The sequence below is a fragment of the Salmo salar genome, chromosome ssa06 (assembly GCF_905237065.1).
Source record: "Salmo salar chromosome ssa06, Ssal_v3.1, whole genome shotgun sequence".
Lineage (NCBI taxonomy): Eukaryota > Metazoa > Chordata > Actinopteri > Salmoniformes > Salmonidae > Salmo > Salmo salar.
The window spans coordinates 20,172,392-20,244,480 of record NC_059447.1 but is presented as its reverse complement, the minus strand read 5'-3'; the positions used below and the strand labels follow the sequence as shown (position 1 = coordinate 20,244,480).

The following is a 72,089-nucleotide window of genomic DNA, read 5'->3' as shown; positions in this document are numbered from 1 at the left end:
TCACAGAGTCCAGGGTATAGCACAGTTCTCTCTTTCTTTCTTTCTCTTTCTCTATCCTCTGCTCCATTTCTCTTTCCAGCCATGGTTCTCTTTCATGCTCTCTGTGTTACTAGGGCTGTTGCGGTGACCATATTACCGCCACACCAGCGGTCACGAGTCCTGAAGGCAGTGAAATTCCACGTGACCGTTTAGTCATGGTTATTAGGCTTCTCCAAGCTCTGATGCTGCTGACGGTCATTAGTAACCTACCAAACTTGCTAACTGCCTGGTACTCAGCACTCTATTGCCCCTCTAATCACTCTGACAATTCAAAAATCTACCACTTCATGAGATCCCATGAGCTCATGTTGCGCAACATTTCAGTAAGATATGCAATTGAGTGATGGCCTCTACTAATCAGGTTTCTATAGGCTAGGCCTAATATATTTCTCAACTTATTTCTCAACTTTCCTAATATTAAGCACATTGCTTATATTTACAACAGGTGTATAGCCTACCTGGCTGGCATGAAAATAAGCCATGGGGAAAAGCGTCCTCCATTCACTATTTCAGTGTATAGATGACATGTATTTTCCCCTGCTCCTGTTTCCATACAGGTGCATGTTAATGGTTCCTTCTAAATCAAAACAAATGTCACACATATATTATTTAGTATATGTAAAAGCAAAATTAAATCAAGAATAGTATGGTGGGTGACAATATTAGTCTATCACTTCTGAATTATATATTATGACTTGTGAATGATGCCCAGTATAAGAAACAATACAATGAATAATAGTCGCAGACCTCATGTAGCCTAGCCCATAGGCCTAAATGTTTTAATAAGGTTTGTATTACAACTAAAGTGGCCACATAACGTTTTAAAAGGAAGCACATTAATCTGCTTTACAAGGGGTGTAGAGACTAACTGGCATACTTAAGTAGCGCGTGAGTTTCAAGTTTGGGGAAGATCATTTTCACCATTAAAATGCACCTTTATAATAAAAGCATTACATGCATAATTGCATTTGCCACTTTTGATAATGGTGTTTTCCGCTAATGGAACATTCGCTCTTATAGCCTACTACCATGTTCACATTGCTACGCTTATAATGTGAAGAAATAGCCTAATAGTTTATCAACATTTCAAGCTAAACATTCTGATCTGTTGCGTCAGCCGCATTGCGTAAAAAAATGTTTTTGATGCTAGTGGTTGTATTCATTTGAAATCTATCGCATCCCACAACTGTCCCAGATTATGTTTGGAATATTTATTTCTCGCACAGAATAGAATAGGCTGACCTTTGTACTATGGGGGATAGTAGATTGACATAGGCTATTGCTTTTGCTGTTCGTTAGGCCAACTCATATTGTTGGCTGACGAAAAGTAAATGTGGACAGTTCTTCCAATATCTTCAATATGCACGGAGGATGCGCGCAGTTGCGCAGTTGCGTTCCCGATGTGTCTGTCTTCACTTGTAGCCTGTGAGAAAGACCCATCACCTGATGGAGCGCACAACACTCAGTGAGAAGCGCAGAATGGCCACTGGCCACAAAAGTCATTATCAAGTGCTTGTCAAATTGTGAATGAGTGACTGATGTAGTGTGTACAGCTCATGGCTTTCAAGCGACTTTTTTCAAATCATCATTAGATTCGCATCATGCAGCCTTACAATGTATTAAAAATCTAAACATATAGCCCAACGTTTGTAGAACGACTAAAGTTACATTAATAACTCTAAATTAAGCATATAGGAGGACCTATTTCTTTGTTAACCGCTCAACACAGAATAGCTGCATGTGCACAATCCTGCAAATCGTTTGGAGAACATATCCTTTCTATTTTATTCATCTTTGTTCAATTGTATTCGTCATACTATAAAATAATATAAAATAATGCCATGGAATTCTAAGCAAATCTTGTCTGCTATGAACTAGGGTAGCCCACAGCCATATGGCATAGCCAGATCAGGACCTAACATAAGGACAACTCAGAGTATGCTATTCAGAGTATGCTATTCACACACACACAGATCAGCTGCAGCCCAATCACAGCAACAGCAGACAGGCCCATCCGTCTTTATTACCGCAGTGACACACTGGCAAAGACTGGCCACTGAGCTGAGAGAGTCACACACACACTCCTAGACACACAGTCACACACACCCTCCTAGACACACAGTCACACACACCCTCCTAGACACACAGTCACACCCACCCTCCAAGACACACAGTCACACACACCCTCCTAGACACACATTTACACATACTCCTAGACACACAGTCACACATACACTCCTAGACACACAGTCACACACACCCTCCTAGACACACAGTCACTCACACCCTCCTAGACACAGTCACACACGCTCCTAGACACACAGTCACACACACCCTCCTAGACACACAGTCACACACCCTCCTAGACACACAGTCACACACACCCTCCTAGACACACAGTCACACACACACCCTCCTAGACACACAGTCACACACACACCCTCCTAGACACACAGTCACACACACACACAGTCACACACACACTCCTAGACACACAGTCACACACACACTCCTAGACACACAGTCACACACACACTCCTAGACACACAGTCACACACACACTCCTAGACACACAGTCACACACACACTCCTAGACACACAGTCACACGCACACACTCCTAGACACAGTCACACACACACTCCTAGACACACAGTCACACGCACACACTCCTAGACACACAGTCACACGCACACACTCCTAGACACAGTCACACACACACTCCTAGACACACAGTCACACACACACTCCTAGACACACAGTCACACACACACTCCTAGACACACAGTCACACACACACTCCTAGACACACAGTCACACGCACCCTCCTAGACACACAGTCACACACACCCTCCTAGACACACAGTCACACGCACACACTCCTAGACACACAGTCACACACACACTCCTAGACACACAGTCACACGCACACACTCCTAGACACAGTCACACACACACTCCTAGACACAGTCACACACACACTCCTAGACACACAGTCACACACACACCCTCCTAGACACACAGTCACACACACACTCCTAGACACACAGTCACACACACACTCCTAGACACACAGTCACACACACACCCTCCTAGACACACAGTCACACCCTCCTAGACACACAGTCACACACACTCCTAGACACACAGTCACACACACCCTCCTAGACACAGTCACACACACACCCTCCTAGACACACAGTCACACACACACCCTCCTAGACACACAGTCACACACACACCCTCCTAGACACACAGTCACACACACACCCTCCTAGACACACAGTCACACACACACCCTCCTAGACACACAGTCACACACACACTCCTAGACACACAGTCACACACACCCTCCTAGACACAGTCACTCACACACTCCTAGACACACAGTCACACACACACTCCTAGACACACAGTCACACACACACTCCTAGACACACAGTCACACACACACTCCTAGACACACAGTCACACACACACTCCTAGACACACAGTCACACACACACAGTCACCCACACACTCCAAGACACACAGTCACACACACACTCCTAGACACACAGTCACACACACACTCCTAGACACACAGTCACATGCACACACTCCTAGACACAGTCACACACACACTCCTAGACACACAGTCACACACACACTCCTAGACACACAGTCACACACACACTCCTAGACACACAGTCACACACACACAGTCACACACATTCCTAGACACACAGTCACACACACACTCCTAGACACGCAGTCACACGCACACACTCCTAGACACACAGTCACACACACACTCCTAGACACACAGTCACACACACACAGTCACACACACACTCCTAGACACACAGTCACACACACACTCCTAGACACACAGCCACACACACAGTCACACACACATTCCTAGACACACAGTCACACACACACACTCCTAGACACACAGCCACACACACAGTCACACACACATTCCTAGACACACAGTCACACACACCCTCCTAGACACAGTCACACACACCCTCCTAGACACACAGTCACACACACACAGTCACACACACACTCCTAGACACACAGTCACACACACACAGTCACACACACCCTCCTAGCCACAGTCACACACACACTCCTAGACACACAGTCACACACACCCTCCTAGACACACAGTCACACACACACCCTCCTAGACACACACACACACACACTCCTAGACACACAGTCACACACACACCCTCCTAGACACACAGTCACACACACCCTCCTAGACACACAGTCACACACACTCCTAGACACACAGTCACACACACACTCCTAGACACACAGTCACACACACACCCTCCTAGACACACAGTCACACACACACCCTCCTAGACACACAGTCACACACACCCTCCTAGACACACAGTCACCCACACACTCCTAGACACACAGTCACACACACACTCCTAGACACACAGTCACACACACACTCCTAGACACACAGTCACACGCACACTCCTAGACACACAGTCACACACACACCCTCCTAGACACACAGTCACACACACCCTCCTAGACACACAGTCACACACACCCTCCTAGACACAGTCACACACACACTCCTAGACACACAGTCACACACACTCCTAGACACACAATCACACACACCCTCCTAGACACAGTTACACACACACCCTCCTAGACACACAGTCACACACACACCCTCCTAGACACACAGTCACACACACACTCCTAGACACACAGTCACACACACACTCCTAGACACACAGTCACACACACCCTCCTAGACACACAGTCACACACACACCCTCCTAGACACACAGTCACACACACACCATCCTAGACACACAGTCACACACACACACCCTCCTAGACACACAGTCACACACACACAGTCACACACACACTCCTAGACACAGTCACACACACCCTCCTAGACACACAGTCACACACACACCCTCCTAGACACACAGTCACACACACACCATCCTAGACACACAGTCACACACACACACACTCCTAGACACACAGTCACACACACACTCCTAGACACAGTCACACACACACTCCTAGACACAGTCACACACACACTCCTAGACAATACTCAACTATTATCTTTCTCTCTCGCTTTCTAACACACTCTCTCTCACACACACACACACACACACACACACACACAGGAATATATTACAGTAACAATCAAATACACAACACCCAGCCACAAACAGGTCCCTACAATGATGAGATATTGGACACTTAAATAATATTAGGCTGTGATATTGAATTATCGAGGCCTATCTATTGTGGCCTATCTATCAGACACACACACACACACACACACACACACACACACACACACACACACACACACACACACACACACACACACACACACACACACACAGACACACACACACACAGAGTAATGGGAGCCCAGGGCACTCTAATACACCTCTTCATCACTTTACCTGTCATCTAAGTTGAAATGAGATTCCAGCCATGTAAAGGAGTTCCAGGAACAATCTCCCAGTGTCCCACACTAAGTTACCTGTAGGGCCAATACAGGAGTGTGACATTGCCAGATACAAATTTCAATAATTTCAAACAATACAGTTTATGTCCTCAGTTTCTCTTAAAAGATGATAGCAGAAGCTTCTGGGATATGTCTTCAAGTTGAATACTGGAGTGTATTCACAGTAAGGAACCAAACAGAAGAAAACGGGACGAAACAGGGAGGGACACCTGAATTTGTCCAATCAGAAATAGTTGTTTTTGTTTTTCTACAGTGTGCTGAAATTATGACATGCAAGGTGAATTTCACCAGTCCAAAAATATTCTGATGAAGATTATCCTGTCCAATAAGTGGTGTAGTTTGAGTAACATTTAGATGATGGATGCATGACTCTCTATGTAGACAAACACATCAATGGAGAGAAATTACTCTTGGGCAGATTTAATGAAGAACTGACCACAGATACAACCATGACTTAACTACTTCCTGTTCTTGCTCAAACAATTATTAGCAACAAATGAGTTGCTAGGTAGATAATGAATTAACATTACATTTTACAACCATCCCAGCTCTGCAGATTTTGCTGTGAAGAGAATTATTAGATAATTTGTTTTGTTACTGTCCATATGTAGCTTGTTTTTGGTCGCAGGTTCAGGAATAGCTGAAGAATTGCAACATTTACCTGGAGCCAACTTTGCAAATAGCACTACTGGGTGATTTGAAGAGTCATATTCTATCGATCAATAATATAATAATAGTTTTAGCAAAAATGTTTATCTTTAATTTACAATCTGTATAAACTATGAGAATAGAAAGGTTCAGAATGTTTGTGAAACATCACAGCACAGTTGAAAAATATATGGCAAACAGAAATCCAATATGGATGTTAAAACCTGTTTAGGATAGGGGGCAGTATTTTCACGGCCGGATGAAAAAACGTACCCGATTTAAACTGGTTACTACTCTTGCCCAGAAATGAGAATATGCATATTATTAGTAGATTTGGATAGAAAACACTCTGAAGTTTCTAAAACTGTTTGAATGTTGTCTGTGAGTATAACACAACTCATATGGCAGGCAAAAACCTGAGAAAATTCCAAGCAGGAAGTGGGCTGTCTGAGAATTTTAGTTCTTCTTTTGATTCTCTATCAAAACTACAGTGTCTGTGGGGTTACGTTGCACTTTCTAAGGCTTCCATTGGCTGTCTAAAGCCTTCAGAAAGTGGATTGAGCCGTCTCCTGTCTCTGGGCAGAGTATAGTAGCTCAGTTTCTCAGTGGTCTGCCTGGGGACAAAGAGATTGGATATGCGCATTCACGCGAGCACGCTGTTTTTTCTTTTCCTCCTTGAATGAATACACTATTGTCCGGTTGGAATATTATCGCTATTTTACGAGAAAAATACCATAAAATTGATTTAAAACAGCGTTTGACATGCTTCTAAGTACGGTAATGGAACATTTTGACTTTTTTTGTCTCAAAATGCGCTCACGCGTTACACTTTGGATAGTGACCTGAACGCACAAACAAAACTGAGGTATTTGGACATAACTATGGATTATTTGGAACAAAAACAACATTTCTTGTGGAAGTAGCAGTCCTGGGAGTGCATTCTGATGTGTCAAAATAGCTAGCCGTGATGGCTGAGCTATGTACTCAGAATATTGCAAAATGTGCTTTCGCCGAAAAGCTATTTTAAAATCTGACATAGCAATTGCATAAAGGAGTTCTGTATCTATAATTCTTTAAATAATTGTTATGTATTTTGTCAATGTTTATGATGAGTAATTTAGTAAATTCACCGGAAGTTTTTGGTGGGAATACATGTTCTGAACATCACACGCCAATGTAAAAAGCTGTTTTTGGATATAAATATGAACTTGATTGAACAAAACATACATGTATTGTATAACATAATGTCCTAGGAGTGTCATCTGATGAATATCATCAAAGGTTAGTGCTTCATTTAGCTGTGTTTTGGGTTTTTGTAACATATATGCTTGCTTGGAAAATGGCTGTGTGATTATTTTTGGTCTATGTACTCTCCTAACATAATCTAATGTTTTGCTTTCGCTGTAAAGCCTTTTTGAAATTGGACAATGTGTTTAGATTAACGAGAGTCTTATCTTTAAAATGGTGTAAAATAGTCGTATGTTTGAAAAATTGAAAATATAGCATTTTTGAGGTTTTTGTATTTCGCGCCACGCTGTTCCATTGGATATTGGCTAGGCGTTCGGCTAGCGGAACGTCTGTCCTCTTAACAACATGGGCATTTTTCAAATGTGCTGTGATGTTTCACAAAAGTTCTGCACCTTTCTATTCTCATAGATGGGAGCTGAATGGTGGGACTAAAAACAACAAGATAACTAATTTCAAATATACTGTGTCCATAAAATATACATAGTATGTATAAGCTGGAAGTAGAAGCCTAAGTGTTGTTGTCCTTTAGTTTACTCCAATTAAGGGAGGGGTGGTAGGGTTAGGGGAAAATAATAAAAAAATAAAGGGAACACTTAAACAACACAATGTAACTCCAAGTCAATCACACTTCTGTGAAATCAAACTGTCCACTTAGGAAGCAACACTGATTGACAATACATTTCACATGCTGTTGTGCAAATGGAATAGACAACAGGTGGAAATTATAGGCAATTAGCAAGACACCCCCAATAAAGGAGTGGTTCTGCAGGTGGGGACAACAGAACACTTCTCAGTTCCTATGCTTCCTGGCTGATGTTTTGGTCACTTTTGAATGCTGGCGGTGCTTTCACTCTAGTGGTAGCATGAGACGGAGTCTACAACCCACACAAGTGGCTCAGGTAGTGCAGCTCATCCAGGATGGCACATCAATGCGAGCTGTGGCAAGAAGGTTTGCTGTGTCTGTCAGCGTAGTGTCCAGAGCATGGAGGCGCTACCAGGAGACAGGCCAGTACATCAGGAGACGTGGAGGAGGTCGTAGGAGGGCAACAACCCAGCAGCAGGACCGCTACCTCCGCACTTGTGCAAGGAGGAGCAGGAGAAGCACTGCCAGAGCCCTGCAAAATGACCTCCAGCAGGCCACAAATGTGCATGTGTCTGCTCAAACGGTCAGAAACAGACTCCATGAGGGTGGTATGAGGGCCCGACGTCCACAGGTGGGGGTTGTGCTTACAGCCCAACACCGTGCAGGACGTTTGGCATTTGCCAGAGAACACCAAGATTGGCAAATTCGCCACTGGCGCCCTGTGCTCTTCACAGATGAAAGCAGGTTCACACTGAGCACGTGACAGACGTGACAGAGTCTGGAGACGCCGTGGAGAACGTTCTGCTGCCTGCAACATCCTCCAGCATGACCGGTTTGGCGGTGGGTCAGTCATGGTGTGGGGTGGCATTTCTTTGGGGGGCCGCACAGCCCTCCATGTGCTCGCCAGAGGTAGCCTGACTGCCATTAGGTTCCCAAGATCAGATCCTCAGACCCCTTGTGAGACCATATGCTGGTGTGGTTGGCCCTGGGTTCCTCCTTATGCAAGACAATGCTAGACCTCATGTGGCTGGAGTGTGTCAGCAGTTCCTGCAAGAGGAAGGCATTGCTGCTATGGACTGGCCCGACCGTTCCCCAGAACTGAATCCAATTGAGCACATCTGGGACATCATGTCTCGCTCCATCCACCAACGCCACGTTGCACCACAGACTGTCCAGGAGTTGGCGGATGCTTTAGTCCAGGTCTGGGAGGAGATCCCTCAGGAGACCATCCGCCACCTCATCAGGAGCATGCCCAGGCGTTGTAGGGAGGTCATACAGGGACGTGGAGGCCACACACACTACTGAGCCTCATTTTGACTTGTTTTAAGGACATTACATCAAAGTTGGATCAGCCTGTAGTGTGGTTTTCCACTTTAATTTTGAGTGTGACTCCAAATCCAGACCTCCATGGGTTGATAAATTGGATTTCCATTGATTATTTTTGTGTGATTTTGTTGTTAGCACATTCAACTATGTAAAGAAAAAAGTATTTAATAAGATTATTTCTTTCATTCAGATCTAGGATGTGTTGTTTAAGTGTTCCCTTTATTTTTTTGAGCAGTATATATATACACAGTACCAGTCAAAAGTTTGGACACACCTACTCATTCCAGGGGTACATTTTTACTATTTTCTACATTGTAGAATAATAGTGAAGACATCAAAACTATGAAATAACACATATGGAATCATGCAATTACCCAAAAAGTGTTAAACAAATCAAAATATATGTTATATTTCAGATTCTTCAAAGTTGCCACCCTTTGCCTTGATTACAGCTTTGCACACTCTGATGCAGATACAACTATACTAAATATATTCACATGTCACCTAATACGTGATTGAAACACATTTTTGCAATATGTCTTTTGTCTATATCACTATGCCCTCTGTACAGCAGTGGAGGCACCTCAGAGGAGGAAGGGGAGGGCCCCTTAAAAAAGTTATTATTTTGAGGTAAAACTATACTAAATATATTCACATGTCACCAAATACCTCATTAAAACAAATGTTTTAATGGTCTACAGTAGTCTCAACAGCACCCTCTACGGTAGCAACATGGTGTAGCGGGAGGACAGCTATTTTCCGTTCTCCTCTGGCTATATTGATTTCAATACAAACCCTAGGAGGCTCGTGCTCCTCATCTCCTTTTATAAACCTACATGGTAATTATGAAGACTTCCTGAGGACATCCTCCAACCAATCAAAGCTTTTGCAGTATGAACTGACATGTTGTTCATCCAATCAAAAGGACCAGAGAATGAATCTTATTTTATGCATGTGTGATTAAGAAGCTTGGTGAGTTGGTAACATTATTGGATAGATTGAGTTTGAGATAGTGAACAGCGATAGTTAAGCATTTTTAGAATTGTCTTAAATTCTAATTAGTTTATTCAAACTACAGGAAATGGAGGAGGTAGATTATATATTGTTTTCTTGGTTTTAAAACTTTATTTTTGTGTCGACTTACTGTAATTTATTTCAATTTGCTTTGCTAACATGCCCCTCCCACCTGAGAATCTGTCATTTTCAGCCATCTATTTCCTGTGTTTGAGGGGTGCAAAATTCACTTGTCACTTAAATCTCACTGGATTGATTGCTTTCATTCTACTCTTGCTGGTGCCTGCCGTTTTTTTTCCCCATTAACGTTATGAGCGCGGAAATGTTTGTAATGACCTGTCGAACACACCCCAGTAATGGCTGAAATGGGCTCAGTGGAATACATTGTCTTTCCATTGAAACAATAAGAATGCTAAAGGTTAAGGGATTTAATGCACCGTCTCAACACTTACATCACAAGAAAGAAGAAAGATACATTTTTTTTGATGGGTGTTAATTTTTTTGGAATTGAAAAAATTTATAATTTAATACAGTTGAAATGTTTACAAATGAAATGTGCTGAAATGAAAGCAACTTCCAAAAATTAAAACTCTGATTATAGTGATGTTATGTCTGATCTTGCAAACAATTTAAAGTATGTTTATAAATGTTTAATTAGAGACAAGCGTGTTGTTTTTTAATCCAAGGGTATCCTGCTATTGCCACAATTGTTGAATTATGCAAGAAAACTTGACAACATTGTCCGTGCCAGTCAAATGTTTTATGTGCTATAATTCATTTAATATCTGATGGATTATAAAAATTCTAAATGTTTGGAGTATCTTCCTCCATTGTCCAATGTTGCATTTATTAAAATTGTTTTGATAACCTTTTCACAATTTTGATGACCCTTGCTTCTACCAGAGTGCAGTTCTCTCTGCCAAAATTGACAGCTAATGCTAATGACAATGTAGTGATTTTTTTGGTTGAAGAACCCCTTCATTGCCCACAACAGATTCAAGGTTCTGGGAAAAAGTTGAATCAATCATGTAATTGACAAAGGTCGACATATTCACAATGAGTAACACAACAAGAAGGTAAGACGAAACAGGTATGGTCTCAAGCAGCTTATTAACACTTCTGCATTTTTTGGGCATATAAGAGTTGGCTTTTAGGGGGCATGATGAGCGGGAAGTTCCGCTAACGAGGGCAACTACAAAGAGCTTGCAGAGGTAATTGCACATTACGATGCTTTGCTTGTTGAGCAAGTGGAAGTTTCTACTGTCTTCTATTGAATGTCAAATCAATTCAGAATGATTTGAAAGCTTCCATTTAATCATCCATTAAAAGTTAGATTAAAAGATTAAAAGAAAAGTTGACGCAGCAATTTTTTTTGCATGGCAAATGGATGAAACCACATACATCAGCTGTCGCTAGCAGTTCTCCGTTATCAACAGGTATGTGGATGATCAGGGCTTTTTTCCAGGAACGTTTTGTGAATCTTGTGCTACTTTGATGTGTCAAGTGGGCGAGATGCACAGTCTGTGTTTGACCTGAAATGTCTGAGTTTAACTTCATGGAGAAAAAAAAACTTGTTGCCTAAACCGATGATGGCGCTGCTGTAATGGAATGTATCTGATATTTGTATTCACAGCTAAATCCCCTCCTGTTCCCTGATTACAGTTTTTCTCAATTGTTTACACACATTTTCTGAAAGCATGCCTCATATTCTCAGAACTCTACACACAAATCAAAAAACACACACAATGGGCAAAACCCGTCAATTCTCCAGCAAAATGAAACTTTACATTCAAAACAATGTTATTTCTTATCAAAATGGTATTTTGTTTTCAAATGACACACAAACCATCATATGAATAGACATTTATAAGAACCAGTTGAACACTGATGTGCTCAATGTAAAACACTATGATGAATGGAAAACACTTCTTCTCCATTCTTCATAATGACTTAGGCCTTTTTTTGGTTCAGTGTTGCCATTACTACAGACAGTACATACATAAGTGTGTTGTAAAATATTTGAGAATATTGTTTTTATACTCAGAACACACAAATACACGGTAACAAATACATTTTATTTTTCCCACAAAAACAATGTACACAGTGTACATCCCATTACTAACCAACACAAAGTTGCACATCCAGTGGTCTACATACAAAACAGAAGAATTTAATGTATACAGTTACAGTAAAAAAAAAAAATATATATATTTTTTTTTAACTATGCTGCATCCTCTCTTCTGTTGCGATCTGGCCACAGCACCTCATCCACATCACAAGCAAAGTTTTTCCTGGCCAAGCAGTGGGGGAAATATCGCCTAGCATGGCGATTCCAGCCATGAAAAGCATCAGCTGCTATATCTCCACATGCGTCTTCCATAGCTTGGAGAAGAGGTATACGCGTTTGTGGATTTCGGTCATACACTTTCCATCTCCAGGCAGAAAAAAATTCCTCAATAGGATTGAGGAATGGAGAATATGGAGGGAGATAAACAACTACAAAGCGTGGGTGGGCAGTGAACCAGTTACGAACCAGAGCAGCCCTGTGGAAACTTACCTTGTCCCAAATGACAACGTACCTGAGCTGCTCTGGGCCATCTACCTGATCTGGTGGAATGAGTGTGTTGTGTAGGGTGTCCAGGAATGTGATCAGATGGGCGGTGTTGTAGGGGCCAAGGGTAGCATGGTGATGGATGACGCCGTGGTGGGTAATCGCTGCACACATTGTGATGTTCCCTCCGCGCTGGTCAGGGACTTGAACAATGGCATGCTGGCCGATGATATTCCTTCCCCTCTTTCGTCTTTTTGTGAGGTTGAATCCAACCTCATCAATGAAGATGAACTGGTGCTCCACTGCAGCCACCTCTAGCTCAAGGACTCTCTGAAACACACATGACAATATCAGAAATAGACATGGAGTGGTCACTATTGTGAAGCACAATCATTATGATTACAATACTGAAATATGTATAATTTATACAATGTTGAGAGTATGCATCAATTGTGGGATTGTGTAGGACTTACTTGCACATAGTTATATTGCAATTCTTTGACTCTTTCTGAATTGCGTTCAAGTGGCACCCTGTAGACCTGCTTCATCCTGAGATTATTTCTGAGCAAGACACGGTCCAGTGTTGATAAGTTTACCCTATCAATATTTTGAAATATCTCATTGTCTTCTATTATTTTTCTTTGTATTTGCCGTAATGTTATGGCGTTATTTTCTAGGACCATGTTCATGATTTCAGTTTCCTGTTCAGGAGACAGAACACATTCCCGACCACCTTGTGTTGGCAATCTTTCAGTTCGGCCAAACAAATAGTAAAATACTGTAAATACAAAGTAGGAATACATTTCCCAAATACTTGAAACATACTTTATTTTTTACAGTCCTACAGAACAGTCCACAGGCAATACTGTACTACTGTACTCATTGAGTACTGTATTGATATGCAGTACTGCAATTTTCTAGTGAGAGTAGATTTCTTACCTATTCTCATTTCGGATTGTCCGGATGATGGATGCAACAGTGTACGTGCTCAAATTTGGCTGTACTCTTTGCCCAACCTCCCTCATTGTTAGACCATGGTTGACCACATGATCAACCAAAGGGGCTCAGATCTCATCAGAGATTACGGTCCTTGGCCTTCCTCGTCCTCGTCCTTGTCCTCCCCGTCCTCCTCCTCTTACTCTCACTCCTCTGGCTCTGCCTCTGTTTCCAATGTTGGCATCCATTGCTCCAAAACAGAAGAGCTCACCGGTTGCCCTTTTATGCTAAAGCTCTGATTGCTAATTGTAAAACTGTGAGACGGGTGTTTGCCCATGTGATGAGTCAGTATGCATATTTGAATGGCAGTGTGTTCATTGTGAAAACAAGAGATTTTCTGCGTGAAAATTGTGCCAAATGCTAAGAATTGTGTGTAGTGATTTGAAAAAAGTGTGTTTTAGAACTGTAATTTGAGTGTAAAGCAGGATTTGTGCTTGTAGTTTAGCAGAATTGGTTCAGGGGGTTGGTGCATGAGTTACATGTTGTGGTCATTGTGTCTCAAGTACCAGTATTTGTGTGTAAATAATTGAGAAAAACTGTAAGAGGTGATGACCCCTCCACTCCACTCCACTACACTACCAGTGTCAACTCTCTCCTGACATTTTTTTATTTTATTTCACCTTTATTTAACCAGGTAGGCAAGTTGAGAACAAGTTCTCATTTACAACTGCGACCTGGCCAAGATAAAGCAAAGCAGTTCGACACATACAACAACACGGAGTTACACATGGAGTTAAACAAACATACAGTCAATAATACAGTAGAAAAATAAGTCTATATACAATGTGAGCAAATGAGGTGAGATAAGGGAGGTAAAGGCAATAAAAAGGCCACGGTGGCGAAGTAAATACAATATAGCAATTAAAACACTGGAATGCTAGATTGCAGTGGATGAATGTGCAAAGTAGAAATACTGGGGTGCAAAGGAGCTAAATAAATAAATACAGTAGGGGAAGAGGTAGTTGTTTGGGCTAATTATAGATGGGCTATGTACAGGTGCAGTAATCTGTGAGCTGCTCTGACAGATGGTGCTTAAAGCTAGTGAGGGAGATAAGTGTTTCCAGTTTCAGAGATTTTTGTAGTTCGTTCCGGTCATTGGTAGCAGAGAACTGGAAAGAGAGACGCCCAAAGGAGGAATTAGCTTTGGGGGTGACTAGTGAAATATACCTGCTGGAGCACGTGCTACGGGTGGGTGCTGCTATGGTGACCAGTGAGCTGAGATAAGGGGGGACTTTACCTAGCAGGGTCTTGTAGATGACCTGTAGCCAGTGGGTTTGGCGACGAGTATGAAGCGAGGGCCAGACAACGAGAGCGTACAGGTCGCAGTGGTGGGTAGTATATGGGACTTTGGTGACAAAACGGATGGCACTGTGATAGACTGCATCCAATTTATTGAGTAGGGTATTGGAGGCTATTTTGAAAATGACATCGCCGAAGTCGAGGATCGGTAGGATGGTCAGTTTTACGAGGGTATGTTTGGCAGCATGAGTGAAGGATGCTTTGTTGCGAAATAGGAAGCCAATTGTAGATTTAACTTTGGATTGGAGATGTTTGATGTGAGTCTGGAATGAGAGTTTACACTCTAGCCAGACACCTAGGTATTTGTAGTTGTCCACATATTCTAAGTCAGAGCCGTCCAGAGTAGTGATGCTGGATGGGCGGGCAGGTGTAGGCAGCTGTCACATCCTGGCCAGTAAAAGGGGTTATTTGTCATTGTAGTTGGTCAGGGCGTGGCAGGGGGTGTTTGTTTTGTGTGGTTGGGTATTGTGGGTTTAGGTTCTAGTTTTCTTATTTCTATGTTTATCTAGCTTTTCTAGTTCTATGTGAGTTTTGTCAATGACCTCCAACTGGAGGCAGCTGGTTGTTGTTGTCTCTAATTGGAGGCCATTTTTAGTTGTGTTTGTTTTCACTGGGTTGTGTGGGTGGTTGTTTCTAGTATAGTCTATGCACCATACTGGACTGTTTTCGTCGTTTGTTTTGTATTGATTAACCTGTCTGGGATAGGGGGCAGTACTTTCACGGCCGGATAAAAAAACGTACCCGATTTAAACTGGTTACTACTCTTGCCCAGAAACGAGAATATGCATATTATTAGTAGATTTGGATAGAAAACACTAAGTTTCTAAAACTGTTTGAATGGTGTCTGTGAGTATAACAGAACTCATATGGCAGGCAAAAACCTGAGAAGATTCCAAGCAGGAAGTGGCCTTTCTACGAATTTGTAGTCCTTCTGTTGCTTGTATATCGAAACTACAGTATCTGAGCTTTTACGTGACACTTTCTAAGGCTTCCATTGGCTCTCTAAAGCCTTCATAAACCGGATTGACGCATCTCCTGTCTCTGGGCAGATAACAGCAGCACAGTTTGTCAGTGGACTGCCTGGTGACAGAGAGACTGGAGATGCGCGTTCACGAGACCTCGTCATTTTTTCTCTTCCTTTTTGAATGAATACAGCATTGTCCGGTTGGAATATTATTGCTATTTGACGAGAAAAATACCATAAAAAATTGATTTTAAACAGCGTTTGACATGCTTCTAAGTATGGTAAAGGAACATTTTGACATTTTCTGTCTCGAAATGCGCTCGCGCGTTACCCTTTGGATAGTGACCTGAACGCACGAACAAAACGGGGGTATTTGGACATAACTATGGATTATTTGGAACAAAAACAACATTTGTTGTGGAAGTAGCAGTCCTGGGAGTGCATTCTGACGAAGAACAGCAAAGGTCATCCAATTTTTCTAATAGTAATTCTGAGTTTAGGTGACCCCGAACTTGGCGGGTGTCAAATTAGCTAGCCGTGATGGCTGAGCTATGTACTCAGAATATTGCAAAATGTGCTTTCGCCGAAAAGCTATTTTAAAATCTGACATAGTGATTGCATAAAGGAGTTCTGTATCTATAATTCTTAAAATAATTGTTTATGTATTTTGTCAATGTTTATGATGAGTAATTTAGTAAATTCACCGGAAGTTTTGGGTGGGTATGCTAGTTCTGAACATCACATGCTAATGTAAAAAGCGGTTTTTTGATATAAATATAAACTTGATTGAACAAAACATGTATGTATTGTATAACATAATGTCCTAGGAGTGTCATCTGATGAAGATCATCAAAGGTTAGTGCTGCATTTAGCTGTGTTTTGTGTTTTTGTGACATATATGCTTGCTTTGAAAATGGCTGTGTGATTATTTTGGGCTGTGTACTCTCCTAACATAATCTAATGTTTTGCTTTTGCTGTAAAGCCTTTTTGAAATCGGACAATGTGGTTGGATTAACGAGAGTCTTATTTTTCAAATGGTGTAAAATAGTCGTATGGTTGAAAAATTGAAATTATTGCATTTGAGGTAGTTGTATTTCGCGCCACGTTCTTCCATTGGATATTTGGCGAGGCGTTCCGCTAGCAGAACGAGGTTAAGTGTTTTCTTTAACCTCTTACATCTAGATGTTCCGCTAGCGGAACACCTGCTCCAATATCCAATGATAGGCGTGGCGCGAATGACAAATTCCTCAAAAATACAAAAACTTCCATTTTTCAAACATATGACTATTTCACAGCATTTTAAAGACAAGACCTCATCTGATGAAGATCATCAAAGGTTAGTGCTGCATTTAGCTGTGGTTTGGGTTTATGTGACATTATAGGCTAGCTTGAAAAATGGGTGTCTGATTATTTCTGGCTGGGTACTCTGCTGACATAATCTAATGTTTTGCTTTCGTTGTAAAGCCTTTTTGAAATCGGACAGTGTGGTTAGATTAACGAGAGTCTTGTCTTTAAAATGGTGTAAAATAGTCATATGTTTGAAAAATTGAAGTTTTTGCATTTGAGGTATTTGAATATCGCGCCACGGGATTACACTGGCTGTTGAGTAGGTGGGACGCTTGCGTCTCACCTACTCAACAGCCAGTTGAATCCTGTGGCGCGTTATTCAAATACCTTAGATATGATATTACTTAAATTTTTCTAAAATGTTGCAAAAAAATAACCACACTGTCCGATTTCAAAAAGGCTTTACAACGAAAGCAAAACATTAGATTATGTCAGCAGAGTACCGAGCCAGAAATAATCAGACACCCATTTTTCAAGCTAGCATATAATGTCACATAAACCCAAACCACAGCTAAATGTAGCACTAACCTTTGATGATCTTCATCAGATGACAACCCTAGGACATTATGTTATACAATACATGCATGTTTTGTTCAATCAAGTTCATATTTATGTCAAAAAACAGATTTTTACATTAGCATGTGACTAGCATGTGACTAGCATTCCCACCGAACACTGCCGGTGAATTTACTAAATTACTCACGATAAACGTTCACAAAAAGCATAACAATTATTTTAAGAATTATAGATACAGAACTCCTCTATGCACTCGATATGTCCGATTTTAAAATAGCTTTTCGGTGAAAGCACATTTTGCAATATTCTCAGTAGATAGCCCGGCATCACAGGGCTAGCTATTTAGACACCCAGCAGGTTTAGCACTCATCAAAGTCAGATTTACTATAAGAAAAATGTTATTACCTTTGTTGTCTTCGTCAGAATGCACTCCCAGGACTTCTACTTCAATAACAAATGTTGGTTTGGTCCAAAATAATCCATCGTTATATCCAAACAGCGGCGTTTTGTTCGTGCGTTCTAGACACTATCCTAAAGGGTAACTAAGGGTGACTGTCACGCTTGTCGTCGGTTAAAGAGGACCAAAACGCAGCAGGTATGTGAATGCTCATCTCGACGTTTTAATGAATACAAAATGAACACCAAAATAACAAACAGAAATAACGATCGGCTGACAGTCTACAAGGCTAACACAGAACAATCACCCAGAAATAACAAACACACCCTAATATATGGGACTCTCAATCAAAGGCAGATAGACAACACCTGCCTTCAACTGAGAGTCCCAACCCCAATGAACCAAACATAGAAACAGACATACTAGACTAACCATAGAATACCTGAAAACCAAACAGTGCCCAAAAACCCCGGAATACTTAAACCAAATGCCCCTTCAACAAACACACCACCCCGAACCACATAAAACGAATACCCTCTGCCACGTCCTGACCAAACTACAATGCCAATTAACCTTATACTGGCCAGGACGTGACAGTGACGAGCATGGCGCAATTCGTGACAAAAGAATTCTAAATATTCCATTACCGTACTTCGAAGCATGTCAACCGCTGTTTAAAATCAATTTTTATGCCATTTTTCTCATAAAAAAGCGATAATATTCCGACCGGGAATCTGCGTTTAGATAAACAGACAAAGGAAAAGAAAGCATTCGGTCGAAGCGGGCACGCGCCTAAGCCCATAGTACTCTGAGTGGCCACTTGCCAAAAGTGATAAAGTGTTTCAGCCAGAGCCTGCCTCGATATCGTTCAACTTTTTCCCGGGCTCTGAGACCCTATGGAAGACGTAGGAAGTGTCACGTTATTGCACAGATCCTGAGTCTTCAATAAAAAGAGCCAAGATGAAACACTACTTCTCAGACAGGCCACTTCCTGCTTGAAATATTCTCAGGTTTTGGCCTGCCATAGGAGTTCTGTTATACTCACAGACACCATTCAAACAGTTTTAGAAACTTTAGGGTGTTTTCTATCCAAAGCCAATAATTATATGCATATTCTAGTTACTGGGCAGGAGTAGTAACCAGATTAAATCGGGTACGTTTTTTATCCAGCCGTGTCAATACTGCCCCCTAGCCCTAACAGGTTAGTAAGTAAGAGAATGAGCACTTTACCCGCTGCGTTTTGGTCCCCCTTCAACGACGAGTGTTACAGCAGCGATCGGTTGAAGAGCATGCGTTTAGTTTTAGTTGTATTTAAGAGCAGTTGGAGGGCACGGAAGGAGAGTTGTATGGCATTGAAACTCGTCTGGAGGGTTGTTAACACAGTGTCCAAAGAAGGGCCAGAAGTATACAGAATAGTGTCGTCTGCGTAGAGGTGGATCAGAGAATCACCAGCAGCAAGAGCGACATCATTGATGTATACAGAGAAGAGAGTCGGCCCAAGAATTGAAACCTGTGGCACCCCCATAGAGACTGCCAGAGGCCCGGACAACAGGCCCTCCGATTTGACACACTGAACTCTATCAGAGAAGTAGTTGGTGAACCAGGCGAGGCAATCATTTGAGAAACAAATGAACATGAACTGAAGCCATGTCTGATGTGTCCTCTAATCTACTGCAAGCACTGTGAGTAGCCCATGTCAATTTTCACTCATCACTGTATGTAAAGTCAATCACACACACACAAACACAATCCCGTTATTGTTACATTTACATCAATGTGATTTTAATCCTTGCTTGGACTTACTATTTCTTAGCTCCTATGAATAACTGTGTTGTGTTGTTTTTTGTCTTCCCAGTCAAATCCTGTCCTGCCCTCATGGTGAGCCTGTCCTGCACTGAAGCCTCTGAACACCTCAACCCTTGTCCTGCACTGAAGTCAAGCTTCTGAACACCTCAACTCATGCGCAATACCCTCATTCAATCACTGCCGTGGTCCCTTCCACTGTGTAAGTAGTCCTCTCATTCCCATTCCCCTTAATATTTGACCTTAAATGTCTTTATTAAATGTTTTAGGTTAAAATAATTTGTCTTTGACGATTTATGAAACACTTTGTCGTCTATACCGTTGATCTCCCATCCTCCTCAATTGTCCAAGTCACCAGCCTCCACTACTGAACAGTATTATGTAAGAGACAGGCATTGATTAGCTAGCTGTGTCTTCTGTAAGTGACGAAGAGACAGTGATTGGCGAGCACAGCCCTCTCTGTGTGGGGTCTGGTTGGGTGAACCCTCTCTGTTCAAATCTGTAAAGGTGTAAAGTTGCCTCTACTCTTTCATTCAAAATTCAAAAGTGTGTGTGTCAATTCTCAGCTATAGAGGTCATCTGGGACAGTGGGGGATAGAGGTTTTATAAGCTCTATCTCTCCCCCTCACCCCTCTCTTGTGCTATCGCTCTTTCACTCCCTCTTGGTCTCTCTTGGTCTCTCTTTCTTTCGCTCATTCTCTCTCTCTCTCCCACCCTCAACCCCCCCCCCGCCCTTCCAGTTTCTCTGTCACACACTCAGACATCTTGCCATTCTCACCTCTCTGAGACCCATATTAGTGCGTCAGTCGGAGAGGCAGATTCATGCGGTTATTGCCTTGTTTTTATCAGCCCAGCTGGTATCTGCAGTGCTGTGTAACTGCAGAGTGGTGCTCGTCACTGCATCGTAATATCTCCCTGCATCCCACTGTATGTCTCTCTAACTGCTCTCTGAAGCCCACCCACACCAGACCTGGGTTCAAATACTATTCAAGAGCGAGAAGGGGTTGGTACTGTACTGTTTTAGTGGCTGACAGGTTATAGGGTAGAAGTGATGGACTGATCATTCGTTCCCTCGAGGCTGCGATCAGTGTCACGGATCATCAGTCAAACGTCACATTACCTCCTGAGTGTTGCTGTTGAGGATCAATACGGTATGTACAATTACAGCAGAATTCATCCAGAAGTGTGTGTGTGTGTGTGTGTGTGTGTGTGTGTGTGTGTGTGTGTGTGTGTGTGTGTGTGTGTGTGTGTGTGTGTGTGTGTGTGTGTGTGTGTGTGGATCTTAAATGGCTGCGCAGTTCGCAATTACAGAGGTGTAACCTGTAGAACCTTAACTGTGTGATCATCACCAACGAGTGGCCAATTAAATGTCACCATGACTTCCAACTGCAGCAGGAACACTCTGTACCTCATTGCCATGTACACACTAGGGGTAAACATGCTCTGAGTCGTTATTCCCCCCAGGGGTGTGTGCTTAGCCCTCTCCTGAACTCCCTGTTCACCCATGGCTGTGTGGCCACGCACGACTGCAACTCCGTCATCAAGTTTGCTGACGACACAACGGTGGTCAGCCTGATCACCAATGGCGACAAGGAGGAGTTCAGAGACCTGGAGGTTTGGTGCCAGGACCACAACCTCTCCCACAACGTCAGTAAGATCAAGGAGCTGATCGTGGACTTCTAGAAACAGGTCGGGTGCACACCTACAGACACATCAAGGGGGCCGCAGTGGAGAGGGTCAAGAGCTTCAAGTTCCTCAGTGTCCACATCACTGGGGACTTATCATGGTCCTCTCACACCAGCACAGTCGTGAAGAAGGCTCAGCAGTGCGTCTTCTCCCTCAGGAGGCTGAAACGATTTGGCATGGCCCCTCAGATCCTTAAGAACTTTTACAGCTGCTCCATGGAGAGCATTCTGACTGGTTGTATCACAGTCTGGTATGGCAACTGCACTGCCCTCGACCAGAAGGCTCTAGAGATGTATTACTATCACTACTTACTATTGATTGCTATTACCATTAGTATGTATCTCCACTGAGTATACAAAACAATAAGAACACCTGCTCTGTCCATGACATAAACTGACCAGGTGAATCCAGGTGAAAGCAATGATCCTTTATTGATGTCACTTGTTAAATCCACTTCAGAATGTGTAGATGAAAGGGAGGAGACAGGTTAAAACCCCTTAAGGTCAATATCCGTGCCTCGGAGGAAATCTAATTAACATAATACAAAATCCCCATAGAAATCTGTCAATTTAAGCTAGAGATATGTTTTAATCCACTGCATCCGCCTATATAACACTTCCGCATCTGCGGTGAAAGGTGACAGAGCTAGAGAGGTGTTTGTCAGACCATGAGACATCCAGAAAATCGGTCTTCTCACAAAATCGTCTGTAGCGTCCGAATGGTTTGGCCTACAAACTATTATGACCCCTCTATAGAAAGATGAGACTCTCACGAACACGAGCGTATTGGGACTCGTCTGAAGTCGGTACAGCTGATCTGCCAACTTCTGTCTGTAGTGTCCAAACAGTTTGGGCTTTGAATTAATACGACAACTCTGTGTAAAGATGAGACTCAAGAACAAGTACATGTTTGTTTTTTTACTCTAGGACGACCACAGGCCTCACAAGGCTCGTCTGAAGGTCCCCCGGTACCAGTTGAAAAAATTTGTGGAAGTATACAGTACCAGTCAAAAGTTTGGACACACCTAATCATTCAAGGGTATTTCTTTATTTTTTACTATTTTCTACATTGTAGAATAATAGTGAAGACATAAACACTATGAAATAACACACATGGAATCATGTAGTAACCAAAAAAGTGTTAAACAAATCAAAATGTATTTTAGAATTTAGATTCTTCAATGTAGCCACCCTTTGCCTTGATGACAGCTTTGCACACGCTAGGGAATTCTATCAACCAGCTTCACCTGGAATGCTTTTCCAACAGTCTTGAAGGACTTCCCACATAGGCTGAACACTTGCTTTTACTTCACGCTGCGGTCCAACTCATCCCAAATCTCAATTGGGTTGAGGTTGGGTAATTGTGGAGGCCAGGTCATCTGATGCAGCACTCCATCTCTCTTCTTCTTGGTCAAATAGCCCTTACACAGCCTGGAGGTGTGTTGGGTCATTGTCCTGTTGAAAAACAAATGATAGTCCCACTAAGCGCAAACCAGATGGGAAGGCTTACCGCTGCTATGGTAGCCATGCTGGTTAACCTGTTAGGGCTAGGGGGCAGTATTGACACGGCTGGATAAAAAACGTACCCGATTTAATCTGGTTACCACTCCTACCCAGTAACTAGAATATGCATATACTTATTACATATGGATAGAAAACACCCTACAGTTTCTAAAACTGTTTGAATGGTGTCTGTGAGTATAACAGAACTCAAATGGCAGGTCAAAACCTGAGAGATTCCTTTACAGGAAGTGGCCTGTCTGACCATTTCTGGAACTTCTTTGCCATCTCTATCTTTTACTAAGGATCTCTGCTCTAACGTGACACTTCCTACGTCGTCCATAGGCGCTCAGAGCCCGGGAAAAACCTGAATGTCGTCATCCCAGCCCCAGGCTGAAACACATTATCGCCTTTCTCAAGTGGCCGATCAAGGGACTCTGGGCTTAGGCGCGTGACCTGACCGCCCCGTCTTTGTGATTTTTTTCCTCTGTTTGCCGAAAAGGAGATTCCCGGTTGGAATATTATCGCTTTTCTACGAGAAAAATGGCATAAAAATTGATTTTAAACAGCGGTTGACATGCTTCGAAGTACGGTAATGGAATATTTAGAATTTTTTGTCACGAATTGCGCCATGCGCACGACCCTTCTTTACCATTTCGGATAGTGTCTGGAACGCATCGAACAAAACGCCGCTATTCGGATATGACGATGGATTATTTTGGACCAAACCAACATTTGTTATTGAAGTAGCAGTCCTGGGAGTGCATTCTGATGAAGACAACAAAAGGTAATCAAACTTTTATAATAGTAAATATGATTATGGTGAGTGCTAAACTTGCCGGGTGTCTAAATAGCTAGCCCGTGATGCCTGGGCTATGTACTTAGAATATTGCAAAATGTGCTTTCAACAAAAAGCTATTTTAAAATCGGACATATCGAGTGCATAGAGGAGGTCTGTATCTATAATTCTTAAAATAATTGTTATGCTTTTTGTGAACGTTTATCGTGAGTAATTTAGTAAAATGTTAGCGAATTCCCCGGAAGTTTGCTAGTTCTGAACGTCACATGCTAATGTAAAAAGCTGGTTTTTGATATAAATATGAACTTGATTGAACAAAACATGCATGTATTGTATAACATAATGTCCTAGGGTTGTCATCTGATGAAGATCATCAAAGGTTAGTGTTGCATTTAGCTGTCTTCTGGGGTTTTGTGACATTATATGCTAGCTTGAAAAATGGGTGTCTGATTATTTCTGGCTTGGTACTCTGCTGACAATCTAATGTTTTGCTTTCATTGTAAAGCCTTTTTGAAATCGGACAGTGTGGTTAGATTAACGAGAGTCTTGTCTTTAAATAGCTGTAAAATAGTCATATGTTTGAGAAATTGAAGTAATAGGATTTTTAAGGTTTTGAAAATCACGCCACAGGCTTCAAGTGGCTGTTACGTAGGTGGGACGAATTCGTCCCGCCTAGCCCATAGAGGTTAACTGTGCCTTCAATTCTAAATAAATCACTGACAGTGTCACCAGCAAAGCACCCCCACATCATATAGGTTAGACACTTCAGAACAAACTTTCTTTAGATTTTTTGTATGGGCTAAAAGCAACATCTTTTTTTTTCAAATACTTTTTCTATATATATTTTTTATACTTCAAGGGGTCTTAAAATAAAAAATCTAATAGCAAAAGGATCCTTGGTATGACCTTCTTAAACATTTTTTTAAGCCTCACTATTACTCCTATTTACATGTATATACAGCGCATTCGGAAAGTATTCAGACCCCTTGACCTTTTCCACATTTTGTTACACTACAGCCTTAATCAAAAATGGATTCAATGTTTTGTTCCCCTCATCAATCTACACACAATATCCCATAATGACAAAGCAAAAACTGGTTTATAGACATTTATGCAGATTTAAATATCACATTTACATAAGTATTCAGACCGTTTACTCAGTACTTTGTTGAAGAACGTTTGGCAGCGATTACAGCCTTGAGTCTTCCTGGGTATGACGCTACAAGCTTGTCACACCTGTATTTGGGGAGTTTCTTCCATTCTTTTCTGCATACACTCTTAAGATCTGTCAGATTGGATGGGGAGTGTCACTGCACAGCTATTTTCAGGTCTCTCCAGAGATGTTCGATCGGGTTCAAGTCCGGGCTCTGGCTGGGCCACTCAAGGACATTTAGAGACTTGTCCCGAAGCCACTCCTACATTGTCTTTGCCATGTGCTTAGGGTCATTGTCCTGTTGGAAGCTGTAGAAAGAGTATTGGTGATTCCAAACTTCTTCTATTTAAGAATGATCGAGGCCATCGTGTTCTTTGGAACCTTCAATGCTGCAGAAATGTTTTGGTACCCTTCCCCAGATCTGAGCCTCAACACAATCCTGTCTCGGAGCTCTACGGACTATTCTTTGACCTCACAGCTTGGTCAAATGTGGGACCTTATATAGACAGGTGTGCCTTTCCAGATCATGTCCAATCAATTGAAATGAACACAGATGGACTCCAATCAAGTTGTAGAAACATCTCAAGGATTATCAATGGAAACAGGATGCACCTGAGCTCAATTTCAAGTCTCATAGCAAAGGGTCTGAATACTTATGTAAATAAGGTATTTCTGTTTTTTTATACATTTGCAAACATTTCTTAAAACCTGTTTTCGCTTTGTCCTTATGGATTGTTGTGTGTAGATTGATGAGGAAAACAAATAATTGTATTAATTTTATAATAAGGCTGTAATGTAATAAAATGTGGAAAAGGTCAAGGGGTCTGAATACTTTGCAAGTTCTCATAGACCGCCAGCAAAAAAAGCCTCCATTTACATGTTGCGAATGAGTGCATTGCACACAAATTTTGGATTATAATTGAATTGTAAGGCTTTTATGAATGTCCTGCTGCCTAGTAGTGTTGCTTTGCTACCAGCCTATGTCAATGAGCGTTAGCATTCTAGCTAACATCTGCTGTGTCCAAAATAGTTTTTTTGCAACTATTACAACCAAATATTTGACCGACAGGCTCAAATCGGTCTTACGTAGATACCATTTGAATTTTTTTTTTTTTTAAATTGGGTAAAAGTAGAGGTTCAGAGCTACAAAATGGTATACCATACACTACATTTGAGGAACAATGGGAAAGTAATTTTGCTTTGAAAGTTGATCAACTTGTAAACTCACTTTTGAGAAAATGGCTTTTAAATGTTTTGGTACTACTATTGGAGAGCCCTTCTTTGTCTACACCCATTCAGCATCGTTCACACCCTCTTAAGCTTTAGCCCCAACCATCACTTTAAGGTTTGATCTGAATGTACTAACGTTAGTCAAGCACCCAAGCTAACTTCCTAGCTACTTCCAGACATCTAAGTGAGAGAGAACAGCTCAATGAACATTACTCGCCCTAGCAGAGCTGGTTAGGCTGTTATGTTATCCGGAGCATTGGTGACTGCAACTGTGCTGTCAGATTGTCCATTCGTAAATTCAGAGTGTTTCGCGTTCAAAGCGTGCGCTGGGCGCTCTGGCCAATGAGTAGGGTTGATCCAAACGTTCTGACCTCACAACGGCAGTCCAGCACCCAAGCTAAGTGGCTAACATTGGCTAGCTTGCTAGGTACTTCGAGACCAGAACACCCCACTCTGACCATTTTACTCGCCCTAGCAGAGTTGGTTAGGCTGTTTTCATATTATCCAGAGAGTTGGTGACTCCTATGCAAGCACCTGAAATGGTTGCTTGCATAGTGGAGTATTTAGTTTAGACGTGTAGCTAGCTAGCTAGGTAAACAATGAAGCATAATCCCAACTCATGACGTTACTACCCTGCATTAATCTGCAGGTAGCTAACCAACCAGGTTCAATGTTAGCGAGCTAACATTAGGCTATAAGCAAATGGCTCTGAGATACGAATAATAAGGTCATACACGTAACGTTAGCTAGCAAGCCTGCCAGCTAACGTTAGCTAGCTAGCTAGGTAAACAATCAACCATAATCACAACTCATGACGTTACTACCCTACATGAATCTGCAGGTAGCTAACCAACCAGGTTCAATGTTAGCTAGCTAAAATTAGGCTATAGCTAAGCAAGCAAATGGCTTTTTTTGTCAAAATTAGAAATGTGTAATATCTTACCCGTATACATCATTCATGGTTGGACACATCTCCTGTCGGATGCCATGGTTGCCCTTAGCTTGAAGATGTAATCTGGAGACAGTTGTTTTCTCCATCTCCTTAGCTATCAAACTCAAATTCCACTGATTTCAAAACTCAGTCCTCCAAAAAGTGGAAAGCTGTAACCATAGAGAGGGGTTTTTGTTCTTTATTTTGGTTAGGCCAGGGTGTTACATTGGGTGGGCGTTCTATGTTCCTTTTTCTATGTTTTTGTATTTCTTTGTTTTGGGCCGTGTGTGGCTCCCAATCAGGCACAGCTGAAGGTCATCGTTGCTGATTGGGAGTCACACATAAGGAGCATGTTTTTCCTTTGGGTTTTGTGGGTAATTGTTTCTGTTAGTGTTTGCACCTGACAGGACTGTTTTGGCTGTCAGTTTTCTTGTTTTTTGTATAGTGTTCACATTGTTCTATTAAAATTCTAATGATGAACACATCCTCTGCTGCACCTTGGTCTACTTCCACAGACAGCCGTTACAAAAGCAACAGTTTTAATACACAATCCATTTTTTAAAAGCTGCTTTAGACAGGATTACCTAGACATACTGACCAACTCAAATAAACAGAAGCGTGATATATGGCAGACCAATGCAAACTCATCTCTCGGCATGTCTAGCCCACTCATTATCTCAGCCAATAATGGCTAGAGGGAAGGTTACTGACTTTGTCTTTGGCAAAACCAACTAGGCTCGTAATTGAAAAGTGTTATTCATATTTAGAGATGGCATACAAGTTTATTATTAAGGCACATGAAAGTTCACATGTTCGAGAAGGCATTTCTGCCAAAAAACACATTTTGATAAAAAAATAATTATGTTCAAATGGCTCTCCTGTGAAATAGTGACCCACCACATATGCCTAGTTTCCTGAAACGGGTCACATATAATCTTAGTGACTGTTCAAACAATAATCAAAACAGCATTGTAAGCTTATGAGAACCCCAAAAGTTGTATTTTGTTATAACTATGCAAATCTAGGCAATATTGAATGGGCGCAGATGGTGAAAGGCAGTTGTTCTCCCCCACGGTGAACGTTGTTTTTGTTAATGACGTGAATAGCAACTCAAAGGTTGTACAAAGCATTACAATTCATTATGATGCAATGATTTTGTAACAATGGAAAAACATTTGCACAACTCTCATGGTGAGTGGTGACAGTGGGTGAGTGGCACCCAATTCCCTACATAGTGCACTACGTTTCACAAGAACCTTATGGGCCCTGGTCAAAAGTAGTGCACTGTATTGAGAGTAGGGTGTCATTTGGGACACATTCAGTGAGTGTCTTTGACCTCCTTATTGTTTGAAGTATCGCGTGATGGTCGAACCGTGAACAATCAGGTTCATTTAGGATATGACAACTCTTTGAGGATTTTGGTATGTACTTTGTGATATTGTGATATTCATTGGGTGTTACAACACTTTGAAAACCTTTTGATTTGCACAATACGCAGATAAGTGCCAGGAAAATACTGAATTTGTGCACTTTCTGATACAACCATGAAACTTGGTACACGTATTCTATTCATCATTAGGAACATTATAAAATAGAATATAAGGATCAGGATTTTACTTTACACGTCAAATCATGCCATGTGTGTCACAATATATTAGGAAAATTAATACAACTTCAACTGTGTTATGTTATTTCATGTGTGAATGTGCTAAAAACAATTGACAGAGACAAACAAGACCAGGCAGACATCTTTGATTATTAGAGGGTATCTTTATCTTATTCTCAGTTATAAAATATCAGAGGGGAATAATCCTTCTCAACATGCCTTCTCACAGGAAATGACCAAATACATACTGTACATACATTATATTAATTTAAATTCATTAGTTAAAGCTGCAATATGTAACTTTTTGGGTGACCTGACCAAATTTACATAGAAATCTGAGTTATAGATCTGTCATTCTCATTAAAAGCGAGTCTGAGAAGCTGTAGATCTGTTTTATATGCACTATTTCTATGCTTCCCATTCTTATGTTTCATTTTTGCTTGTTTTACTTTTGGTTTTGTACACCAGCTTCAAACAGCTAGAAATACAATATTTGTTGGTTATGGAATATATATTTCACAGCAGTTTAGATGGTACAATGATTCTCTACACAATGACTGCTTGTTTTGTCACATAAACTGACATTAGGCGAACTATTAGAATTTTTGCAACCAGGAAATGGCAGAGCGATTTCCGCATATTGCACCTTAATTATGCAAGCCAAAACAATTAATGCATTACATTCAATAAATTCACATCTTATGAAGTGCTGTCATGGAGAAATTGTAGCCTGATCCCAGATCTGCTTATGCTGTTTTGACAACTCCTATGGTAATTGGTTTGAGTTGGCAATACAGCACCAACAGATCTGGTAACAGGCTACGAGAACAGCTGATTTTAAAAAGAGCCTGACATGTAGAAAACACACAATGGAAAAGCTATCAGTAGACTGCCATACTGTAAGCAGAGGGAAATACAATCTCAGATATGCTAATGTATATAATAATAATGTTCTGTATATGGACTGGTCATCTACACCAAGGAGCATAAATAAGCTATTTAATAATTTGGAGTACAGAGATATTTTGCTTCATTTACTGTACACATTTTTTGTCTTAACTGACTTAATATTTTACGCACTTTTGAAAGCTCTTGCACTCAGACAGATGCGTGCTCACGTGGAAGCACACAAAGACTTACGCACGCACGCACGCATGCACACATACACACACACACACACAAACATACCGACATACTCTGAGAGAGAAAATGAAAGAGTGGAGGAAAATAAAATATTATATTCTTATATGATCTATTTGTATTTGCCCTTTTTTATATACAGGTTTACAGTATCTGTTTGAGAAAAGCGTGAAGCCTCCAGAGATAAGAGTTTCCTATGATGATTATCTGGTTATGAGTTATTGATGTCACCAACAGTGGGTGTTCCCTAGTCATCACCATAGCAACTACCACTCCCTCCCACCTGTTTCAGAGTCCCTCACGTGGTAAATGGAGAGGACACCTGGGTCGTATTCATTGAATCTGTTTTCCAACCACAGCTTAGGCAAGGACTGCACCCCCCTGGTGTTTTCAGTAGTAGTTTACTATTTCACAAATCAAATTACTGTAATCAGTCGAATTAACGTTGGTGGGAACCTTTGACGAGGGTTATAAATTAATGTCACACTAGCAATGTTGGGATGCTTTCAATAAAGAAAATCCATAATTGCTTAGATTCAATCTCATTGCATTTTATGGGATAGTTAAGTCCTGTTTGACATTTTATTACTGATTGTCACTTGACATTCAGTGACATAAACTGTCAGGATATTTTATATAATTTGTTATGCATGTTTATGACAATATGACAATGTTATGACACTGTAACTGGTCAAATAAAGTGGTACTGAAGTGTCTGTTGTGGCATTGATGCATATTGCTCATCATGACCAATAGAGAACCAAAAAATTGCATTAACATGACCAATGGACAATCACATAACAATGTTAACCTGACCAATAGACAACCAAAAAAACAACATTAACATGACCAACCAAAAAAACAACATTAACATGACCAATGGGCAACCACCAAAAAAAAAACATTAATGTGACCAATAAACATTGATTGGACAGGGTTCAAGTCAAGGCAGAGAGCATGCTGGGTCATTATTGACTATTGACAGTGTCTCAGCTGAGGTCAACTATCTTCATTATATAGCTCTAACAACATACCTCCCTTCCATGCTCTGAAGGTTCCTTACTGGGGAGTAGTTATTTTTAACGAAGTGTGTGTGTGTGTGTGTGTGTGTGTGTGTGTGTGTGTGTGTGTGTGTGTGTGTGTGTGTGTGTGTAATTGGAAAGATAATTGCTAAAGCCTATGATAAGAGTGATGTTGACAGGTTAACCTCTATGGGCTAGGTGGGACGCTTGCTCAACAGCCAGTGTAATCCTGTGGCGTGATATTCAAATACCTTAGAAATGCTATTACTTCAATTTCTCAAACATATGACTATTTTACACCATTTTAAAGACAAGACTCTCGTTAATCTAACCACACTGTCCGATTTCAAAAAGGCTTTACAACGAAAGCAAAACATTAGATTATGTCAGCAGAGTACCCAACTGGTTACTACTCTTGCCCAGAAACAAGAATATGCATATTATTAGTAGATTTGGTTAGAAGACACTCTGAAGTTTCTAAAACTGTTTGAATGGTGTCTGTGAGTATAACAGAACTCATATGGCAGGCAAAAACCTGAGAAAATTCCAAGCAGGAAGTGGCCTGTCTGAGAATTTGTAGTTCTTCTTTTGGTTCTCTATCGAAATTACAGTATCTCTGGGGTTACGTAGCACTTTCTAAGGCTTCCATTGGCTCTCTAAAGCCTTCAGAAAGCGGATTGAGGCGTCTCCTGTCTCTGGGCAGAGTATAGTAGCAGTTTGTCAGTGGTCTGCCTGGTGACTAAGAGATTGGATATGCGCATTCACGAGACCTCGCTGTTTTTTTCTTTTCCTCTTTGAATGAATACACTATTGTCCAGTTGGAATATTATTGCTATTTTACAAGAAAAAGAAAAATACCATAAAAATTGATTTTTAACAGCGTTTGACATGCTTCTAAGTACGGTAATGGAACATTTAGATTTTTTTTGTCTCGAAATGCGCTCGCGCATTTCCCTTTGGATAGTGACCTGAACGCATGAACAAAACTGAGGTATTTTGACATAACTATGGATTATTTGGAACAAAAACAACATTTCTTGTGGAAGTAGCAGTCCTGGGAGTGCATTCTGACAAAGATCAGCAAAGGTAATACAATTTTTCTAATACTAATTCTGAGTTTAGTGTTCCTCGAAGTTGGCGGGTGTCAAAATAGCTAGCCGTGATGGCTGAGCTATGTACTCAGAATACTGCAAAATGTGCTTTCGCCGAAAAGCTATTTTAAAATCTGACATAGCGATTGCATAAAGGAGGTCTCTGTCTATAATTCTTAAAATAATTGTTATGTATTTTGTCAACGTTTATGATGAGTAATTTTGTAAATTCACCGGAAGTGGTCGGTGGGGATACATTTTCTGAACATCACACGCCAATAAAAAGCTGTTTTTTGATATAAATATGAACTTGATTGAACAAAACATGCATGTATTGTATAACATAATGTCCTAGGAGTGTCATCTGATGAAGATCATCAAAGGTTAGTGCTTAATTTAGCTGTGTTTTGGGTTTCTGTGACATATATGCTTGCTTTGAAAATGGCTGTGTGATTATTTTGGGCTATGTACTCTCCTGACATAATCTAATGTTTTGCTTTCGCTATAAAGCCTTTATGAAATTGGACAATGTGTTTAGATTAACGAGAGTCTTATCTTTAAAATGGTGTAAAATAGTCGTATGTTTGAAAAATTGAAATTATTGCATTTTTGAGGTGTTTGTATTTTGCGCCACGCTGTTCCACTGGCTGTTGAATAGAGTGGGACGGTGACGTTCCACCTAGCCCATAGAGGTTAAGGTCTTCTAACAACGTCCGGCTTACCTGGACGGACTTCAAATTTCACAGTCAATCGTGAGCAACCTGGCTGGTTTTATAGGTTGTTGTTTCTGGGCAGGACAGAACACAGTTGATCTATGAGTTGTCGTGGCTTCATAGATTCATAGTTTCTCAGTCATCTGGTCATCACCCTCGTGCCAGGCAGACAGAGGAGGGTTGAAGAGAGAATAGGAAAATACAGCTTTGAGGGTGAGAGCGAGAATAAACTGACTTTTTACTGTTCTAATTACATTGTTAACCTGGTTATAATACCAATAAGGCACCTCAGGGATATGTGGTATATGGCCAATATACCACGGCTAAGGGGCTAAGGGCTGTGTCCAGGCACTTCCTTCTGCATCGTGCATAAGAACAACCCTTTAGCCATGGTGTATTGTCCATATACCACACCTCCTCTGGCGTTAATGATTAATTAACTCTCGTTTACTCTCTCTATCTCTCTCTTTCTCTCTGCCTGTCTCTCTCCCTCTCTTGCTCTCTCACATACATACATACATACAGACAGACAGAGACAGACACACACACACACACACACACACACACACACACACACACACACACACACACACACACACACACACACACACACACACACACACACACACACACACACACACACACACACACACACACACTATCTAGTCAGTGATATAAAGTTAAGGGTCTGAGGAGCTGCACAAATACATTCATTCTAATATGACTAAGACAATCATCAAAGACAACCAATACTTAATTGAAGACTCTGTAAATGGTAGAAATGTCCTCCTTTTAAAATTGTGGAATCCATGGTTACAAGATTACTGATCCTATGGAACCTCAATTATAAAGTATTGTAATTGTTTTGCTTTATTTTTGTGCGTCTACAACAACCTCCTTCAATCCTGGTCCTGAAGACACACAAAGTGTACAGGTTTTTTGTTTTAACCCAGCATTAACACACCTAGCACATCTTGATTCAACCTCTCAAATTGCTTGATGATCAGTTGATTCGCTGAATCAAGTGTGTTAGTACTGGGCTAGAACAAAAACCTACATGTGTGTGTCTTCAAGATCGGTATTAAAGAACACTGATCTAACAGTCAAGTCTACCATAATCCTTCACCATGACAACAGGCAGCTCCTACTTATCCTTAACAACACCTGTGAGACTGCTCCTGATTGGATGGTTATCTTTCCCAATCCCTTCCATCTTTGATGAATTCACTCACTGAGAACATCTTAACATCCACAGATCCGTTTTTTAATAAAAAGTATCTTGTAATGTCTAATGCACCTCTGAGACCCACTATATATTAACAGGAAATGTCAGCAGGGTTTCAAAACATGTCAGGGGACATGGTAGTGATTACGAATCAAATCATCTAAGGCCACCACTAAGGACAAGGACGTCTATGCCACGGATACCTCTTCAAAGGTGAGTGGTTTCTCTCGCTGAGAATCTCTGTGATGAACTCTTTGACTAGAGAGGGCTCCCATTGAATGATGGCCATCTGTTCAGATTCAGAGCCTCCCTCATCCTCCCACCGTCCCTCCATCATCACCTCCTCCTCCCCATCCGTCGACAGCAGTATAACAGAGACAGTACCAAAAACGTCCCAATGTCAAAGCGAGGTTGATATGTCACAGAGGAATTCCTCAGTTGTCACTCTCCATTCCCATTTACAAATGGCTGGCTATAAAACCTAGTAATAAGCAGCCGCCATGATGCTCGTTTATCAATCCCTGATCACAGTCAAAGCTCATCGTCAGACACTGTCGGAGCAGTAATACAGCCAAAAAGACAGGCAGTTATCCAGGCTGAATGATCAATCTGTTAGATTGCTTTTCCGCATGAACGAGTGGAGAGATGGTTCTCAACACTCTGTTGCTGGGTTGTGAGTTCTGTTCTGCTGTTTGTGCTCAGCAACATTCCTACTTGATTTCTCAACTTTTCTTCTTCTTCTTGTTCTCAAACATTCTTTCTCTCACTTCAGATAGATAGATTGTTGCTTATCCATACACCAACCACATATCTCTTCTCTCCTCCACCTCTCCTCTCCACCACCTCTCTTCTCCTCCATCTCTCCTCTCATCCACCTCTCATCACCTCTCCTCTCCACGTCCTTTCCTCTCCTCCACCTTTCCAGCCCTCCACTCTAAATGTCTGTTGACATTTGAAAAGCTCAAAGAGTCCCAGAATCGGGTCATCATCAAGGTCGGTCGTCAGGGAAACCCTCCACACTTCCCCCCTCACGAGGAGATGCAGATAGGCTTGCCGTTCTTATCGTACTGGTATACCAGCATCTTGATGCAGTGGGAGTTGGCAGGGGAGATCCAGGGGCTACTAGTGATAGAGAAGTTGTGTCCAGCATAGAACGGCGGCGGCTGCTTACGGCATCGGAACAACGTCCGGAGAACAGTGGCCGCCATGGTCCGGAAACGCTTGCTGATGAAACAGTAGAGAAAGAAGTTGACCCCGGTGTTGAGGAGAGCTAGCATGTTCGCCACATCGGTTAGGAGGTGCAGAAGGCGGGCGGGACCCGGGGACGCCGGCGGAGCTGTGTACAGGTGGTAAAGGATCACGATGGTGCGTGGTGCCCAGAGGACAGCAAACACGGAAGTGATGGCGAGCAGGATGGCGGTGGTCTTGCCCGTGGAGTAGCCGCGCAGGCGGAAGCAGCTGCGACGGCGCTGGAGCTTCCTGACGATCATTGCATTGAGGGAGAAGAAGACGGAGCAGGGGAGGAGATAGACAGTCGCGCAGTGCACCCAGACTAGCACATGCTGCGCAGCACTACTACTACTACTCCCCCTTCCTCCACTTCCTGTACCACCTCCAGGTAAACCATGCCACAGCTCAGGCCACCAGTAGTAAGGCGCCGCAGACACCAAACACCCCATATAGACGCCCATGATGACCCGCCGTGTGCGGGCCGGGTAGGAAACGCTATGATACTTCAACGGGTGACAGACTGCAATATAACGGTCAACGGTCAAGGGGACCGTGATCCAGATGGAGGTGTGGATGGAGGAGAACTCCAGGACCTGGACTGCCTTGTTGAGGGAGGGGGGAAGGGGCGCGCCCAAAATGAAGTCCTCCAATATGAAGTCGACGAAGACGATGAGCAGGAGGACCAGGATGTCAGCGGCGGCAAGCGCCAGAAGGTAGTTATAGGAGGACTTCTGACGCCGTAACACCAGCTGGGAGAGGATGATGACAGTGAGTATGTTGGCTGGATGAGGGGGAGGGGGAAGGTTATGAGGGTGACACAAGGGAATAGGTTTGGGAGATGAAGGAGGGGGGAAGGGATAGGATGGGGAGGCACAGATGGGTGGTTTATGGAGGGAATGAAAGGAGAGAAGAGGAGAGGAAGCGAGTGGCCGAGAAATTGAATAGGTGAGAGTTGAGAAAGGAAGACGAGAGGGAGAGATAGAAAGCAGAGTGGAAACAAGTTGTTGCAACGAAAGAAAGGAACGGATGTGAGGGGGGAGAGTATGAGCCAAGGGTCAGATATATGGGGAGATGAATGGAGACAGAGATAGAAAGGAGAGGAAAGTGATGGGGAAATTACATGAGAGGAAAAGCATGGAAGTGAAGAAAAAATAATGATGAGAGGTTGAAATTGAAGGTGGAATGAAAACGGGTTATGCCACAGGAAAATGAAAGAGAGGAAGAGAGTTAGTTTTACTGGGGAGGTCATTGACAAGGAACAACACTCATTCAGCCAATCAGAAACAGCACACACTCTACCTATATAGAGCACACCCATGTACATGCACATACACACACACACGTCTACACAAAGTTTAATTTGTCTGCCATTTATTGGCATAAAGAGAACCAAATAACAACCCTTTACATAACCCTAACAAGTGTTGTGTTCGAGACCACTTAAAGCGAGACTGATTGAAGACCAAATCAAATCTGAGTCAAGACCAAAGAACGGAGGAGGGCGAGACCGGTCAAGACTGAGATCTGGAGGGGGACAAGGGTTCCGTGACGAGTCAAGACCGAGACCAGAAAAATGTCCAATTCAAGACTATGTTGTAGATTTTACAAATCACCACCATAGTAAGAGTTCTAAATGAGTATTATAACGAAGGAACATTGGATAAACCCTTTCAAGCTTTCTCAGCTAGTTGGTCGTCAAAATTGCACTAATAAACGATGGGGAATTGTAGCCTCCTAGTCCTTCTGCAGATTGCCTGCCAATGCATGCTTGTCCCAACCAAGCACCCAAGCTAACTGGCTAAAATTGGCTAGCTTGTGAGCTAGCTACTCCCAGACACAAATGAGAGAACACCTCACTCTGACCATTTTTCTCGCTGTAGCAGAGCTGGTTAGGCTGTTTACATGTTATCTAGAGTGTTATCTAGTCTAGTTCTTGAATAACTATGACTTTCTTTGTCTATATTTACTGACACTGGTCATGTTCAGCAGGAGTTTCGGATTTTGCAAATTCATTAGTTGTTTTGCACTCAGACGTGAGTGCTCTGAAATCGGAGAAGATAGGTAGAGTGAATTTGCAACACAAGAGATATGCTAACTGTATAACAGTCGTTCAAGTTCTTGCTAGATAACTAAATGACGCATTCATCTCTAGCTGTGTATAGCTACCGAAAAAAAACATATGAGGGGAAAAAGTCAGTCACAGCCACTCTTCCAATGGCATGAAATGACATCCACCTAGCAGCTAGCTAGCTAGCTAGTTATCTAGCTAACATTAGGCTCTGTGTTTTTAGCTTGCTAGTTTGATTATATTGACATTCCCAGCCGTAATTACATTCGTCCGTTTTTGTCCAGAATATTGAGTAATTGAAACGGAAACAGTGCATGTGGAGGCAGCAAACAATGTACCAGGCCAGCTGTGATTTACAACCTGATAGCAATACAGTGAGGGAAAATAGTATTTGATCCCCTGCTGATTTTGTACGTTTGTCCACTGACAAAGAAATTATCCGTCTATGCAAAACATGACTTAGTACTTGGTGGCAAAACCCTTGTTGGCAATCACAGATGTCAGACGTTTCTTGTAGTTGGCCACCAGGTTTGCACACATCTCAGAAGGGATTTTGTCCCACTCCTCTTTGCAGATCTTCTCCAAGTCATTAAGGTTTCGAGGCTGACGTTTGGCAACTCGAACCTTCAGCTCCCTCCACAGATTTTCTATGGGATTAAGGTCTGGAGACTGGCTAGGCCACTCCAGGACCTTAATATGCTTCTTCTTGAGCCACTCCTTTGTTGCCTTGGCCGTGTGTTTTGGGTCATTGTCATGCTGGAATACCCATCCACGACCCATTTTCAATGCCCTGGCTGAGGAAAGGAGGTTCTCACCCAAGATTTGACCTTACATGGCCCCGTCCATCGTCCCTTTTATGCGGTGAAGTTGTCCTGTCCCCTTAGCAGAAAAACACCCCCAAAGCATAATGTTTCCACCTTCATGTTTGACGGTGGGGATGGTGTTGTTGGGGTCATAGGCAGCATTCCTCCTCCTCCAAACACGGCGAGTTGAGTTGATGCCAAAGAGCTCCATTTTGGTTTCATCTGACCACAACCTTTTCACCCAGTTGTCCTCTGAATCATTCAGATGTTCATTGGCAAACTTCAGATGGGCATATATATGTGCTTTCTTGAGCAGGGGGACCTTGCGGGCGCTGCAGGATTTCAGGCCTTCACGGCGTAGTGTGTTACCAATTGTTTTCTTGATGACTATGGTCCCAGCTGCCTTGAGATCGTAGACAAGATCCAACCGTGTAGTTCTGGGCTGATTCCTCACCATTCTCATGATCATTGCAACTCCACGAGGTGAGATCTTGCATGGAGCCCCAGGCCGAGGGAGATTGACAGTTCTTTTGTGTTTCTTCCATTTGCGAATAATCGCACCAACTGTTGTCACCTTCTCACCAAGCTGCTTGGCGATGGTCTTGTAGCCCATTCCAGCCTTGTGTAGGTCTACAATCTTGTCCCTGACATCCTTGGAGAGTTCTTTGGTCTTGGCCATGGTGAGAGTTTGGAATCTGATTGATTGCTTCTGTGGATGGGTGTCTTTTATACAGGTAACAAGCTGAAATTAGGAGCACTCCCTTTAAGAGTGTGCTCCTAATCTCAGCTTGTTACCTGTATAAAAGACACCTGGGAGCCAGAAATCTTTCTGATTGAGAGGGGGTCAAGTATTTATTTCCCTCATTAAAATTCGAATCAATTTATAACAATTTTGACATGCGTTTTTCTGGATTTTTTGTTGTTATTCTGTCTCTCACTGTTCAAATAAACCTACCATTGAAATTATAGACGGATCATTTCTTTGTCAGTGGGCAAACGTACAAAATCAGCAGGGGATCAAATACTTTTTTCCCTCACTGTACTTTTTTGGACTACCAAGAAATGTATTGGTGAATTATATTAATCATATACTGAACTGCATCCATCTATTCTGCCAACAATGCCTTAGTGTACGTCATGGAACGTTGAGTCAAATATAACCTATTTTTAAAACGTCTCTAAAGTTGGTTTTGCAGCATAAACTGGGAATTTTATATTTTTTACTGATTATGATTGTCTGTTTGTTTCATATCCGCAAAGTAGTAAAAACGCTGTAAGTTCCACTTTAAACTTTAGGTCACCAGTTACTTTGTTTGCTAAATGTGAATTGTTTTTTTGCAATGGGAATTAAAAGTTGTACATTTCGATTGGGAAATTGTTAATGGTTGTGTTTTTGTATTCTTATGATTGGGACCTACTGGCTTATTATGTCCTAGTTTATGGACTGCTTATCCTTTAACATCATGCTGTGTGTGACTGCTGTCTTTCCATCAGCCCTATGCAGTGGTGAAGTGGTGCTTGGAGAAGTGGGTATACTCTAATTTTGCCAAAAAGTTCGGCCCCCCCAGCGAAGGAAAGGCACCCTGTGTGAAAAATCCTATGTTTTCTTGTGTTTTTTTTTAATGAGTTTTCCTATCGATTTTTCTAATTGTCACTCTCAAAATCACACCTTTTTTAACAGAAAAAAGACAAAAATGTGATGGTCTAAATCCACAACAATGTTTAAACTACATCAATCTGATTGGGTGGGCCTGTCAGGGCCTGGCTCCCTAGCGGGTGGGCCTCTGTCCACCCAGGCCGGTCCATGTCTACGCCCCTGATGCAAACAGCACATGATGAAAATTGCGCATCACATATAGCCTACCAACCAACACTTTTTCAATAAATGGTTTGCATACCCATTGTTGCCTTAGTTAGCATATACTGGTAGATATCATATGTTGAAACGTCTGTCCTACCCTACCAGCTACCGATGTCATTCTTCTGTGAGCTGCTCCATGCCAAAACCAGTTGAGAGATGCACGCTCTTGCTGCCTGCAAATGATATTCCACTGAAACTAGGCTATGTGTGCAGCACGCATGTGAATATATTTCACGTACTTTGCAATTGTGTAGGCTACTTTGTGCATGATTTCTCTATTGTACTACATAATTGATAAGTTGTATCAGTAGGGATTAAGAACTGAGTGTATGCTTATACCTGCATATACCCTCCAGTGCACCACTGGCCCTTTGTGTTTTACAGAAAGTGCACTCTCCTACATGAGAGCTCTGGTATTACAGTTGCTGTCCTGTCAGAATCATGAACCTGTCACACGCTGAAGGCCTGTAGGTTCACCACTACGCAAACATGTCTATTGTAGATATAAAGGCTGTTAAGATATTCATGTTTCAAGGAAGGAGTGTATATATTTGGCCTGGCGAAGTGGTTTTATGGGCTGACTCAATGGAAGCTGATAGTTAGGAGTTTTTTACTCCGCTGGTCTCTGCTGGTCTCTGGAAGAAATGATGAGTCCTCACTGTCAGAGACTGAGTCACGACCGAGTACAAATGTATCCGGCACCAAGACAAGACCAAGACACTCAATATGCAGTCTACTACAATGCTGACCCTAACCCTAACCCCTTTCTAAAGACTAATAATTTTCTCAGTAGAATATTCCCTGTGACCATTTTTCCCTCTCCTCTCCTCTCCTCTCCTCTCCTCTCCTCTCCTCTCCTCTCCTCTCCTCTCCTCTCCTCTCCTCTCCTCTCCTCTCCTCTCCTCTCCTCTCCTCTCCTCTCCTCTCCTCTCCTCTCCTCTCCTCTCTCTCCCCCTCTCTCCTCAACCTTCCCTCTCTCTCTCTCCCTCCCTCCTTCCTCTCCCTTTTCAACCTCATCCTTCGCTCCCTCCTTCCATCTCTTTCTCACCATATCCTTCACCTCCTCCACCCTCCACCTGCTGAGTTGCAATGTGGCACTCGCGGGTCCATTAGTTAGCCCGATTAAATAATAATATACGGCGCCACAACAAAACCAGGGAACAATGACAGCGCACCGTCACGGCCTTGCTGAGTCGTTGAGGCTCCGGCTGGCCCAGATAAACAGTCCAAGGACACCATCCTCTTTCTCCCTCTGTATTTTCCTCCCCCTCTTGATTCTTCCTCCTCTCCTCACGCCTTCACTCTTTCTTTTCTTTTCTTTTCCTTTCTTCTTCTTCCATCTTTTCTCTCCCTTTTCACTTCTCCTTCCCTCCTCATTCGCCTCTTTCTTTGCTCTCTAACTCCCTCCCTCACATTTCTTATTTCCTCTCTCCTTCTGTCCTTCCCTTCTGTCCCGCCCTTCTGTCCCTCCCTTCTGTCCTTGATGGAGCATGGGGAATGACTCAGGGGACATGGAGGGACAATCACAGTTTTCTATAATTTTCTCCCAGTCTCACTCCCTCCCTCCCACCCTTCTTAAGGGTTGTGCTGGGCCATGGTGAATTGATCATGAGCAAGATGTGGGGGATAATCACAGTTTTCTATAACTTTTCCCCCCTCCCTCTCTCTCTCTACCTCTCTCCCTGCCTCCATCTCTCCCTCCCTTCATCCCTCCCTCCCTCTGTCATGCTGGGACAATCACAGTTTTCTATTATTTCCTCCCTCCCTCCATCCCTCCCTCCCTGCCCTCTTCCTGGGACTCTGCCAGTAGTAGGAGAAACGTGGACACAAAGGGGTCTATATGATTTAGCCTGCTGTACTAAGGCAAAACCAACTGTGTGTGTGTGTGTGTGTGTGTGTGTGTGTGTGTGTGTGTGTGTGTGTGTGTGTGTGTGTGTGTGTGTGTGTGTGTGTGTGTGTGTGTGTGTGTGTGTGTGTGATTTCTTGTGTGTCAACAAGTTCAATGGTCATGCGTGTGTACATGTGTAAGTACATGTGTGTGGGAAACTGCATTGTACCTCATGATGGTATAAAAGTGTACACCTTGGGAGAAAAGTGGAGATTTTGGAAGTAGCCTTAAGCGTAAAGAGAACATGTGCAAGCTGTCAACAGCTGTCAAGATCTGTGCTTTTGTAACCAAGCGAGCTCTGTTGATTAAATCAGAAGTTTCCCTTTACATCTAAAATGGCTGATTCCAATGATGTGTGTTGAAGGCAACCAGGCAACATTCATCCCTCTTTGTTCTCTTGCAGTAGATAAAGCTGCTGTATGTCTGTCCATGACATTTTTGACATTGATTTGCATTGTTATGTCACAGAGACATCAATGCACTTAGCACGTCACAGGACATCTAGCTAGATGAAAGAGGTCTGTGGTGCCTCTCCCTCCACCTATCTTTTTCCTCCCCCCACCTCTCTCTCTCCCTCTGTCTCTCTCCTTCTATCTCTCTCTCCCCCTCTCTCTTTCTCCCAGTCTGTCTGGTAATAGACGTGGGATTGGATTAAAGATGGCAGCTCAGAGTCTAGTCCATCACATGTCACACCTCTCTGCTATCAGCTGATTACTAATGACAAAGCAGGCTCCAGATAATGACTAAAGATGTCCTTGTCAGACGCAGGCGGAGATGCCCAGGCACACGGGCATGCGGGCACACACACACGCACACGCAAACGCACACACACATTATCAGTTTGCTTTGCAGCATTTCAGGTTCTCTCTCCTCTCCAAGTGTAATGGGATAATCCAGCAGACGATCCCATCCTGTGTGCTGCTGATCACTCACCAGTCAGCCTCCCGGACACTCATCTAGCCACTCAATTGTTTTGTTGTTGAACTTCACTTCATTATGCTACTGATGTTGTTCCAGAGTGGAAAGTTAAATGTCTCTCGCTCTACTATCTCATCCTATCACTCTCTGTCTGTCTGTCTGTCTGTCTGTCTGTCTGTCTGTCTGTCTGTCTGTCTGTCTGTCTGTCTGTCTGTCTGTCTGTCTGTCTGTCTGTCTGTCTGTCTGTCTGTCTGTCTGTCTGTCTGTCTGTCTGTCTGTCTGTCTGTCTGTCTGTCTGTCTGTCTGTCTGTCTGTCTGTCTGTCTGTCTGTCTGTACATCTGCCTGGAGTACCTGAAAGCGTAACCAGGTGGTTTCTCTCCTTGCTCCTGCGTGTCTCTGTGTCTCTGTGTGTTTATGTGTATCAAAGTGTGTCACTAAGCCTTAAGCCACCTGGGGAGAGACATTAGAAGATGCCAGCAAATCCAACGCAATGGATTCCTCAAATAATAATCCTCTAAACTCTCCATCTATCTCCTTCTCCCTCTCTCTCTCTCTATCCAGCCCTCTTTCTCCATCTATCTCTTTCTCTCTCTCTCTCTCTCTCTCTCTCTCTCTCTCTCTCTCTCTCTCTCTCTCTCTCTCTCTCTCTCTCTATCCAGCCCTCTTTCTCCATCTAACTCCTTCTCCCTCTCTCTCTCTATCCAGCCCTCTTTCTCCATCTACCTCTAAAGAGGGATGACCATATGTGGAATTGAAATGGGGTGTTTTTCCGTGGCCATGGTATTATTCAGTGAAAAGCCAGGCACTCCCTAGTGAGACAGGGACTTGAACAGACGGACAAAGGGAATCGGATGTGCGCTTGACATTTCCATTTAGCCACAGCCAGCCTCCACTGGACGGCCCATTCATTTCAATTGACTGCTGCTCTCTGTCTCTGTGTGCATCCCAAATGGCACCCTATTCCCTGTATAGTGCACTACTTTAGAACGGGCAGGCAGGGTGGCTCTACTCGACATGCGGCTCGGTCCAGGAGGGAACCATCTCTACCAGGGGAGGAAGGGATGATGACAGACTGAGAATAAAACAGACAACAACCATAAAGTGCTTCCCTTGTGCTTTCTTTCTCTCTCTCCCACTGTGTCTCTTTCTGTGGTTCTTTCTGTGGTTCTCTCTCTCTATCTCAAATTCTCAAATTCAAACTCTCTCAAAATATTAAAATCAAATAAAAATCAAAGAACAATTGCCTCTCTCTCTATGTCTCTGTCTCTCTCCCTTTTCACCTTTCTCTTCCCTCTGTCTCATGTGTGACCATGACGTTGGGAGAAATAGGCTGGAGATGAGGGCAGCCTGGGCTGTCTCCAACTGAGTTGGGATTAGAATGACCTGTGGGGAGAGAGAGAGAGAGAGAGAGAGAGAGAGAGAGAGAGAGAGAGAGAGAGAGAGAGAGAGAGAGAGAGAGAGAGAGAGAGAGAGAGAGAGAGAGAGAGAGAGAGAGAGAGAGAGAGAGAGAGAGAGAGAGAGAATGGGGGCTGTTGCCACGTGTTTGTGCGTCTCTACTCTGCTGCTTCTTTAATATAACAGGGGACGAGGCCAATGACATTGTTGGGGGAGGAGGAGGGGGGAACGATACACACACACTCTGATACACAAACATACTGACATGCACATACTGACATGCACACACACACACACACAGACTGAGACACATAGTGCTCCCCGAGGTGTGTAATGATGCTGAGTCATCCCCCTTAAAAAAGGAGGTGTAGAAACAAGCCCCATTGCTCCGGCGGAGGAGAAGACAGGAGAGGCACAGTTTAACCCTGTAGAAAGAAGAGGTAAATACATTAGATGATGCCACACTATGGCTGCCTCCCAAATAGCACCCTATTTCATGCAGAGTCTTCTGTCAGACAGATGCCGCAATCTACACCCTGGGCCTGGTAGTGCTACACAGAAAAAGAGAGTCAAAATTTGAAAAGAGAAAGGAATTATGAAAATAAGATAAATGAAATGAGAGAAAAGACTTGCAATTACGTTTTTGGGATGATGAGGAAATTGAAGTTAGACTCAGGCTGCATATCTGAGGGAGTCAGCTTAATCAGTCTGGTGGACGTGTTGTGTGTGTGTGTGTGAGAGAGAGAGAGAAAGAGAGAGAGAGAAAGAGAGAGAGAGAGAAAGAAAGAGAGAGAAAGAGAGAAAAAAAATGAAAGAGGGAGAGAGAGAAGGAGAGGAGAAGGAGAGAGAGTGAGAAATAAGAGAGGGAGAGAAAGAGAGAGAGAGAGAGAGAGAGAAGGAGAGAAGGAGAAGGAGAGAGGGAGAAATAAGAGAGGGAGAGAGAGAGAGGTGAGGGGCAGAATAGAGAGAAGGTTAGACAGAAAGTAGGAGAGAAAGTGAGGTAGGAGTGTAAGATGAGGTAGGAAAAAGTTAGGTGAGAGGTTGATTGAGAGCGAAAGGGAGAGGAGAGGCAGATATAGTTTAATGGAGAGAGTGAAGATGTGGATGAAAAGAGAGGTAGTGATGGAGGAGGTAAGGGAGTGGGAGGAAAAGAGAGGTAGTGATGGAGGAGGTAAGGGAGTGGGAGGAAAAGAGAGGTAGTGATGGAGAAGGTAAGGGAGTGGGAGGAAAAGAGAGGTAGTGATGGAGAAGGTAAGGGAGTGGGAGGAAAAGAGAGGTAGTGATGGAGGAGGTAAGGGAGTGGGAGGAAAAGAGAGGTAGTGATGGAGGAGGTAAGGGAGTGGGAGGAAAAGAGAGGTAGTGATGGAGAAGGTAAGGGAGTGGGAGGAAAAGAGAGGTAGTGATGGAGAAGGTAAGGGAGTGGGAGGAAAAGAGAGGAAGTGATGGAGGAGGTAAGGGAGTGGGAGGAAAAGAGAGGTAGTGATGGAGAAGGTAAGGGAGTGGGAGGAAAAGAGAGGTAGTGATGGAGGAGGTAAGGGAGTGGGAGGAAAAGAGAGGTAGTGATGGAGAAGGTAAGGGAGTGGGAGGAAAAGAGAGGTAGTGATGGAGAACTTAAGGGAGTGGGAGGAAAAGAGAGGTAGTGATGGAGGAGGTAAGGGAGTGGGAGGAAAAGAGAGGTAGTGATGGAGAAGTTAAGGGAGTGGGAGGAAAAGAGAGGTAGTGATGGAGGAGGTAAGGGAGTGGGAGGAAAACAGAGGCATGATTGAAATATCAAAAGGCAGTTTCAAAGGTCACACGCACTTTGAACCTTATGACAAACATTTGCCCTTTTGTCTTATCAAAGAGTCTGATTAGACTGAGCAACCAATCCACCAATCCATTCACTCTATTTATGTTGTACATCTACGATCCAATCTTGGCTATACACCTAGAAAGAAAGGGTTCTGCGGTTCTTCGGCTGTCCCTGCAGAATAAACACTTTTTGGTTCCAGGTACAACCCTTTTTCTTAGAATATTCTATGTACCCTCTCTACAAAGACAGATGTTGAGTTTATTTCTTTATTTATCTCGTCTCCCGTGAACTAACACTTAACCATACACTGCTGTGTGCTTTCATAGATCAATACATTCCTAAAGAGAGAGATGGAGGTGGAGAATATAAATATTTTAGAGTAGGAGAGAGAGGGTGAAGACAGAGATACTGAATGAAAAAGAGAGAGTGACAATAGAGGTAGAGATAGAGAGGGCAAACTAGAAAGAGAGAGAGAGAGGGCTAGGATAGTTAGAGAGAAAGAGAAAGAGAGAGAGAGGATAGTTAGAGAGAGAGAGAGAGAGAGAGAGAGAGGGGTGAGAATAGAGGCAGAGAGCGAGAAGAAAAGCTAAGAATAATTGTAGAGCGAGAAACAGAGACAAGCAAATAAGAGAGAAGAGGAGAGAGTAGATAGAGAAAGAGATGCCGGGCCAGGTTTGTATTGATGCCACTGCAGTGTTGTGGTACTGCCTGATGAGACCTTTAGATTCTTCAGAGCACACAGTCTATTGAACCAAACCTTGTTGTTCAACTCCTGCTCTGCTCTCACTGTCTATAGAAGCTCTATAGCAACCTGGAGATGAGGAGAGAGAGAGAGAGAGAGAGAGAGAGAGAGAGAGAGAGAGAGAGAGAGAGAGAGAGAGAGAGAGAGAGAGAGAGAGAGACCAAGAAGATGAATAGGAGATGATAGAACCAGAGAGGGAGATAGAGTTTTGTAGGGGAGGATGAGGGAGAGACCAGGAAGTAAACAACAAGAAGAGGGGCAGAGGGAGGATGTAAAGAGAGGATAATAAGGGGAGGAGTAGGATGAGAGGAGGGGTATGGCCGGCAGATTGGGAGATGAATGTCAGTTCCTGGGAGCTATTCCACGACTACCTAATGATTAGTAAACATTGACAAATGAGATCTAAGTCCTCCTTTAAACAGTGCTGTGCGGTACTGAGCGAGCCTTAAGGATACTGTACACCTTTCTCAGTGTTTTCTCACAGTTTAACACTGCCTAGTTGGTTTTTATGTGGGTAACGGATGCACTTTCAACACCAGTCAGAACTGTCACTGTGTCAACAGCTTTAAAAACACCTATCTTCCCACCTCTCTCTTCCCTCTCTCCCTCCTCCCTCCTCCCCTGTCATCTCTGGCTCATCTCCTCCCTGACAGGCCGCTGCCTGATGGATATAACACTGGTTATTTCCTCCTCCTCTTCCTCCCTCCATCATTTCCCCAGACAATGCCTCACTTTAGGAGGATGAGAGCATCCTCCTCTTTCCCTCCCTTCCTGAGACCGTCCCCAAAGCCCCTGTCCCTTCCCTCTGTCAACTCCGGTCCCTACATCCTCCTTTCCTCCTCCTTCCCTCCATTCTCTTCATTTCAGCAGTACACAAGAGAATCTTCTCCCTCCCGTCTGATATAACCTTCTGTCACTTTTCCTTCCCTTTGTTCTTCCTCCACTATGACTGTCGCTTCCCTCCATCCTATCTTCTCTCCCTCCATCCTATCCTCCTCTCTGTCTCCCTCCATCCTATCCTCCTCTCTGTCTCCCTCCATCCTATCCTCCTCTCTCCCTCCATCCTATCCTTCTCCGTCCATCCTATCCTCCGCTCTCCCTCCAACCTATCCTCCTCTCTCTCTCTCTCCCTCCATCCTATCCTCCTCTCTCCTTCCATCCTATCCTCCTCTCTTCCTAAATCCTATCCTACTCTATCCCTCCATCCTATCCTTCTCTCTCCCTCCATCCTATCCTCCTTTCTCCCTGACACACATGCAGTCATGCACACACAGACACACACATAAATACACACGCACACAAGCACAGACAAACAACGCACACCTCCCCAATGGGGCAAGCAGATCAATTGGTATTGGTATACATACACCAAACTCCCTGAAAACATACAGTACACATACACCAAACTCCCTGACTACACACAGTACACATACACCAAACTCCCTGACTACATACAGAATACATACACCACACTCACTGACTACATACAGTATACACACACCAACCTCCCTGACTACATACAGTATACATACACAAAACTCCCTGACTACATACATAATACACACACAAAACTCCCTGACTACATACATTATACATACACCAAACTCCCTGACTACATACATTATACACACACCAAACTCCCTGACTACATACATTATACACACTCCAAACTCACTGACTGCATATAGTATATAGTACATACACCAAACTCCCTGACTATGTGCAGTATACATACACCAATCACCCTGAGTACATACAGTATACCCACCAAACTCCCTGACTACATACAGTATACAGTACATACACCAAATTCCCTGACTACATACAGTATACAGTTCATAGACCAAACTCCGTGAGTACATAAAGTAAACACACACAAACTCCCAAACTGCATAGAGTATAGATACACCACAATCCCAGACAACATACAGTATACATACACCAAACTCCCTGACTACATACAGTATACACACACCAAACTCCCTGACTACATACAGTATACACACACCAAACTCCCTGACTACATACAGTATACACACACCAAACTCCCTGAATACATACAGTATAAAGTACATACACCAAACTCCCTGACAACATACAGTATACATACCCCAAACTCCCTGACTACATACAGTATATACACACCAAACTCCCTGACTACATACAGTGTACATACACCAAACTCCCTGACTACATACAGTATACACACACCAAACTCCCTGAATACATACAGTATAAAGTACATACACCAAACTCCCTGACAACATACAGTATACATACACCAAACTCCCTGACTACATACAGTATACATACATCAAACTCCCTGAATACATACAGAATACATAAACCAAACTCACTGACTGCATACAGTATACACACACCAAACTCCCTGACTACATACAGTATACACACACAACTCCCTGACTACATACAGTATACAGTACATACACAAAACCCCCTGAAAACATACAGTATACACACACCAACCTCCCTGACTACATACAGAATACATACACCACACTCCCTGACTACATACAGTATACACACACCAACCTCCCTGACTACATACAGTATACATACACAAAACTCCCTGACTACATACAGTATATACTACATACACCAAACTCCCTGACTATGTGCAGTATACATACACCAATCTCCTTGACTACATACAGTATATCCACCAAACTCCCTGACTACATTCAGTATACAGTACATACACCAAATTCCCTGACTACATACAGTATACAGTTCATAGACCAAACTCCATGAGTACATAAAGTAAACACACACAAACTCCCGAACTGCATAGAGTATAAATACACCACAATCCCAGACAACATACAGTATACATACACCAAACCCCCTGACTACATACAGTATACACACACCAAACTCCCTGACTACATACAGTATACACACAAAACTCCCTGAAAACATACAGTATACACACACCAAAATCCCTGACTACATACAGTATACATACACAACACTTCCTGACTACATGCAGTATACATACACCAAACTCCCTGACTACATACAGTACACATACACCGAACTCCCTGACTACATACAGAATACATACACCAAACTCCCTGAATACATACAGTATACAGTACATGCACCAAACTCCCTGACTACATACAGTACACATACACCAAACTCCCTGACTACATACAGAATAAGAACACCACACTCCCTGACTACATACATTAAACACATACCAAACTCCCTGACTACATACATTATACACACACCAAACTCCCTGACTACATACATTATATAGTACATACACCAAACTCCCTGACTACATACAGTATACATACACAAAACTACCTGACTCCATACAGTATACATACCAAACTTCCTGACTACATACAGTATACAGTACATACACCAAACTCCCTGATTACATGCAGTATACCTACACCAAACTCCCTGACGATATACAGTATAATACAGGATACACACCAAACTCCCTGACTACATAGATTATACACACCAAACTCCCTGACTACATACAGTATACAGTACATACACCAAACTCCCTGACTACATACAGTATACATACACCAAACTCCTTGACTACATAAAGTATACATACACCAACCTCCCTGACTACATACAGTATACATACACAAAACTACCTGACTCCATACAGTATACACATCAAACTCCCTGACTACATACAGTATACAGTACATACACCAAACTCCCTGACTACATGCAGTATACATACCCCAAACTCCCTGACTATATACAGTATACATACGCCAAGCTGCCTGACTACATACAGTATACATAAACCAAATTCCCCGACTATATACAGTATACAATTAATCCACTAAACTCCCTGAGTACATACAGTATTCACAAACAAACTCCCTGAGTACATACAGTATACAGACAACAAACTCCCTGACTACACACAGTAAACACACCAAACTCCATGACTACATGCAGTATACATACACCAAACTCCCTGACTACATACAGAATACATACACCAACCTCCCTGACCACATACAGTATACACACACCAAACTCCCTGACTACATACAGTATTCAAACACCTAACTCCCTGAACACATATAGTATACATACACCAAACTCTCTGACCACATACAGTATACATACACCAACCTCCCTGACTACATACAGTATACATACAGTATACATACACCAACCTCCCTGACTACATACAGCATACATATTCCAAACTCCCTGACTACATACAGTATACATACACAAAACTACCTGACTACATACAGTATACACAACAAACTCCCTGACTACATACAGTATACAGTACATACACCAAACTCCCTGACTACATGCAGTATACCTACACCAAACTCCCTGACTATATACAGTATACATACGCCAAACTCCCTGACTACATACAGTATACATACACCAAATTCCCTGACTATATACAGTATACAATTCATCCACCAAACTCCCTGAGTACATACAGTATTCACACACAAACTCCCTGCCTACATACAGTATACAGACACCAACCTTCCTCACTACATACAGTATTCATACACCAAACTACCTGACTACATAGAGTATTCATAACCACACTCCTTGACTACATGCAGTATATACACACCAATCTCCCTGACTACATACAGTATACATACACCAATCTAACTGACTACATACAGTATACATACACCAATCTAACTGACTACATACAGTATACATACACCGAACTCCCTGACTACATACAGTATACATACACCAAACTCCCTGACTACATACAGTATACATACACCAGACTCCGTACACCAAACTCCGTGACTACATACAGTATTCATTCACCACACTCCCTGACTACATGCAGTATACACACACCAAACTCCCTGACTACATACAGTATAGATACACCGAACTCCCTGACTGCATACAGTACACACACCAAACTCCCTGACTACATACAGTATACCTACAGTACACATACTCCAAACTTCCTGACTACATACAGTATACACACACCAACCTCCCTGACTACATACAGTATTCATACACCAAACTCCCTGAGTACATACAGTATTCATACACCAAACTCCCTGAGTACATACAGTATACATTCACCAAACTCCCTGACTACATACAGTATACATACACCAAATTCCCTGACTACATATGGTATACATACACCAAACTCTCTGGCTACATACAGTATACATACACCAAACTCCCTGACTACATACAGTATACATACACCAAACTCCCTGACTACATATGGTATACATACACCAAACTCTCTGGCTACATACAGTATACATACACCAAACTCCCTGACTACATACAGTATACCTACAGTACACATACTCCAAACTTCCTGACTACATACAGTATACACACACCAACCTCCCTGACTACATACAGTATACATACACCGAACTCCCTGACTACATACAGTATACATACACCAAACTCCCTGACTACATACAGTATACATACACCAGACTCCGTACACCAAACTCCGTGACTACATACAGTATTCATTCACCACACTCCCTGACTACATGCAGTATACACACACCAAACTCCCTGACTACATACAGTATAGATACACCGAACTCCCTGACTACATACAGTATACATACACCAAACTCCCTGACTGCATACAGTACGCACACACCAAACTCCTTGACTACATACAGTATACATACACCAAACCCCCTGACTACATACAGTATACATACACCAGACTCCCTGACTACATATGGTATACATACACCAAACTCTCTGACTACATACAGTATACACACACCAAACTCCCTGACTACATACAGTATACCTACAGTACACATACTCCAAACTTCCTGACTACATACAGTATACACACACCAACCTCCCTGACTACATACAGTATTCATACACCAAACTCCCTGAGTACATACAGTATACACACACCAAACTCCCTGACTACATACAGTATACATACACCAAACTCCCTGACTACATATGGTATACACCAAACTCTCTGACTACATACAGTATACATACACCAAACTCCCTGACTACATACAGTATACCTACAGTACACATACTCCAAACTTCCTGACTACATACAGTATACACACACCAACCTCCCTGACTACATACAGTATACATACACCAAACTCCCTGAGTACATACAGTATACACACACCAAACTCCCTGACTACATACAGTATACATACACCAAACTCCCTGACTACATACAGTATACATACACCTAACTCCCTGACAACATACAGTATACACACACCAAACTCCCTGACTACATACAGTATACATACACCAAACCCCCTGACTACATACAGCATACAAGACTGTAAGCAACCTAGCTAGTGACTACACACATGCATCAGGACTCTGTTAACAGTAAGCACAGGAGCTGCTCCCTGGTGAGACGTTGGTTAATTGGTTGTGAATAAAAAGGTACAGAGAGTTATTGGCATCGGAAAGCAACAGCAGTAGAACAGCTGCAATGGTGCATGCATAAACTCTTTAAAAAACTTTAAAGGGTTCTTCAGCTGTCCCCATAGGATAACCCTTTGAAGAACCCTTTTAGTTCCAGGTAGAACCCTTTTGGGTTCCATGTAGAACCCTTTCTACAGTGGATTCTACATGTCACCAAAAATGTTCTACCTGGATCCAGAAGAGTTGTACCTGGAGCCAAAAAGGGTTCTCCTATGGGGACAGCTGAAGAACCCTTTTGGAACCCTTTCTTCTAAGAGTTTATAGCTGTAGGACCTAGTATAGCACTGTTTCAGATATTCCTCATGGTATGACCTAGCCTGGCTACACCAGGACTGAACACTGTTTCAGATATTCCTCATGGTATGACCTAGCCTGGCTACACCAGGACTGAACACTGTTTCAGATATTCCTCATGGTAGGACCTAGCCTGGCTACACCAGGACTGAACACTGTTTCCGATATTCCTCATGGTATGACCTAGCCTGGCTACACCAGGACTGAACACTGTTTCAGATATTCCTCATGGTATGACCTAGCCTGGCTACACCAGGACTGAACACTGTTTCCGATATTCCTCATGGTATGACCTAGCCTGGCTACACCAGGACTGAACACTGTTTCAGATATTCCTCATGGTATGACCTAGCCTGGCTACACCAGGACTGAACACTGTTTCAGATATTCCTCATGGTATGACCTAGCCTGGCTACACCAGGACTGAACACTGTTTCAGATATTCCTCATGGTGTGACCTAGCCTGGCTACACCAGGACTGAACACTGTTTCAGATATTCCTCATGGTATGACCTAGCCTGGCTACACCAGGACTGAACACTGTTTCAGATATTCCTCATGGTGTGACCTAGCCTGGCTACACCAGGACTGAACACTGTTTCCGATATTCCTCATGGTATGACCTAGCCTGGCTACACCAGGACTGAACACTGTTTCAGATATTCTTCATGGTATGACCTAGCCTGGCTACACCAGGACTGAACACTGTTTCCGATATTCCTCATGGTATGACCTAGCCTGGCTACACCAGGACTGAACACTGTTACCGATATTCCTCATGGTATGACCTAGCCTGCCTACACCAGGACTGAACACTGTTTCAGATATTCCTCATGGTATGACCTAGCCTGGCTACACCAGGACTGAACATTGTGCTTTTGTGTGGTCTAGCCAGGCTAGGTGACACCAACCATAAACAAGAATCCCCCAAAAATGATGTCCTCTCAATAACATGCAGTAGAGACGGTCAAACTCTCTATGGTATAAGAAGACATTATTTCATTCCACAACCACCACATAAAAGTCCTCAATCATTTTTATGACACCTAACAATGCTGTAACAATACCTAAACTTATGCTTGTGTTTCATTGCTTTGCCTAGGCTACAAACCATAACTTCAATACAACAACTGAAAAGTTGAATTCCTGTTAGTCACACATAAGCATAGACACAGACTATAACACATCCCCGGCCCAGTGTTGTGGTACTGTAGGGTACTGTAATGTTTGCTGCTGCCTGAACACGACAGCCTGAACACGCTGGTTTTGTTCCCATAGAGCAGCAGCCTCGTGAGGCAGAGAGAGAGCGCCCGTTAAGAACGGGTGAGCGATTAATTAAATAGGTGGCAATTCGTCATAGCTCTGTCGTCTGGCTTCCTCACTCAGGTCTCAGGGTGCTACTTCACTGACTCCACTGTTATTAATCTCTCTCCCTCTCTCTGTCGTTCTCTCTCTTCACCTCTCTCTTTCTCTTCTAATATCTCTAGCAATTTGTTTTTCACTTCTCTCTTTTTGCTCTCCATGTTCACCTCTCTCGCTCTGTCGTTCTCTCACTCCGTTGTTCTATTGCTCTGTCGTTCTCCCTCTTCACCCCTTTCTCTCTTTCCCTCCAACTTCACCTCTCTATCCTTCTTCATCTCTCTCTCTCTTTCTCTCACTCTCCTTCTCTGGCTCTTCACCTCTCTCTCCTGTTCTACGTCTCTCTCCCTTCTCACATCTCTTTCTCTCCTGATCTTCCTCTCTATTTAAACTTCTTTCTCGTTATCTCTCTCATTCTCAGTTTCACTTTTCACCCTCAAGTCACTTGCACATCTTTTCCTCGACACTTATTCTTTTTGTCCTAGAAATAACATTCTCTTTCTCACATCGTCTCATCATGCACTCTCTCTACCTCCATCTTCAAATCTATCCATCCCTCTCTCTTTATGTCTTTCTACATCGAGGTCACTGTAAGTAACCTAAAGACAAGATGATTTACATACGTACCCAAAGCCCACAGCAGTCTCAGAACAGACTAATGGCACAGTGTGTTAATTACATCCCACTGGGAGAAACACTGGTTGAATCAATATTGTTTCCATGTCATTTCAACAAAATTACGTCGAACCAACGTGGAATAGACGTTGAATTGACATCTGTGCCCAGTGGGAGTGCGACTAACCCCAAGCTACAACACAGACAAATAGGTATCTAGGCAGCAATACTATTACTCCAAATGAACATTACAGTCAAGCTATCAGTCCAGGTCAGGTGGGATGATATGTCAGCAAAACTACTGGAGTAGAACAAGTAAAAATCAACCATTTCAAAATCAGAAGATTCAAACTCCTACAATCTTCCAAGGATTCAGCATGCAGGGCTGAAAACATAATTGATTGTGGTCAGCTACTACAGTATAGATTTACCTTCCAACAGAAAAATGGAGCCCGAGGAGGTAAAAGGAGCTTTCTTTCTTCAAGACAGCAGGCGACGTGCAGGAAACATTTTTATGATAGTTTGGCAAACAAAGCACTTCTATTACTTTGAATTGCAGATTCCCTTATTGAGAACAGAGTGTACATCTTCAAATCTCTTACTCCTGATCCATTGTACTAGAAAGTAGGACATCCCTTATGAAACTGTTATCAAACACAGATCACAGTATTACTGCTCAGAATAAGGGCCAGTCAATTCACTCCACACTCTACTTAAAACTAGCACTGAGTGCAATAACCTCTTTTAGTGAATGCATTTAAAACATGCAATGTTGAAAATAAAACTGGAATATAATACATTAAAGCACGTAGGGTAATAGCTTTCGAATTGAGGGTTACAATCTTTTTTCCCTGTTGAAACAAATTGAGGTGAAGTTCTGGTCTGGAGCTGAAGCAGAGTGAATATATCTGCTATAGCCTCAAGGGCAGAACATAGACTTTAATCATAGATTGGACATCAGCATTTGTCCTGACCCCTAGCCTCTCTCTCCCTCTCGCTCTCCCTCTCGCTCTCCCTCTCGCTCCCTCTCACTCTCCACAACACATAGAACCAGACCAGAGGTAATATGTGACATATACAGTGCATTCGGAAAGTATTCAGACCCCTTGACTTTTTCCACATTTTGTTTCGTTACGGCCTTATTCTCACATTTTTTCCCTCATCGATCTACACACAATACCCCATAAGGATGAAGCAAAAACAGGTATTTAGAAATTGTTGCAAATGTATTAAAAATAAAAAACAGAAATACCTTATTTACATAAGTATTCAGACCCTTTGCTATGAGACTCAAAATTGAGCTCAGGTGCATCCTGTTTCCATTGATCATTCTTGAGATGTTTCTACAACTTGATGGTAGTCCACCTGTGGTAAATTCAATTGATTGGACATGATTTGGAAAGACACAAACCTGTCTATATAAGCTCCCACAGTTGACATAGCAAAAACCAAGCCATGAGGTGGAAGGAATTGTCTGTAGAGCGCCGAAACAGAATTGTGTCGAGACACAGACCTGGGGAAGGGTACCAAAAAATGTCTGCAGCATTGAAGGTCCCCAAGAACACAGTGGCCTCCATCATTCTTAAATGGAAGAAGTTTGGAACCACCAAGACTCTTCCTAGAGCTGGCCGCCCAGCCAAACTGAGCAATCGGGGGAGAAGAGCCTTGGTCAGGGAGGTGACCAAGAACCCGATGGTCACTCTGACCGAGCTCCGGAGTTCCTCTGTGGAGATGGCAAAACCTTCCAGATGGACAACCATCTCTGCAGCACTCCACCAATCGGGCATTCATGGTAGAGCTGCCAAATGGATGCCACTCCTCAGTAAAAGTCACATGACAGCCTGCTTGAAGTTTGCCAAAAGGCACCTAAAGGACTCTCAGACCATGAGAAACAAGATTCTCTGGTCTGATGAAACCAAGATTGAGCTCTTTAGCATGAATGTCAAGCGTCACGTCTGGAGGAAACCTGGCACCATCCCTACGGTGAAGCATGGTGGTGGCAGCATCATGCTGTGGCAATGTTTTTCAATCGAGCAAAGTACAGAGAGATCCTTGATGAAAACCTGCTCCAGAGTGCTCAGGACCTCAGACTGGGGCGAAGATTCACCTTCCAACAGGACAACGACCCTAAGCACACAGCCGAGACAACGCAGGAGTGGCTTCGGAACAAGAATGTTCTTGAGTGACCCAGCCAGAGCCCGGACTTGAACCGGATCGAACATCTCTGGAGAGACCTGAAAATAGCTGTGCAGTGACGCTCCCCATCCAACCTGACAGAGCTTGAGAGGATCTGCAGAGAAGAATGAAACTCCCCAAATACAGGTGTGCCAAGCTTGTAGCTTCATACCCAAGAAGACCTGAGGCTGTAATCGCTGCCAAAGGTGCTTCAACAAAGTAAAGGGTCTGAATACTATTTTTAATACATTTGCAACAATTTCTTAAAACCTGTTTTTGCTTTGTCATTACGGGGTATTGTGAGTAGATTGATGAGGATTTTTTTGAATCCATTTTAAAATAAGTCTGTAACATAACAAAATGTGAAAAAAGTCAAGGGGTCTGAATACTTTCCAAATGCGCGGTTATTACAGTGGTTATATGCCACTATTTTAACACATTCTAATGAGACTATTTTGCCCAGACTGGGTAAGTGTTCATCCATAGACCACAGAGTAGGGAAGCAGACATAGAAAATCTGTCTTGTGAATAAACTCATCAATAAGCCTTTACAGAAACGATGAAGTACTGTAAGTAACCCAACAACACGATGGCTCGTAGGCTATGCACCTGAAAGCCACGGCAGTCTCAGTACAGACTAATGGTACAGTATGTTCATTTAAGTGTGTCTACCCGCAGCTATAACACAGACAAGGAGTTCTCTAGGAAGCAGCGTGTTTTACTCCAAACACATATTACAGTCAAGCTATCAGCCCAGGTCTGAACTGACCCATACGTCTTTGGATCAGACATGACTGGGATGCATCAATATCTTTCAGAGGTCAGAGAGCCGGTTAACACACAGTATGTCCTAGAGGTCAGGGAGCCGTGTCTGTGTAGGAAAGACAGTCCCAAACGATGTCTTAGAGGTGACGTCTACGTAGGAAAGACAGTCCCACATTATGTCCTAGAGGTCACGTCTACATAGGAAATAGTCACACTTCAGGACCAGTCATCACCTGGATAAATCCTTCAGGTCTTTCTTTCTGCTTCACATCATTGTAATTCACTGGGTGAATAGAAGCCGGATGATTTAAAAGAGGTGAAATTTGAGCTGAGTAACAGAAAATGAAATCCCTTTTTTCATTTGTCTGGCTTTTTATCTCTGTTGATCTAACAGACCGACGTGCAGGTGAGCACACACACACAAGTAGTTCTGTGTTTGTGTGTGCGGCATGGGCACACACACACACTGGCACAGACACATGCACACACACTCGAGCACACAGATAAGACAAGGTCAATATGAGATATAAATGAATGACTGGAGCAGCTGAGCACAAAACACAGACTTCAAACACAAATACACACTCACTTAGAGTATAGCAAACACACACACACTGTCATACAAACACAAACAAATACATATTCACAGAAAATACATATACGTAGTAAGACAGGCACAACACACACACACAAACAATGCACACACTGTCACACACACACACTCTCTCTAATCCATCCTCTCCCCCCTCTCTCTCTTACCGGGCAGGCCGAGGCAGAGCAGGGCGCTGTAGTAGATGACGGGTAGTGGTCCGAGGGGGCAACCCTGGGGAGTGTCGGCCAGCTGCTGCCCCGGGCTCCAGGCACTGCTGTTGGGGGGGGAAAGGAGGGTGAAGATGTGGCTGTGCTCCATGGCCCTCCTCTTCCTCCTGGTCCTCGTCCTCAAATGCTCAGGAGCGTGTGAGCTCAGCTCGGCTCGGTGTCGGGGAAGCCCAGAAACACACACACTCTCACAGACCCAGACAGCAGGACTGAGACAGAGAAAGGGAGAGAGAGAGAGATAGAGACGGAGGGAGAGAGGGAGAGGGAGAGAGAGAGAGGGTGCTCTGTCCTTGGGTGCCAGTCGGCATGAATGTGTGGTATGTGTTGAAGCTGAGGTTGCGCGAGCGTTTGTGCGTGTCTGAGTGAGAGAGAGAAGAAGAGAGAGGGAGGGAGACAGAGAGGGGAGAAGAGGCTGTAAGTGTCTGTGTGAGAGAGACAGATGTTGAGACACAGACGACACAGACAGGAAGATAAGAGGTGATATGTGTGTGTGATAGAGGGAGAGAGGAGGAGGGAGGGAGGAGGAGGAGAGTTGAGAGAGAAAGTAAGTGGGGAGGGAAGATGCTCCATGCATGTGTGACTAAGAGAGAATCAGAATGAACCGAGAGAAAGACAGAGACAGAGAGGATGGAGAGAGAGAAAAAGAGAGATTTAGAGAGGGAGGGGTAAAGACAGAGAGAGAGGGAGAGAGAGAGAAATTGAAAGAGAGAGAGATGGAGTGAGAGACAGGAGGGAGGGGGTAGAGAGAGAGCCAGGGCACACTAGAGGAGTGAGTAAGGAGAAGTGAGGGAGCAAAAGAGGGAAAAGCAGACGGGAAGGAGAGGAGAGAGGAGAGAGGGATAAAGATGATTTGGATATGTGTGAGTGAGGAGAAGACAGGAAGGCAGTGAGAGTGAGGGAGCGGAGGAAGGAGGAAGGAGGAAGGAGGAAGGAGGAAGGAGGAAGGAGGAGGAGTGGTAATGTTTCCCTTGTGAGAACATAGTATAGTCTACACAAAGAACATATCAAATTGGGGGGAAGACGAGATGACAGATGGGAGTAGTGTGTGTGTGTGTGTGTGTGTGTGTGTGTGTGTGTGTGTGTGTGTGTGTGTGTGTGTGTGTGTGTGTGTGTGTGTGTGTGTGATTGCTTGTGTGCCAACAAGTTTAACGGTTATGTGTGCGCACAGGTGTTCTCACACATGTACACAACACATGTACACAACACATGTACACAACACATGTACACATGCATCATTGAACTCCCATCTGTCATCTCGTGTGTGATTGTGTGTGATTGCTTGTGTGCCAACAAGTTCAATGGTCATACGTGTGTACACGTGTTGTGTACATGTGTGGGAACACCTGTGCGCATGGTTAACTAGATATCCTGATTGCCTACAGTGTAAACTATGAGGTAATCTGTGTAAATCAGTGAGTCAGTGAATCAGTGAATCAGTGAATCAGTGTCATTGTGACACGTACAAAGTGCTCACCCCTCGGCATCTATTCCTGTTGATCCCTATGTGCCTCTACTGCCGTACTTTATCTCATGGGAATATAGTCTATTCATTATATTTCTATGCTTAATCTAGTGCAATAAATCCTTTGTCTCTACATTGAATAACATTTTTGTACTAGGGTCCTATGGGTGGAAGTTATTTGTTTGTTCATAACACATATTTATTGCTCTACTTCATACCTTTGCTTGATTCCATAGAACAATATATTTATTATATTTCTATGCTTAATCCTCTACATAGAAATACAATCTATTCATTCTATTTATTTGGTTGATTCCATAGAAATACAATATATTCATTCGCTTAATCCTCTGTCTCTACAATTACAGAATGGTCAAACTGTTTGTTCATAACACACATGACTCCACTGCCCTACTTCGTCCCATAGAAATACAATCTCTTCATTCCATTTCTATGCTCAATTTACATTTTAGTCATTTAGTACATTTTTTTTTTCTCCGTACTGGTCCCCCGTGGGAATCCAACCCACAACCCTGGCGTTGCAAACACCATGCTCTACCAACTGAGCCACACAGGAGACTATCAATCTTCTGCATACAAGTCCTCTTTCTCAACATTTGAACAACATATTAGCTATACATTGTTTGCGGGTCCTACATTGTTGTAACGCCCTGGCCATAGAGAGGGGTTTTTTGTTCTTTATTTTGGTTAGGCCAGGGTGTTACATTGGGTGGGCGTTCTATGTTCTTTTTCTATGTTTTTGTATTTCTTTGTTTTGGGCCGTGTGTGGCTCCCAATCAGGCACAGCTGAAGTTCGTTGTTGTTGATCGGGAGTCACACATAAGTGCATGTGTTTCCGTTGGGGTTTTGTGGGTAATTGTTTCTGTCATTGTGTTTCACCTGACAGGACTGTTTGGCTGTCGTTTTTTTCTTGTTTTGTTTGTATAGTGTTCTTTCTTAATTAAATATGATGAACACTAACTCCGCTGCGTTTTGGTCCACTCTCTCTTCAGACAGCCGTTACAGAATTACCCACCATACCAGGACCAAGCAGCGGAGGATATCTGGCGAGGACAGGGGAACACGGCTGGTAAGGGACCCGAGAGGCAGCCCCAAGATTTTTTTTGGGGGGGCACACGGGACAGTCGGCGGTGCCGAGGTCGGAACCAGAGCCAGTCGGGTTGACGTTGGAGGTGAGCGAAGGGTGCGAAGCAGAGACGGTGAAGGAGTTGATGGGGAGATTGGAGGAGAGAGAGATGAGAGACCTGCTGGTTTGGTGCATAAGGCACGGCATTCGCCCTACGGAGCGTGTCAGTGAATTGATGTCACCTGAGTCAGTTCTCCATACTCGTCCTGAGGTGCGTGCTGGCCATCTGTTGAAGACTGTGCCTGCGCCCAGAAACAGGCCTCCTGCATGTCTTCCCAGCCCTGCACGTCCTGTGCCTACGCCCAGAAACAGGCCTCCTGCATGTCTTCCCAGCCCTGCACGTCCTGTACCTACGCCCAGAACCAGGCCTCCTGCATGTCTTCCCATCCTGGTCAAGCCCGTGCCTCCTCCTCGGACCAGTCCTCCAGTGGGTTTCCCCATCTTGGTTAAGCCTGTGCCTCCTCCTCGGACCAGGCCTCCAGTGGGTCTCCCCATCCTGGTCTGTCCTGTGCCTGCTCCACGGACCAGGCCTCCAGTGGGTCTCCCCATCCTGGTCTGTCCTGTGCCTGCTCCACGGACCAGGCCTCCAGTGGGTCTCCCCATCCTGGTTAAGCCTGTGCCTCCTCCTCGGACCAGGCCTCCAGTGGATCTCCCCATCCTGGTCAGTCCTGTGCCTCCTCCTAGGACCAGGCCACCAGTGGGTCTCCCCATCCTGGTCCGTCCTGTGCCACCTCCCAGGACTAGGCCTCCAGTGGGTCTCGCCAGTCCGGAGCCGCCAGAGCCGCCCGCCAGTCAGGAGCTGCCAGAGCCGCCCGCCAGTCAGGAGCTGCCAGAGCCGCCCGCCAGTCAGGAGCTGCCAGAGCCGCCCGCCAGTCAGGAGCTGCCAGAGCCGCCCGCCAGTCAGGAGCTGCCAGAGCCGCCCGCCAGTCAGGAGCTGCCAGAGCCGCCCGCCAGTCAGGAGCTGCCAGAGCCGCCCGCCAGTCAGGAGCTGCCAGAGCCGCCCGCCAGTCAGGAGCTGCCAGAGTGGCCCGCCTGTCCGTGGGCTGCCAGAGCGGCCCGCCTGTCCGGAGCTGCCAGAGCGGCCCGCCTGTCCGGAGCTGCCAGAGCGGCCCGCCTGTTCGGAGCTGCCAGTCGCCCGCCAGCCGGGCGAAGCCATCACCGCCCGCCAGCCGGGCACAGCAAGGGACACCCGCCAGCCGGGCGCAACAAGGGTCGCCCGCCAGCCGGGCAAAGTCAGGGTCGCCCACCAGACCTTCGGCGCGGCCAGGTGCGCCACCTAAGAGGGCGACACCAAGGGTGGGGCAGAGGCCACGTCCCACACCTGACGTAAGAAGGCCCACCCAGACCCTCCCCTTCAGTGTCAGGTTTTGCGGCCGGAGTCCGCACCTTGGGGGGGGTACTGTAACGCCCTGGCCATAGAGAGGGGTTTTTTGTTCTTTATTTTGGTTAGGCCAGGGTGTTACATTGGGTGGGCGTTCTATGTTCTTTTTCTATGTTTTTGTATTTCTTTGTTTTGGGCCGTGTGTGGCTCCCAATCAGGCACAGCTGAAGTTCGTTGTTGTTGATTGGGAGTCACACATGAGTGCATGTGTTTCCGTTGGGGTTTTGTGGGTAATTGTTTCTGTCATTGTGTTTCACCTGACAGGACTGTTTGGCTGTCGGTTTTTTCTTGTTTTGTTTGTATAGTGTTCTTTCTTAATTAAATATGATGAACACTAACTCCGCTGCGTTTTGGTCCACTCTCTCTTCAGACAGCCGTTACAATTGTGAGTGAATAGTGAAAATTTGTTCATAACAATGTGTAAATTGAATTACAGAATACAATCGATTCACATTGTTGTCAGCTGAACTGAATACATACAGAACATATGACAAACATAATATATTCACTGTAGTTGCAGCTGTGGACATAAAATCAATGTTCAGTGATATCAGGCATGACTCTGCACAAGAGTGGTTTCAGGTGCTAGGGGTTAGGCCCCCACTGCCCTGATTAAATGGATAACACTATGCATCCCAATTGGCACCCTATGTTCCTATGGGCCCTGGTCAAGTAGTGCACTATGTAGTGAATAGGGTGTAATTTGGGACGCATCCATTATACAGGGGGATGCTGGCTCACTGCTGAATAAAATATAACACTCACTCACCTGCCAAGCTTTCACAGAATGGAACCTATGGGCAGGGGAGAGAGGGAAGGAGAGAGAGAGGAGGGAGGGAGGTGTTGAGAGAGAGAAGAGCGGGAGGAGAAGGAGAGAGAGAAGGAGAGATGAGTGGGAGGGAAAAGACAGGGAGAAAGAGAAGAAGAGAGAAGGAGAAAGAGGAAAGAGGGAGGGAAAGAGGGGAGGAATAAAACAAGGGAGAGTAGAGAGAGAGAGAGAGAGGATGATGTTTGGGAGGGGGGGACTCAGCACAGATGAGAGACTGAAGGAAAAAGGGAACATGGTAGGAATCAGAGAGGGATGGAGCGAGGGATGAATGGAGAGATGGAGGGAGAGATGGAGAGGTGTAGGAAGACCAGGGATCCCATCCTGCAGCCTGTTGTGTTCTATCCATCAGATTTGCCGTGAGTGAAAGGTTGTATTAATTATGGATGTTCAGTGTAATAGCCAGGCTGTTTGTTTAGTATGCCAGCATAATCAGCTGATTTATAATAATGAAGGGATGGAGAAAGGGAGGATGGAGGGATGGATAAGAGATAAATGGATTGAGGAAGAGAAGGGGTGTGGTTCACATGCCCTTAATTCTCTTCTCCAACATGGAACATTTACAAAGGCAGGAGGAGTTAGGGAGGGGGCCGCACCAACAGCACAATGAAATGTTAAATAAAATATAGACTAGAAGATGTTAATTGATCATGGAGAAAGATGGGGAGAGGTGGATGGAGAGAGGGAGCTGAGAGAGAGAGAGAGAGAGAGAGAGATATGGAGAGAGGGTAAAGGTGGATGGGGAGAGGAAGAGGAAGGTAATGTATTAGACTACTCTCAGCAGCTAGCAGAGCTCTGGAACAGCCAGAGGGTCAGGAGCACTCTGGTCTATAGTGTTAAAAACATCATCATTACACACTCAACCCTATCAGCCTGAAATGTCTTCACTCAAAGAGCCAAATTGCTAGCTTTTCGGTGGCGCAACTGGGTAAGAACATTTCAGGGTGCCGGTCAGGTGTGTTTGCGAGGCAGCGGTGCCAGGTTCTAGTCCTGCTGTGAGCTGGAGCAGGACGAAGTGGTATGGCTAAGAAAGCAGTCTGACGTCCATTACACCCTGCATAAAAATACTACACACATCATTACAACACCGTTGACCTCAATGCATCCTGGGAGGTATTACGGCATCTCTCGTCAGTCGTGACGGCTGGTGGTGGTGTGTCAGGACAGGTCATTAAGAGACTCTGTGTCACTGTGTGGTCCCTATCGGCTGCCACTATCTCTTCTGGCCCCTGTAGTGACAGCCTGCCTGGCTGCCTGCCTGCCTGCCTGACAGGCTGGCCTATCGATAGGTCTCCCCAGGGCTGCAGTGACATCTATCTTCCCACTGTTTGTGTCGTTAACACACCCGTTACATCCTCATTACCCACACCATTAGGAGAGGTACACACACTCGCTCGCACACAGACACACACACAGGTAGACTCACACACACATATGCACAGTGTCACTGTCAGACTTACCCAGGCACACTGACATATCTAGGTATACTCAGGCACTTAACACAGGCACAGATTGGGATGGACATTATGGCCTAACTCACCACAAGTCTCATCATGTGTCACGTGCACACATTCCTATGGGATAGTGCACATACACTTACAATGCTGTCACAATTGGAACAGGAAAAAATAAAGGAGTGAGAGTGAGGGAATCAAAATGGGAAGGGAGAAGGAGTCTGTGAGAGGGAGAGAGGGAAGGAGAGGGAGAAGGAGTCTGTGAGAGGGAGAGAGTGGAAGGAGAGGGAGAAGGAGTCTGTGAGAGGGCGAGAGGGAAGGAGAGGGAGAAGGAGTCTGTGAGAGGGAGAGAGGGAAGGAGAGGGAGAAGGAGTCTGTGAGAGGGAGAGAGGGAAGGAGAGGGAGAAGGAGTCTGTGAGAGGGAGAGAGGGAAGGAGAGGGAGAAGGAGTCTGTGAGAGGGAGAGAGGGAAGGAGAGGGAGAAGGAGTCTGTGAGAGGGAGAGAGGGAAGGAGAGGGAGAAGGAGTCTGTGAGAGGGAGAGAGGGAAGGAGAGGGAGAAGGAGTCTGTAAAAGGGAGAGAGGGAAGGAGAGGGAGAAGGAGTCTATGAGAGGGAGAGAGTGGAAGGAGAGGGAGAAGGAGTCTGGGAGAGGGAGAGAGGGAAGGAGAGGGAGAAGGAGTCTGTGAGAGGGAGAGAGGGAACGAGAGGGAGAAGGAGTTTGTGAGAGGGAGAGAGGGAAGGAGAGGGAGGAGTGTGGGAGAAGGAGAAAGGGAAGGAGAGGGAGAAGGAGTCTGAGAGGGAGAGAGGGAAGGAGAGGGAGAATGAGTCTGTGAGAGGGAGAGAGGGGACAAGAGGGAACGAGAGGGAGAAGGAGTCTGGGAGAGGGAGAAAGGGAAGGAGAGGGAGAAGGAGTGTGGGAGAGGGAGAGAGGGAAGGAGAGGGAGAAAGAGTCTGTGAGAGGGAGAGAGGGAACGAGAGGGAGAAGGAATCTTGGAGAGGGAGAGAGGGAACGAGAGGGAGAAGGAATCTTGGAGAGGGAGAGAGGGAACGAGAGGGAGAAGGACTCTGGGAGAGGGAGAGAGGGAACGAGAGGGATGATAATGATGTTTGAGAAGGAGGAAGGGAACATAGGAGAAGGAAAATAACAGAGTGAGTGAGTGAGATGGAGGGATGGGGGAGAGATGGAGAGATGGAGGGAAACTCAGGGATCCCTTCCCTCTGCAGCCTGTTGTGTTCTATCCATCAGCATTGCTGTGAGCGACAGGTTGTATTTATGATGGATGTTCAGTATAATAGCCTTTGGTTTGGTATGCAGGCATAATCAGCTGCTTGATTCACTGATGCAGGGGGACCCAGGTCTCTCTCTATTATTCTCCCTCTCTTTGTTTTTCTTCTCCTGCTCCTTCTCCTTTTCTTCTTCCACTCCCTTCCTTCCTTCCTTCCTTCCTTCCTTCCTTCCTTCCTTCCTTCCTTCCTTCCTTCCTTCCTTCCTTCCTTCCTTCCTTCCTTCCTTCCTTCCTTCCTCCCTCCCTCCCTCCCTCCCACTCAATTCCCCTCCTTACCCTGCTCTCCACCTCTTTTCTTCTCAATCTCACCAAAACAGAAGATGAGAGAGGTGCCCCTCTTTGAGCGGACATCTTTAAAGAAACAGAAAGCAGGGAAGCAGATGGATCATTAAAAAAGAAACACACCACTTACCCTGCATGTCATGTCCATTTACTGTGTTACTGCCCTTCTCTCTGTCTCTCTCTCTCTCTCTCTCTCTCTCTCTCTCTCTCTCTCACTCAAACACCCCCCCCCCACACACACACACACACCTACACCCCCCCCCCCTCCCTTTATGACAGCTTTGCACACTCTTGGCATTCTCTCAACCAGCTTCACCTGGAATACTTTTCCAACAGTTTTGAAGGAGTTCCCACATATGCTGAGCACATGTTGGCTGCTTTTCCTTCACTCTGCAGTCCAACTCAACTTAAACCATCTCAATTGGGTTGATGTCGGGTGATTGTGGAGGCCAGGTCATCTGATGCAGCACTCCATCACTCACTTCATTGGTCAAATAGCCCTTACACAGCCTGGAGGTGTGTTGTGTCATTGTCCTGTTGAAAAACAAATGACAGTCCCACTATGCGCAAAACAAATGGGATGGCATATCAGTGCAGAATGCTGTGGTAGCCATGCTGGTTAAATAAATCACAGACAGTGTCACCAGCAAAGCACCCCACACCATCCCACCTCCTCCATGCTTCACAGTGGGAACCATACATGCGGAGATCATCCGTTCACCTACTCTGCGTCTCACAAAGACACGGCGGTTGGATCCAAAAATCTCAAATTTGGACTCATCAGACCAAAGGACAGATTTCCACCGGTCTAATGTCCATTGCTCGTGTTTCTTGGCCCAAGCAAGTCTCTTCTTCTTACTGGTGTCCTTTAGTTGTGGTTTCGACCATGAAAGCCTCATTCACGCAGTCTCCTATGAACAGTTGATGTTGAGATGTGTCTGTTACTTGAACTCTGTGAAGCATTTATTTGGGCTGCAATTTCTGAGGCTGGTAACTCTTATGAACTTATCCTCTGCAGCAGAGGTAACTGTGGGTCTTGCTTTCCTGTGGCGGTCCTCATGAGAGCCAGTTTCATCATAGCGCTTGATGGTTTTTGCGACTGCACTTGAAGAAATTTTAAAAGTTCTTGAAATGTTTTGTATTGACTAACCTTCATGTCTTAAAGTAATGATGGACTGTCGTTTCTCTTTGCTTATTTGAGCTGTTCTTGCCATAATATGGACTTGGTCTTTTACCAAATAGGGCTATCTTCTGTATACCACCCCTACCTTGTCACAACACAACTGACTAGCTCAAACGCATTAAGAAGGAAAGAAATTCCACAAATTAACTTTTAAAAAGGCACACTTGTTAATTGAAATGCATTCCAGGTAACTACCCCATGAAGCTGGTTGAGAGAATGCCAAGAGTGTGCAAAGCTGTCATCAAAGCAAAGTGTGGCTACTTTGAAGAATCTCAAATATAACATATATTTAGATTTGTTTAACACTTTTTTGTTTACTACATGATTTCATATGTGTTATTTTATAGTTTTGATGTCTTCACTATTATTCTACAATGTAGAAACTAGTAAAAAAAAAAAACCTGCAATGAGTAGGTGTGTCCAAACTTTTGACTGGTACTGTATTATAACAAGTTATTTATTTATACATATTTCTAATCAGAACGCCGTCCGATGGGAAATCTCCATATCCTGATAATTTGTATATCCACCACCACCTCCAGATCCAGCAGGCCGGGGCACGTTCCCTCTCCCCCTCCCAAGCCACAGTGACCCTCTCTGGGCTAGACTAGCTTGGCAGACCAGGCAAGCTCTGGGGATCAGCTGGTGAAGCAGGCCTTTATAATGCATCTGTTATTGGACTGGAGGAAATAGATCAACACTTAACATTGCAGTCTGCAGCCCTATAGCCCTGAGGTCCTAAAATACTGCACACACTCACACGAGTGCATACACACACACTCACACAGATAAAGGTAAAGTCCTACTGGTTTGAGATTCCATTCTTGTTTGCCATGTCACCTGCTTAAGTTAGAGTTTTTGGTCAAGCGATCAAACATCTCCCTACTCATATTCTCTCTCTCTCTCTCTCTCTTTCCTTCCTCCTCTCCTCTTCCTCCCTTCCTCTCCCACCTGCCTTCCCTCTCCTCTTCCTTCCTGCCTCTCCCTCTCTTCTCTTATTCCCTCTCTATCTCGCCCTTCCTCTCTCCCTTGGTGTTCTTGTTGTTGCTGTTGCTGTCTGGGTCTGTGTGCATTTGCCCTCTCACATTGATCTATAATGGACGGATTTCCACCGCGTTTAATGCCGACTTCAAAGCCTCTGTGATTATGATTCCGATCACACCGGCGAAGTAAAATGGAATTATCATTGGCACCGGGGAGAGTCGGGAGAGAAGGTCAGGGTGGGTTGGGGTAGAGGTGGGGTGGGGGAACGGAGAGCTCCCTAACACGGAGGGCAAACTAATGGGACGAAGGGAGGGTGGGAGGGTGGGAGGGAGGGAGATAGAGAAGGAGGAAAAGAGGGAGAGTTGTCCTGATGTCCTTTCTATCTCATTTGGTAGACCATTGAGCCTATAACTCCAGAATAGGGGGTTTGATTCACAGGACCACCAATAGGTAAAATGCATGCATGACTGTAAGTCTTTGGATAAAAAACTTGGCTGAATGGCATATATTGTTTATATATTATGAGATGCAGGAAGGAAGAGGTGAGGGAGGAAGGGGATAGAGAGAAGAGTTGGGTGGGTTATTTTCTAAATGTAATCGATTACAGTTACTAGTTATGTCCAAAACTGTAATCAGTAACATAACTTTTGGATTACCTAAACATAATAACATAATCTGATTACTTTTGGATTACTTTCCCTTTAAGAGGCATTATTAGAAGAAGACAAAAGTAATTCATTTAACGCATTTGGTGTGTCATCATAGTGGTCTCAGACTTGTGGTCAGACTCATTCAGGTGGAACGAACTTAAAATTGGCAGCAGCTACTCTACTTGGGGTCCAAACACATCAAGGCACTTACATTACATATAAAAGAAAAGATAAAACAGTAATCAGTTACTCCCCAACCCTGATGAAGAGAGAGGGGGAGAAGACAGCAAGGTAACCACCCCAGTGATTAACCAATCAAGGATTGAAAACCCTGTGTCGTTTGGGCATTCAACCAATGACTGGAGAATTCAACACCAAAGGGTGTGTTACTGAGGACAAGGTTGATGATTCATGGAAGTGATGCTTAATTTCAAAAGTCATGTTGAAAGCTCAACATTGTCAACCATATACACTACTGTTCAAAAGCGTGGGGTCACTCAGAAATGTCCTTGTTTTTGAAAGAAAGCACATTTTTTTGTCCATTAAAATAACATCAAATTGATCAGAAATTCAGTGTAGACATTGTTAATGTTGTAAATTACTATTGTAGCTGGAAACGCCTGATTTTTTTATGGAATATCTACTACATAGGCGTACAGAGGCCCATTATCAGCAACCATCACTCATGTTTTCCAATGGCACGTTGTGTTAGCTAATCCAAGTTTCTAATTTTGTGCTGATTAAAGGAACAATTAAACTGGCCTTCTTTTGACTAGTTTAGTATCTGGAGCATCAGCATTTGTGGGTTCGATTACAGGCTCGAAATGGCCAGAAACAAAGCACTTTCTTCTGAAACTCGTCAGTCTATTCTTGTTCTGAGACATTAAGGCTATTCCATGCGAGAAATTGTAAAAAAACTGAAGATCTCGTACAACGCTGTGTGCTACTCCCTTCACAGAACAGCTCAAACTGGCTCTAACCAGAATAGAAAGAGGAGTGGGAGGCCCTGGTGCACAACTGAGCAAGAGGACAAGTACATCAGTGTGTCTCGTTTGAGAAACAGACGCCTCACAAATCCTCAACTGGCAGCTTCATTAAATAGTACCCACAAAACACCAGTCTCAACGTCAACAGTGAGGCCTACATATTTTGTATTTATTTATTTCACCTTTATTTAAAACCAGGTAGGCAAGTTGAGAACAAGTTCTCATGTACAATTGCGACCTGGCCAAGATAAAGCAAAGCAGTTAGACACATACAACAACACGGAGTTACACATGGAGTTAAACAAACATACAGTCAATAATACAGTAGAAAAATAAGTCTATATACAATGTGAGCAAATGAGGTGAGATAAGGGAGGTAAAGGCAAAAAAAGGCCATGGTGGCAGAGTAAATACAATATAGCAAGTAAAACACTGGAATGGTAGATTTGTAGTGGAAGAAAGTGCAAAGTAGAAATAGAAATAATGGGGTGAAAAGGAGCTAAATAAATAAATACAGTAGGGGAAGTAGTTGTAGTAGTAGTTGTATGGGCTAAATTATAGATGGGCTATGTACAGGTGCAGTGATCTGTGAGCTGCTCTGACAGCTGGTGCTTAAAGCTAGTAGAACCATAGAACCATAGGATAATATTAACGATGTGTATAAACACTGGATGACTGACAGGGAGCACTGTTTTGAAGCCACTACGAAGCCATTTTAGTATTTCTCCTCCAGTGTAAAATTTGTATTTGTTCTCCAGTGTAAAAAAAATGATTTTGGAAGCTATAGAAATGCATTTATTAACGTTTACATTCATTTTTGCCATGCATATTCTACTACAGACACCTTAATGCATACTTTTAAATTATATTACGTGAACTAAACATACAAATAA

At 43.6% G+C, this 72,089-nt stretch overlaps 1 protein-coding gene across 1 annotated transcript; it reads right to left on the bottom strand.

Moving 5' to 3' along the window:
• Positions 1-33,737: 33,737 nt before the first annotated feature.
• Positions 33,738-60,138, bottom strand: LOC106591224 (probable G-protein coupled receptor 139). The gene is made up of 2 exons (XM_045719909.1): positions 59,497-60,138; positions 33,738-36,359 (listed from the first exon to the last, which is right to left on the bottom strand). Exons 1-2 carry the CDS (start codon positions 60,128-60,130, stop codon positions 35,377-35,379), a joined length of 1,617 nt encoding a protein of 538 aa, XP_045575865.1. The 5' UTR covers positions 60,131-60,138; the 3' UTR covers positions 33,738-35,376.
• Between the last annotated feature and the right edge of the window lie 11,951 nt (positions 60,139-72,089).

Coding starts and splice junctions, on each gene's coding strand:
- LOC106591224 (XM_045719909.1), bottom strand. CDS start 60,130: ATGCATGGAGCATCTTCCCTCCCCACTTACTTTCTCTCTCAACTCTCC. Junction 36,360..59,496: donor GCTCTGCCTCGGCCTGCCCG/GTAAGAGAGAGA, acceptor CCCCTCATCCAG/CCAACATACTCACTGTCATC.